At 39.5% G+C, this 72,089-nt stretch overlaps 1 protein-coding gene across 1 annotated transcript; it reads right to left on the reverse strand.

The window, feature by feature from the left end:
• Positions 1 to 29,097: 29,097 nt before the first annotated feature.
• Positions 29,098 to 49,763, reverse strand: TRA2B (transformer 2 beta homolog). Its single transcript, XM_065876375.1, has 9 exons — positions 49,572 to 49,763; positions 38,078 to 38,211; positions 36,878 to 37,040; positions 35,123 to 35,311; positions 32,385 to 32,500; positions 31,961 to 32,044; positions 30,745 to 30,804; positions 29,978 to 30,051; positions 29,098 to 29,519 (listed from the first exon to the last, which is right to left on the reverse strand). Exons 1-9 carry the CDS (start codon positions 49,605 to 49,607, stop codon positions 29,509 to 29,511), a joined length of 867 nt encoding a protein of 288 aa, XP_065732447.1. The 5' UTR covers positions 49,608 to 49,763; the 3' UTR covers positions 29,098 to 29,508.
• Between the last annotated feature and the right edge of the window lie 22,326 nt (positions 49,764 to 72,089).

Raw genomic sequence — 72,089 nt, forward strand, 5'->3', positions numbered from 1 at the left:
CTGAATCTCACCAATAGATTGAGCAGAAGAGGCCAGATCTGGCGTACAAAACAGGAAGACTATAGTGATGAGAGTCAGAGGAGTGGCAACATCTGTGTTGACTAGAAAGTATAGAAGAGTCTTCTGGAGTGCTATAAATGTTCTACATTGATCTGGGTGGGAGTCACATGAGTGTATAGATAGGCACAAATTCACTGAAGTGTACACACTGAAGATAAGTGTACTTGTACACTATTGTAGGTAGTATTTTATACCCCAATTTTTAAAAATTTAAAGAAATCTATATCAGTAAAACATTCTAGGCAGCAAATACTATTAGAACTGCCATTCTAGACTAAGTTGAGCTGTGGCAATGGGAAGAAGACAGAACTGATGGAGTCTATCATGATTTTGTATTAGGAAGGTGTGTGGGGTTGGAGCAGGTAGAGTGAGTGAACTTTCAGGTGCTGGCGAGCGCTGCGATTCTTGTTTTTTTAGAAAGTGTTGTGTTGAATGTGTGTCCAGCGTATGTCACCATGTCCACAGTTAGGGTTTGGATGGTCTGAAGTGTCTACTTGAGTAATGCCATTGCAGAACCCAGCATAAGGGTGAGCTTACCTGAAAAGACCGCAGCCAACTGTTCCACTGGAACAGGCTACCTGATTTTGGCACCTTAGGAGCAGGCACCAGGCAGCTCTGGACTTTAGCAGATGCACCTCCATCTACATGTCTGCTGGTTGCAATTCCTTGGTTGTCCTGAAGGCCACAGCTGAAGAAGGATGGCTATAAAATTCCTGAGCAGGATTTGCTGCCCAGCACCCTAACATACATAGATCTCTGAGGATGACAGTACTAACGATATTTGCTAACTGATGTGTGGAGGGTGTGGAAGCAAACATCTTAAAAAAGAGGTCCCACTTAGGCTGTCAAGCCGAAACCTCCAAGTTTACCCCATCTGCTCTGGGCAACAATATCCACTCTCCAGGCCAGACAGTACGGGGCTCCCTAATATTGTCTTTCCACATCTGTGAGGCTGCCTTGATAGTAAGTCCTCTTGGGGCAAGTTGACTTCAGCTAAACCTGAGAAGAAACACGAGTGAGGTGCCCAGGCTGGGATCCTTTTATTCAGGATAAACATCAGTGTTGAAAGTATCAATTTCTCTTAAGGAAGCTTGTTTGGGCTTTCGTGGGCAAAGATGCAGGTGGAAGTGAATTGATTTTGTTTGTTTTAGTTCCTAAAACACTGTAATGAATCTTAGATATCTTTCCTCTTGTTTATTTTTTTATTTTTTATTTTTATTTTTTGCCTGCACCACATGGCATGGGAGATTTTAGTTCCCAGACCAGGGATTGAACCCTTACCCCTGCAGTGGGAGCGCAGAGTCCTAACCACTGGACTGCCAGAGAATTCCCGATATCTCTCCTCTTGGAAGTTGGTTCTAGGTGGTCAGGACTGTAAAATTTTGGCAACACAATCAGTTGCAGAAACCTCGGGCATATTCTATTTATGACTTGATATCCTGAATTTTTCACTTAACATTATATTATAAACATTTCCAATATTCTTCAAAAAATTCCTTTTGAATGGCTGCATAATCATCCATCATGAATGTCCTAGAATTTGTTTAACTCATTCCTCTGTTATTGGATATTTCCATTGTTTTCAACTTTTTACTCTTGTTTTTTTAAATTTATTTTTTATTGAAGTATAGTTGAATTACCATGTTGTGTTAATTACTGCTGTGACAGCAAAGTTATACATATATATACACTTTTTTCGTATTCTTTTCCATTATGGTTTATCACAGGATATTGAATATAGTTCCATGTGCTATACAGTAGGACCTTGTTGTTACTTTTTGCTATTATAAATTTGTAATAAAAACCTGTTTTGGTAAAGGCAGATCAGTTTGTTTTGGTAAAGGCAGATCAGTTTGTTTTGGAGATTGACTCCCAAGACGGAAATGATCGCATGAAGGGTGTGAGCATTTTAAATGTCTTAACATTGATTGCTTATCAAAATATGAAGTGCAATTTCATCTATCCTCTGGGATAGATCTTAAATTGTATCCTGGGCATTGGTGTCCTTATTTGTGCTCCTATTGGGGTAGAAGCCTTGGGCTGGCATGGCTGGGCCACTGACCTCTTCATTGTTCTTACTAGCTCCTGCCCACAGGTCTGACTCTGTTCTGCACACCTCTAACTACTGTCTTGAGTTTGGTTCCAACTCAGTGAACCTCCCATAACCATGGTGCTGCTAGCCCCTACTCTGAGCATCCATCCCATTGCCAAGACTCCTGCTTCTACACCCCAACACAACATAGGACCCTTGTGTCTGATGGACCTACAGTTCCAGTTAGCTCACCCTCCTGGATATAGTGGTTTGTACAGATGACTGGTCATGCACAAGCCAGGTTCTCCCTCAGGTAAGCCCCTCCCTGCTAAGCCCTGTTTATTTCCAGCTGATTTTTAAGAGCAAAGATTATGGTATCAGATAGAGCTCAGTTCAAATATCTACTTTATGAGTTTTACATATGTGTCCTTGAATCTCAGTTTCCTCACTGTAAACAGGGGTAATAATATGTAGTGATCTTTATTAGTTTGTATTTTTTTGCTTAATATGTACATATGTACCCATACAACAGTATTATAATTTTTTCTTCCAACTATCTTACATACTTTAACAAAGTTAAGGGGAGAAAATAGTCTACCATATTTATCCAGACTTACATTTCTGTCATTCTTTCTCCATTCCTGAAATTTCAAATTTCCATCTAGTATTATCTTCCTTACACCTGAAGAACTTCCTCTAGTATTTCTTTTAGAGAAAATCTGATGGAAACAGATTTTATTTTTCTTTCACCAATGAATTTCACCTTTATTCCTGAAGGGTATTTCCACTGGATATAGAAATTTAGGTTGATAGTTCTTTTCTTTCAGCACAGTAAAGTCTTTGTTTCAGTGACTTCTGACCTCCATGGTTTCTTTTTTTTTTAATTTATTTAATTTAATTTATTTATTTTTGGCTGCGTTGGGTCTTCATTGTTGCATGCAGGCTTTCTCTAGTTGCAGCCAGTGGGGGCTACTCTTTGTTGCAGTGTGCAGGCTTCTCATTGCGGTGGCTTCTCTTGTTTTGAAGCACAGGCTCTGGGCGCGTGGGCTTCAGTAGTTGTGGCACGTGGGCTCAGTAGTTGTGGCTTGCGGGCTCTAGAGCACGGGCTTATTAGTTGTGGCGCACAGGCTTAGTTGCTCCGCGGCATGTGGGATCTTCCCGGACCAGGGATTGAACCCATATCCCCTGCATTGGCAGGCACTGCGCCACCAGGGAAGTCCCCCTCCATGGTTTCTGATAAGAAATCTGAAGTCATTCCAATCATTATTCTCCTGTATGTAATGCATTGTTTTTCTCTAATAGCTTTTAAGATTTTTAATTTGTGTTTCGTTTTCAGTAGTTTGATTATAATGTGTCTGGGCATGGGTTTCTTTGAGTTTACCCTTTGAGGTTGATAGAGTTTCTTGATCTGTACATTTATGCTTTTCACCAAGTTTGGGAAATTTTCAGCCATTTTTTCCTCAAATTTACTTTTGCGACACAAATATCCTTCTGAGATTCCATTGAGGCAAATGTTAGATGTTTTTGTATTTTCCCATAGGTTCCCTGTGGCTCTATTCCTTTCCATACACTCCCCCCCTGCAATGTTCTGTTTCTCTGTGGTGCAGATTGCACAGCTACTATTGATCAGTTTTCAAGTTCATTGACCCTTTCCTCTGTCATCTCCATTTTGTGACTGAATTCATCTAATGAATTTTTAAAATTTTGGTTATTGTATTTTTCAGTTCTAAAATTTCCATTGGGTTCATTTTTATTCTATTTCTCTACTGAGACTTTCCTTTTTTTTTTTTTCAATGATGTTCATCCTACTTCTTGGAGTATGGTTAAAATAGTTGCTTAAAACCATTTGTCTGATACCTATAACATCTGTGTCCTGTCAGAGTTGGCTTCCATTGGTTGTCTTTACCCAGATGAACTGTTGAGATTTTTCTGATTTTTCTATGTTGAATAATCTTGGATTGTATCCTAGACATTTTCTATATTATGAGACTCTGTGACTTATTTAAAACCTATGGAGAATTTTATTTTATTTTTATTTTTATTTTTTTGGCTGCACCACATGGCATGTGGGATCTTAGTTCCCTGACCAGGGATGGAACCGGCAAACCCCTGCAGTGGAAGCACGGAGTCTTAACCACTGGACTGCCAGGGAAGTCCCTGGAGAATTTTATTTTTTATTTATATTTTTATTATTTTATTATTATTTATTTTAGCAGACAATCAACCTGGTTATTTCAGCCTACAAGTTTGAACCTACTTTCTGTGGTGCAATGTAAGTTTATATTTCAGAGTTTTTGCAGTACTGTTTGGAACAATCCCTCAAATGCACCGCCCAGGGACCACTTTTATTCCTAAGCAGTGGTCTGCCTCGTGGTTCACTTCTGAAAGCATTGCTATTCTATTTTGTTTTAATTGAAGTATAGTTGATTTACAATGTTGTGTTAGTTTATGGTGTACAGCAAAGTGATTCCGTTATTCTTTTTTATTATGGTTTATTACATGATACTGAATATAGTTCCCTGTGCTATGCAGTAGGACCTTGTTGTTTATGTATTTTATACATAGTAGTTTGTATCTGCTAATCCCAATCTTAATTTATCCCTCCCCTACCATGTTTCCCCTATGGTAAACATAAGTTTACCATAAGTGTGGGATCTTTCGTTGCAGCATGCAAACTCTTAGTGCGGCATGTGGGATCTAGTTTCCTGACCAGGGATTGAACCTAGGCCCCCTGCATTGGGAGCACGTAGGCTTAGGCACTGGACCACCAGGGAAGTCCCCTTAAGTTATTGATTTTAAATCTTCTTTTTTAGTAAAAATCATTTAATTTTTAAATTTCCTCCTAATCACTGCTTTAGTTGAATCCCACAAATTTTGATATAATGTACCATCATTAAGTTTGAGATTTTCTAAGTTTTCCTTGTAATTTTTTCTTTGATCCATGGTTAATTAAGCATGTTGTTTAATTTCCAAATACTTGGAGATCTTCTTTTTGTTTAATTCTATTTTAGTTAAATTGTAGTCAGAGAACATAGTCTATATCATTTCTACTGTTTGAATTTATTGTGCCTTATTCTATGGCTCATTCATGATGAATGTTCCACGTGCACATGGAAAGAATATATTCTGCAGTTGTTCAATGCGGTGTTCTATAAATGTCAAAAGATTGAGTTGGTTGATACTATTGTTCAAATCTTTTTACTCTTACTGATTTTCTATGTATTTGTTCTGTTTTTGAGAGAAGAGTGTTGAAATCTCCAAATATAATTATGAATTTTTATTTTTTCTTTTGGTTCTTTTGGTTTTTTTGTGTGTATTTGTTGAAGCTGTTATTAATTACACACACATTATGATTATATGTCTTCTTGATGAAGTGATCTTTTTATCATTAGAAAATTTACCTTTTTATCTCTGGTAAGCTCCCTGTCCTGAAATCTGTTGTTTGATATTAACATAGCCATCCCAGCTTTCATAAGAATATGTGTTAGCATAAAACTATTAGTATTTGCATAAATTTTAATAAGATTAGGCTTTGCATGGTGTATATTTTTCTATCCTTTCTATCTATACTTTTAATCTCTCTGGGTCATTTATTTAATGTGAATCTCTTAGACAGCATATATTTGGTTCTTGCTTTTTTTTTTTTTTTTTTTTTGTGGTACGCGGGCCTCTCACTGTCGTGGCCTCTCCCGTTGTGGAGCACAGGCTCCGGACGTGCAGGCTGAGCGGCCATGGCTCACGCGCCCAGCCGCTCCGCAGCATGTGCGATCTTCCCGGACCGGGGCACAAACCCGTGTCCCCTGCATCGGCAGGCGGTCTCTCAACCACTGCACCACCAGGGAAGCCCTGGTTCTTGCTTTTTAAAAAAATCTAGTTTGACAACCTCTGTCATTTAATTAGATTATTTAATCAATTTACATTTAATGTAAGTTTAGGTATGGCTAGTTCTAAGTCCACCATCTTGCTAAATTTTTTGTTTCTTTTTTATGTTCTTTGTTTTTCTCCTCCTTCTTCCCTGCCTTCTTTTGGATTATTTGAGTGTTTTCCAGTATTCAACTTTATTATTTGCTTATTAGCTATATACATATTCTTTGTCTTATATTGTTAATGGTTCCTCTAGGATTTACAGTGTTAATCTTTGACTCATCATAATCTACTTTCAAATAATACAAATTCACATATAATTTAAGAAAATTATAATAGTATATTTTCATTCCCCTCTATCCTTTCTGTTGTTTACATACATTTAACTTCTACATGCATCATAAACCCTGCAATACATTGTTATTTTGTTTCTTCAAACTATCTTTTAAAGAAATTAAGAAATGAAGGAAACAGTCTTTTAATTTTACTTCCATATTTACCATTTCTAGTACTTTTCAGTTTTCCTTCATTTACTCATTTTTACTTCCACTTGGCAACATTTTCTTTCAGCCTGGACTCTAAAATTTCTTAAAGAGCATGTCTCCTGGCAATGAATTCTCTGAGCTTTGTTTTCCTTTATTTCACCTTCATTTTTAAACAGTATTTTTGCTTAATGTAGATTTTGGTTTGACAGAATGTATTTTTCTTACAATACTTTAAATGATTTTTCTGGCTTACCTTATTTCTGATGAAAAGCCAGAAGTTATACTTATCATTATTCCCTTATGTAATACATATATTTTCCCTCTGGCTACTTTTAAGTTTTTTTTCATTGGTTTTCAGAAATTTGATTATGATGTTCTTCAGTATGTTTTCCTTTTTTATACTCCTTGGAGTTCTTTGAGATTCTTGGGTCTGTGAGTTTATATTTTGGAAAATTTGAAAAAATTTTGATCATTATTCAAGTGTCATATTACAACCATTATTCAAATATTTTTGCCTCAATTTCTTACCTCTCCTTCTAGTGCTTGAATTTCACATGTAGTAGATGGCCTGATATTTTCCAATAGATCAGTGAGAATTCGTTAACAATTTTCTAGGCTTTTTCCCTCTGTATGCTTCAGTTTATATACTTTCTATTACCATCTTTTCAAGTTCATTGCTCCTTCTTCTCTGTGTCACTGCTGTTAAACCTATCCAATGAAATTTTCAATTCATATATTTTATTTTTGGATTCCAGGATTTTTATTTGGTTCTTTTTTGCACTTTGGAGATTTCCTAATCGTTCCTTTGTTGTGTTAATCTGTTTCTTAAAATAGTTGACATGTTATAATAGTTTAATAAATATAATACAACAGTTTATAATACTGTTTTAAGTCTTTGTTGATAATAACATAATTTCCATCATTTGGGGGTGTATATCTATTGACTAATTTTTCTTTGGGTTACAGATCATACTTTCCTGCTCCTTCACATATCTAGTAGTTTTTTATTATATGCTGGACATTATGAATGCATTGTTGAGTGCCTAGGTTTTTTTTAAACTTCCGTAATAGAGTTTGGGATTTTCTTTGGTCATGGAGTTAATTTGCTTGGGAATTAGCTTAACCCTATAGAGACTTGTTTTTAAGCTTTGTTAGGTAAGGTGGGTCTAGAGAAACCTTAACTCGAGGGCTAGATTAGTCCTTTTCCTAAGATGGGATCTTTCTGAAGCCTCTATTGAAGCATCATTTTTTGTAAAGTGTTTTAACTCTGGCTGGTTTAAATTTGAATATATCCTAGCCTTGTATCAGTTCAGTAATTATTTAGCTTACAGGTATCTGAAAGCTGTTCTTTCCCTGATAATTGTTCTTTGACTGTCCTCTTGGAGTCTTGTCCTGTGCATGTACAGTTTGGTATTTGGCCAAAGACCCAAGAGGGTCCTATGTGGATTTCTGGAGCAGCTTTTGGCATCACTCCTTTACCTTTGGTACTTTTCCCCACACATTCCAGATAACTAAGTGTTCCTGAACTCTGATTTCTGTCTTGTTAAGTCAGGGAGACTGCTGTGCTCTATTTAGACTACTCTTCCTTACACCACAGTCCAGAATTTAATGACAGATAAAAAGGGAGGCCATATGGGGCTCACCTTATTTTTTTTCCCTTCTCTCAAGGAATATCACAGTCCTGTATTGCCTGTTATGCAATATCTGAAAACAGTTATTTCATGAGTTTTGTTCAGTTGTTTAGAGTGGGGGGACTGGTTGAATATCAGTTTCTGTCATAAATCCTTGAAATATAATATAAATATAATAAATAAAAACATTAATCTTTGCCTCTCAGCTGATTTTATATTTTAATTTTGAGAGATAATGGAAATGTTTTGTCATGATTTGTGTACCAAAAATTGGTAAATTTTATTGTATATAAATTATACCTCAATAAAACTCATAAAAAGACAAAATAGGGCTTCCCTCGTGGCGCAGTGGTTGAGAGTCCGCCTGCCGATGCAGGGGACACGGGCACGTGCCCCAGTCTGGGAAGATCCCACATGCCTTGGAGCAGCTGGGCCCGTGAGCCATGGCCGCTGAGCCTGCGCGTCTGGAGCTTGTGCTCCGCAACGGGAGAGACCACAACAGTGAGAGGCCCGCATACAGCAAAAAAAAAAAAAAAAAGACAAAATAGAGACTTTTGAGCCAAAGTTATATTATTAAATATTTCAGGCACGCAAAGATAAGTATAGAGAATAATATACGGAATGCCCTTATGGTTATCATTCAGATTACAAAATAAGACAATACAAATATAACCAGAAGCTCCCTGTGTATCCTTTTCTCCCCTGCAGAGTTAATCACTATCTTGAACATTGTGTTTATTATCCTAATGCTTGATTTTATCATTTTGCTTCATATACATATATGTATATATATAAACACACAAAGATACAAAGGTAAATATATATTTAACTTTGTATCTTAGCAAATATGTTGTTTTCACTGCTTTTCAACTTGACTAAATTTCATCCATGTAGCTGTTTTTAAATGATGTGATAATAAATAGGCAAACCCACAAACATAATTATATTTATATAACATCTAGTCTTGGGCCTGTACAGAAATGCACAAAGTTTAGCAGACTCTGCATTTTGAACTAACCTTCCCTCAGGAGAGAAAGTCAAGAAAATCACTGTCATTTATTCCTCTGCCCAGGGGAAAAAAAATTAGTGAACACTCACTCTTGGCAAGTGGCATGAAAGGCAATTTGTAAGGCTGGCCTTGTTCCAACAGCTGTAGTAAAGACTCATATGTCGAGGGGTGATGAGGGTTTGGCTGTTCCCATTGCCCTGAGTCAGCAGGCCTACTGGTGCCTGGTGTTAGCAGTTTCCAGTTAGAGAGTGGCTGCTGGACACCCTCCTGCTTTCTCCTGGATGGAAATGAGTGTCTCAAGAAAATTGATTCTAGTGCTCAGATTCAGGCTGGACCATTAACTCTGTGAATATTATTAATTCCTTAATAAGGGTCAGAAATATCTGTAATTCCTTCCCTATGCGACTCCTTTTTATGAGGTTCAGCACACATGCTGTAACCATCCTCCAAGGCACAGGCTCAAGTGGCATCTCTTTCTTCATACCAGGCCTGATTCCCCCAATTCAAAATGATGGCTGCTTCTTTCAGCATTTATCCGTGCCTCTTTTATTGTTTTCTACATGTGCTATGTTTATTTCAGTACCTGTCTTGTTTCCTCTGTGGAAGTCAGAGACATGCACATGCCAATTTCTCTTTATATCCATCCATTTGCCTCTCCTATTACTCTCACTCTCAGTGCCTAGTGAAATATTTAACACAACTGTTTATTGAATAAATGACTTTAAGAGAAATTAATTTTTTGTTTCATTTTATCACACCATTAAAACAACAGAAATACACTCCTCATGGAACGACTCTGTATACAACATAACATTTGTATTCTCTAGTTTAATCTGTAATTCCACACTTTTGGTTCAAGTAAGTTCCCAAGAAGAAGCCAATCCCTGTAATCACTAGCAAGACCACAGCTCATAAACATAGCTGGAGTCTCCAGAATGAGTTTTATTTTCTCATAACCTTTGCTTATTAAGTAGAGTTTCATTTTCTTTTTCATTGTTCTTTTGAGCTATAACAAGCCCCTCCTCTGTCCATTTCTTGATTTCCCAACAGGTCAGTTTTGATCACTAGCAGAGTGATTAAATTTCCTGAAATGCCGCACAGCTGAGCCAGAAGTTCTAAACAGAAACAAAAGGGGCATCAAACAGAAGAGCCTGCTTTCAAAGTTCCCAGATGACATGAAATTCAGAAGCATTAACTAACTTATTTAAAGGTGAAGGAAAAATTTAATCAGAAAAAGTAATGAAAAGCATGTCTACATTAGCACACAACCACACACACACACACTTTTTTTTTTTTTTTTTTTGGTGGTACGCGGGCCTCTCACTGTTGTGGCCTCTCCCATTGCGGAGCACAGGCTCCGGACGCGCAGGCTCAGCGGCCATGGCTCATGGGCCCAGCCGCTCCGCGACATATGGGATCTTCCCGGACCGGGGCACGAACCCGTGTCCCCTGCATCGGCAGGCAGACTCTCAACCACTGTGCCACCAGGGAAGCCCACACACACACTTTTTTGCACATTTATTTTTCTTTTTACTTCAAGCCGGGCATAATAAATTTCTGTATCATTCAGTGAAATCAGTTCCTTCAGTTGGAATGTATGGAATTCCCGTTAATAAGTAAATAAGGGGAGAACAGAATTAATTGGTTTAGAATTTATTTTATAAAAGATATTTTTGTCAAAATCATTTGAAAATCACATGAAACTAAAAAACTTATAACTAAAAACATAGGAGTCTCTCCCTTTCTTCCTCTCTCAGTTTTCCCCAGAGACAACTACCAACACCCCTTCTGCCTTTTATTCAAGTATTCCTTCTAGTATCTACCTCTATTCTAAATATTATGCTTATATTTTTATTTCTTACTTTCTCAGTTTTAGACATTATCCATTTCTTGGTATGGAAGTTGAGATCTTAGCACCCTTTTCTTATACACACACCCTTTTCCTCCTCCCCATCCTCTCAGTATAGGTATATCACAATTTTCAGTGTATTAATATGCAGTGTTTGTCTTATTTTGACTATGTCAGTATTGTTCACTTCTGAGCCAAGTGCTATAATATATTATGAATGAGTTTATTCATTGTCCTGATTGTTTCCAGTCTATCTGAGGTATGATTGACAAATAAATATTGTACATATTTAAGGTGTACAACATGATGATTCGATATACATATTCATTTTGAAATGATTACCACAATCAAGCTCGTTAACATATGCATCATCTCATAGTTACCTTTATTTATTTATTTTTTTTTGGTGACAGCACTTGAGATCTACTCTCTTAGCAAATTTCAAGTATATAGTACATTTTTTTTTTGCGGCACATGGACCTCTCACCGCTGTGGCCCCTCCCGCCACGGAGCACAGACTCCGGACGCACAGGCCCAGCGGCCATGGCCCACAGGCCCAGCCGCTCCGCGGCATGTGGGATCCTCCCGGACCAGGGCACGAACCCGTGTCCCCTGCATAGGCAGGCGGACTCTCAACCACTGCACCACCAGGGAAGCCCCTATAGTACATTTTTAACTATAGTTACCATGCTGTTCATTAGGTCTTCAGAACTTATTCATCTTGTGTTTGAAAGTTTGTACCCTTTGACCAACATCCCCCCTTTCTCCCCATCGCCCACCCACGGATAATCACAATTTTATTCTCTATTGCTATGTTACTCTAAGTTGAACACTTGAAGATTTCATGTGTAAGTGATGCCATGCAGTATTTGTCTATGTCTAGTTTATTTCTCTTAGCATAGTGTCCTCTGGGCTTATCAATGTTGTCACAAATGGCAGGATTTCCTTCTTTTTTATGGCTGGATAATATTCCATTATATATGCCACATTTTCTTTACCCATTCATCTGTTGATGGACACTTAGATTGTTTCCATATCTTGGCTGCTATGAATAATGCTGCAGTTAACATGGGTGTGAAAGTATCTCTTTGAAGTGGTGATTTTATGTCCTTTGGATAAATACCCGGGAGTAGGATTGCTGGATCATATGGGCAGTTCTATTGTTAATTTTTTAAAATAAATTTATTTATTTATTTTTCGCTGCGTTGGGTCTTCGTTGCTGCACATGGGCTTTCTCTAGCTGTGGCAAGCGGGGGCTACTCTTCGTTGCGGTACACGGGCTTCTCATTGCGGTGGCTTCTCTTTGTTGCAAAGCACGGGCTCTAGGCATGCAGGCTTCAGTAGTTGTGGCTCATGGGCTGTAGAGCATAGGCTCAGGAGTTGTGGTGCACAGGCTTAGTTGCTCCATGGCATGTGGGATCTTCCCGGACCAGGGCTCGAACCCATGTCCCCTGCATTGGCAGCTGGATTCTTACCCACTGTGCCACTAGGGAAGTCCTATTTTTAATTTTTTTGAGGAACCTCTACACTGTTTGCCATAGTGGCTGCACCAATTTACATTAGTACCAACGGTGCATAAGGGTTCCCTGTTCTCCACATCCTCACCAACACTTGTTATTTCTTGATTTTTTGATAACAGCCATCCTAACAAATGTGATATGATATCTTATTGTGGTCTTGATTTGCATTTTCCAGATGTCTAGAGATGTTGAGCACCTTTTCATGTACCTGTTTGCCATTTGTGGTCTTCTTTGGAGAAATGTCTATTCAAGTCCTTTGCCCATTTTAAAATCAGGTTATTTGTTTTTCTGCTATTAATTTGTATGAGTTCCTTATATATTTTGGATATTAACCCCTATGGAATATATGGCTTGCAAATACTTTCTCCCATTCTGTGGGTTGCCTTTTCATTTTTTTATTGTTTCTTTTGCTGTGCAGAAGATTTTTGCTTGGATGTAGTCCTACTTGTTGACTTTTGCTTTTGTTACCTATGCTTTTGTTGTCAACTCCAAAAAGATCACTGCCAAGACCATTATCAAGGAGCTTCTTCCCTATGTTTTCTTCTAGGAGTTTTAGGGTATCAGGTCTTATGTGTAAGTCTTTATTTCATTTTGAGTTAATTTTTGTGAGTGTTGTAAGATAGGGGTCCAATTTTTCTGCATATGGTAATCCAGCTTACTCAGCACCATTTGTTGAAGAGGCTATTCTTTCCCCATTGAGTATTCTTGGCTCCCTTGTCAAATATTAATTGTTCATGTATGCAGGGGTTTACTTGTCTATTCTGTCATTGGTCTATGTTTCTATTTTTATGCCAGTATCATACTGTTTTAATTACTATAACTTTGGGCTATACAGATGGTCTCTGACTTACAATTTTTCGACTTTATGATAGTGCAAAATCGATACTTATTTAGTACAAACTGTACTTCACATTTTGAATTTTTATCTTTTCCGGGGCTAGCAATATGCAGTTCAGTACTTTCTCATGGTGCTGGGCGTCAGCAGCAAGCCACAGCTCCCAGTTAGCCATGCAATCATGAGGGTAAACAAATGATACACTTACAACCATTCTGTACCCGTACAACCATTTTCTTTTTCACTTTCAGTATAGTATTCAATAAATTACATGAGATATTTAACACTTTATTACAAAATAAACTCTGTGTTTGATGATTTTTAAAATATATTTATCTATTTATTTATTTATGTCTGCATTGGGTCTTCATTGCTGCGCATGGGCTTTCTCTAGTTGCAGCGGGCAGGGGCTATTCTTCGTTATGATGAGCAGGCTTCTCATTTGCGGTGGCTTCTCTTGTTGCAGAGCATGGGCTCTAGGCGTGCGAACTTCAGTAGTTGCAGCACGGGCTCAGTAGTTGTGGCTCGCGGGCTCTGGAGCTCAGGCTCAGTAGTTGTGGCGCACGGGCTTAGTTGTTCCGCAGCATGTGGGATCTTCCCAGACCAGGGCTCAAACCCATGTCCCCTGCATTGGCAGGCAGATTCTTAACCACTGCACCACCAGGGAAGCCCGTGTTTGATGATTTTGCCAAACTGTAGGCTAGTGTAAATGTCTTGAGCATGTTTAAAGTAGGCTAGGCTAAGCTGTGATGTTCAGTAAGTTAGATGTATTAAATGCTTTTTAACTTCTGATATTTTCAACTTACAGTGGGTTTATTAGGATGTAACCCCATCATAATTTGAGGAAGATCTGTAGTTTAAAATCAGGAACTGTGATGCCTCTGGCTTTGTTCTTCTTTTTCATGATTGCTTTAACTATATTCAGGGTCTTTCATGATTCCATAAAAATCTTAGGATCATTTTCTTCTATTTCTGTTCAAAATACCTTTGGAATTTTGATAGAGATTGTGTTGAATATATAATTGGCTTTGGGTAGTATGGACATTTTAACAATATTAATTCTTCTAATCCATGAACACAAATATCTTTCCATTTGTTTGTGTTTTCTTCAATTTCTTTTATCAAGGTCTTGTAGTTTTCATTGTACAGATCTTTCACTTCCTTCGTTAAAATTTTTCCTATGTATATTATTATCGTTTTTGATGCTATTGTGAATGGAATTGTTTCCTTTATTTTTCAAATAGTTTGTTTTTAGTGTATAGAAGTACAACAGATTTTTGTATGTTTATTTTACATCCTGCCAATTTACTGCATTTGTTGATTAGTTCCAATATTTTTTTGGTTGAGTCTTTAGGATTTTTTTTTTTTTTTTTTTTTTTTTATGCGTTACGCGGGCCTCTCACTGTTGTGGCCTCTCCCGTTGCGGAGGACAGGCTCCGGACGCGCAGGCTCAGCGGCCATGGCTCACGGGCCCAGCCGCTCCGCGGCATGTGGGATCCTCCCAGACCGGGGCACGAACCCGTGTCCCCTGCATCGGCAGGCGGACTCTCAACCACTGCGCCACCAGGGAAGCCCTTTAGGATTTTTTAATATAAAATTATGTCATCTGCAAATAATAACAATTTTACTTTTTTGTTTCCAATTTGTATGCCGTTTATTTCTCTTTCTTGCCTAATTGCTTTGGCTACAGCTTTCAGTATGATGTTGAATAAGAGTGGTGAGATTGGGGGATCTTAGAGGGAAAGCTTTCAGTTTTTCACTGTTGAGTGTAAGTTAGCTGTGGATTTCTCATATATGGCCTTTATTGTGTTGGGTAAATTCCTTTTATACCCAATTTGTTGAGAGTTTTTACCATGAAGGGCTTTTTTGGCATCTATTGAGATGATAATATGATTTTTTTTTTTTTTTTTTTGCGGTACGCGGGCCTCTCACTGTTGTGGCCTCTCCCGCCGTGGAGCAAAGGCTCCGGACACACAGGCCCAGCGGCCATGGCTCACGGGCCCAGCCGCTCCGCGGCATGTGGGATCTTCCAGGACCGGGGCACAAACCCGTGTCCCCTGCATCGGCAGGCGGACTCTCAACCACTGCGCCACCAGGGAAGCCCTAATATGATTTTTATCGTAATAAGATGATAACTTTCATTCTATTAATATGGTGAATCACATTTATTGACTTGCATATGTTGAAACATTCTTGCATCAAGATAAATCCTAGTTGGTCATGGTGTATAATCCTTTACATGTGTTATTGAATTTGATTTGCTAATATTTTGTTGAGAATTTTTGAATCTATAATCATCAGGGATAGTGGCCTATAGTTTTCTTTTTGTCTAATGTCCTTATCTGGCTTTGGTGTCAGGATGATGCTTCTCTCATAAAATGAGATTGGGAATGTTCCCTCCTCTTCAAATTTTTGGAAGCGTTTGAGAAGGATTGGCATTAATTCTTTAAATATTTGGTAGAATTCAACCATCTGGCCCTGGGCTTTTCGTTGATTACTGAATCAGTCTCCTCTTTGTTGGTTTGTTCAGGTTTTCTATTTCTTCATGATTCAATCTTGGTAGGTTGTATGTTTCTAGAAGTTTATCCATTTCTTCTAGGTTATCCAGGTTGTTGGTATATAATGCTCATAATATTCTATTACGATTCTTTGTATCTCCATGGGTATGAGTTATTAATATCTCCTCTTTCATTTCTGACTTTATTTGGGTCTTTTTTTTTCTTTTTTTCTTAGGTAGTCTAGCTAAAGTCTTGTCAATTTTATCTTTTCAAAAAGACTTTCTCTCTTAGCTTTGTTGATCTTTTCTCTTGTCTTTGTAGTCCATATTTCATTTATTTCTGCACTGATCTTTGTTATTGCTTTTTTTCTGCTCACTTTGAGCTTTGTTCTTCCTTTTCTAGTTCCATGAGATGTAAAATTCCTTTTTTAATTCGAGATTTTTCTCCTTTTTAATGTAGACATTAATTGCTATAAAGTTTCCTTTTAGAACTGCTTATGCTGCACTCCATAAGTTTTGGTATATTGTGTTTCCACTTTCATTTGTTTCAAGATTTTTTTTTTTTGTGGTACGCGGGCCTCTCATTGTTGTGGCCTCTCCCGTTACAGAGCACAGGCTCCGGACGCGCAGGCTCAGCGGCCATGGCTCATGGGCCCAGCCGCTCCGCAGCATGTGTGATCTTCCCGGACCGGGGCACAAACCCGTGTCCCCTGCGTCGGCAGGCAGACTCGCAACCACTGCACCATCAGGGAAGCCCTGTTTCAAGATTTTTTTAAATTCCCTTTTTATTTCTTATTTGATCCATTGGTTGTTTGAGTGTGTTAATTTCTACATATTTTGAAAACTTTTATTCCTGTTATTGATTTTTAGTTTCACCTATTGTAGTTGGAAAAGATACCTGATATCATTTCCAATCTTCTTAAATTTGTTCAGATTTGTTTTGTGTCCTTAACATATGACCTATGTACTGGAGGACGTTCTGTGTGCGATTTAGCATATGTATTATGGTGCTGTTGCATGGATGTCTATTATGTTCATTTGGTCTAAAGAGTGGTTCAAGTCCAACTTTTCCTTATTGATTTTCTATCTGGATAATCTATCCATTGTTGAAAGTGGGTTATTGACCTCCCCTGCTATTATTGTATTGCTGTCTATTTCTCCCTCCAGATCTGTTAATATTTGCTTTGTATATTTAGGTGCTTTGATGTTGGATGCACATTTATACATTGTTATATCCACTTGATGAATGAATGGCTTTCTTATCTACCACAATTTTTGCTTTTATCCTGGAGTTGAAAATTATCTTTTCATTTTTTAAGTTTTTCGTATGCATATACCTAATTTCCCCCAATTACTTGGAAAAATAACAAATCATCTCTCAATGATTTTTCCGAATGCAAAAACTACAGTTCCATTTTCTTTGTGGAGACTTCCCTCCAAAGTGGACATGGGTATCTCTAGACTGGAGACACAGCTGTCATCCTGGGCTTCCCTTTGCCATTTTTCTGGCTGGAATCCTCAATCTCTTAGATTCCATTTCTTTCTCTTTCTTGGGTTATGCCCTAATTTTGCCAAAGCCTATCTCCTAGGGGACTCCTTAAAAGTCATGTAGGGAAATTTTTCTTTAAAGAGAGTCTTTGTATGTCTGAAAACACCTTTATTCAATCCTCATAGTTAATTAAGTTTGAATGTGTAGGATTCTATGTTGAAAATAATTTTCCTCAGAATTTAAAGGCATTTACCCACTATTTTCTGGCATTGTTTTTGAAAAGTTCCATGTCGTTCTGACTCAGTTATATGTATCTTTGAATGGTACATGTATTCTCTCTCATGTCCTCCTTTGTTTCTCTCCTTCCCTCTCCTTCTGCCCCACTCCACCCTTTTAGGATTTTTTTCTCTTTTTAGTATTTTTAAGCTTCTACATGGATTTCTGTGCTTGGGTACTGAGTGGGCTTTTTCAATATGAAGACTTTTCCTTTAGCTCTGGGATATTTCTTTATACTACATCTTAGATAATTTTCTTCCCTCCATATTCTCTGGTCTCTCCTTCTGCAACTTCTGTGATTCCCAATCTTCTGGAATACTGTTCAATTTTTTTCTTATCATCAATAATTTCCACCTCTTTGGTTTTTGTATTGTTATACTGTTCAGAGGTCTTCCTCAACATTACCCTTCAACCTTTTATTAACTTCTATTCCACTCATCATGTTTTTAATTTTGAAGAGCTCTATCTTGTTGTCGGATTGTTCCTGGTTTTAGATGTAATATTCTTACTTCATAGATGCAATAATTATCTTATTACTCTGATGCTATTAGTAATAATTTGAAAATATTTTTCTTCTGTTCCCTGTATAGTTCGTCTTTTATATAGATCCCCCCCACTTTAGCTTTTCTTCCCCAGACATTCCTAATGGCAGGTCAAAACCAGGTGAAATTTTTTTATCACAGCTGTGTCTTAATTAAAGACAAATCGTTATTTAACAATTTATAATCATAGAACGGAAACTTTCAGGAACACATTTTGACATGACAGAAGAACCTTTGCTTTACCAAGGATCCACCAAGGGTCCCTCAAACAGGCTGTCCCATTTCCCATACTCCCCATCATGATTTTAAACCTTTATTAAATTTTAAACATTTTTACACGAATTTTAAGGGTTACGTCCATTTATAGTTATTACAAGATATTGGCTATATTCCCTGTGCCATACAGTACATCCTTGAGCCTATCTCACACCCAGTAGATTGTACCTCCCACTTTCCTACCCCTTCATTGCCCCCCACTCCAGTTTAGCTTTTTAATTGAGGTATAACTCACTTACTGAAATCTATAGAGAATTCAGTTATACAGCTTGACAAATTTTACATATCATTACATTCATATAACTGCACCCAGATCAAGATACAGAACATTCCAGTAATACAAAAGGCTCCCTCATTTCCCTTCCCAGGGAATACAACCCCCTAAGAAATAATCACTTTTTTTTAATAAATTATGTATTTGGCTGTGTTGGGTCTTCATTGCTGTGTGCGGGCTTTACTCTAGTTGCTGTGAGTGGGGGGCTACTCTTCGTTGTGATGCGTGGGCTTCCCATTGTGGTGGCCTCTCTTGTTACAGAGCACAGGCTCTAGGTGTGCAGGCTTCAGTAGTTGCAGCACGCAGGCTCTGGAGCTCAGGCTTAGTAGTTGTGGTGCACGGGCTTAGTTGTTCCGTGGCATGTGGGATCTTCCCAGACCAGGGCTCAAACCCGTGTCCCCTGCATTGGCAGGCAGATTCTTAACCATTGTGCCACCAGGGAAGTCCCCCCTTTTCACTCTCTTAATACTGCCTTTTGATTACTAGAAGTTCTTAACAGCTATGTTAAAATTAATCCACCTAAAGTGTACAATTCAATACTTTTAGTACATTCAGAAAGTTACACAATCATCACCACAGTCAGTGCTAGAATATTTTCATCATCCTTAAAGGAAATCCCACACCTATCACTAGTCACTCCCCATTCCTTCTGCAAACTCCCAGCCCTAGGAAGCCACTGATCTACTTTCTCTGGATATAAAATTGCCTGTTCTACACATTTCATATGAATTAAATCCTATAAGAAGTCCTTTTTTGACTCACTTCTTTCATTTAGCAAAATGTATTGAAGAATTATCAATGTTATAGCATGTGCTGGTATTCCATTCCTTTTAATTGATTATAAAGATTTATTTATTCATTTACCAGATGGAGGGCCATTTGGGTTGTTTCTACTTTTTGGATATTATAAATAATGTACTATGAATATTCATATATAAATTTTTGTATGAACATTATGTCTTCAGTTATCTTGGATAAATACCTAGGAGTGGAATTGCTGGGCTGTATAACTCTAACTTAAAAAAAAAAAAAAAGACTTCATCCTTTCAGAGCAGTTTTACATTCACGGCAAAATTGACAGGAATGTACAGAGATTTCTCATATACCTCCTGCCCCCACATGTGCATAGCCTCCCCCATTATCAACATCCTCCAACAGAGTGATGCATTTGTTACAATTAATGAACCTACATTGCCACATCATAATCACCCAAGGTCCACAATTTACAGTTTACTCTTGGTGGTGTACATTCTATAGGTTTAAAAAAATGTATAATGACGTGTATTTACCCTCATAGTGTCATACAGAGTACTTTCATTGCCCTAAAACTCCTCTGTGCTTAGCCTATTCATCCCTCTCCTTTGCCCCCAACCCCTGGCAACTACTATATTTTTACTGTCTTCATAGTTTTGCTTTTTCCAGAATGTCATATTAGTAGTAGGAATCATACAGCATATAGCCTTTTCACATTGGCTTCTTTCATTTAGCAATATGTATTTGTTTCCTCCATGTCTTTTCATGGCTTGATAACTCTTTAGTGATAAATAATATTAAATAAAATTACATTGTCTGGATGTACCAGTTTATCCATTCACCCACTGAAGGATACCTCTGTTGCTTCCCACTGTGGGGAATTATGAACAAAACTGCCAGAAACAGGGGTTTGAGTGGACCTAAGTTTTCAACTTCTTTAGGTAAATACCAAGGAGTGTGATTGCTGGATTATACGATCCTAGATTATGTTCAGTTTTGTACGAAGCTGGCTGCCAAACTCTTTCAAAGTGTCTACCATTTTGCATTCCTACCAGCAGTAAGACTTCCTGTTGTATTACATCCTCACCAGCATCTGATGTTGTTGGTGTTCTGGATTTTTTTGGTCATTCTAATGGATGCGTAGTGGTATCTTGTTTTAATTTGCATTCCCTGGTGACACACGATATGATATGAGAATCTTTTCATGTTTATTCACCTTGTGTATATTTTCCCTTTGGTAAAGCTCTCCATGGCCCGTTTGTTAATCGGTTGTTCATTTTATTGCTGAGTTTTAAGAGTTCTTTATGTATATTTTAGATAATACTCCTTTATCAGATGTGCCTTTGCAAATATTTTCTCCCAGGGTGTGGCTTGTCTCCTCATTCTCTTGACATTATCTTTCACAAAGTAGTTTTAAACTTTATATGAGTCCAGGTTATTATTTCTTTCATGGATTATTCCTTTACTGTTTTCTCTAAAGAGTCATTACCATATCCAAGGTCATCTAAATTTTCTCCTATGCTACCTTCTAGAAGTTTTATAGTTTTCTATTTTACATTTAGGTCTGTGATGCATTTTGAATTAATTTTTGTAAAAGGTTTAATTAAGGTCTGTGTCTACGCGTTTTTGGGGGTTTTTTGCATGTGAATATCCAGTTGTTTCAGCACTATTTGTTGAAAAGACTATCTTTTCCATTGCATTACACCTTTGCTAAAGATCAGTTGACTTTATTTATATGGGTCTATTTCTGCGTTCTACTTCTGGGTTCTCTATTGTTTTATTGACCTATTCTTTCTCTAATACCACATTGTGTTTATTACTATTAAGTCCTGAAGCCACGTGGTATCAGTCCTTCAATTTTGTTCTTTTCCTTCAATATTGTGTTGATCATTCTGGGTCTTTTGCCTCTCCAAATAAACTTTAGAATCATTTTGTCAATATCCATGAAATGGCTTACTGGCATTTTTATTGGGATTGCATTGCATCTATAGATCAATTTAGAAAGAACTGATGTCTTGACAATATTGAGTCTTCCTCTCCATGAACATGGAACACCTATTTATTCTTGGATTTTGTTCAGCGTTTCAGTTTTCCTCATATAGTTCTTACATGTATTTTGTTAGATTTATACCCAATTATTTCAATTTTGGGGTGGTACTGTAAATGGTACTATAATTTTAATTTCAAATTCCACTTGTTAACTGCTGGTATACAGGGAAAGTGTTGGCTTTGTATTATTAACCTTGTATCCTGCAACCTTGCTATAATTGCTTATTAGTTCCAGGAGGGTTTTTGGGTCGATTCTTTTAAGATTTTCTACACAATCATGCCATCTGTGAACAAAACCAGTTTTGTTTCTTCCTTCTCAATCTGTATATTTTTATTTCCTTTTTTGTGTTATTGCCTTAGCAAGGACTTTGAGGATGATGGTGAAAAGGAATGGTGAGACATCCTTTTCTTGTTCTTGATCTTAGTGGGAAAGCTTCTAGTTTATCTAGTACAATGTTAGCTCTAAGGGTCTTTGTAGTTTTTCTTTTTTAATCAAGCTGAGGAAGTTCCCCTCTATTCTTAGCTTACTGAGAGTTTTTATCATGGTTAAGTGTTAGATTTTATCAAATGCGTTTTCTGCATATGATCATGTGATTTTTCTCAATTACCCTGTCAATGTAATGGATTAGTGTGGGCATAAAGTCGTTCATACTATTCTTTGGTTATCCTTTTTAATGCCCATGGGTCTGAGATTATGTTCCTTTTTCTATTTATAATATTAGTAATTTGTGTCCCGTCTCTTTAAGTTAGCCTTGCTAGAAGCTTATCAATTTTATTGAACTTTTCAAAGAGCCAGCTTTTGTTTTGCTTTTCTCTATTGATTTCCTGTTTTCAATTTCATTGGTTTCTGCTCCAATTTTTATTATTTCCTTTTTTCTGCTTACTTTGGATATAACTTGCTCTCCTTTTCCTAATTTTCTAAGGTGGAAGCTTAGGAAATTGATTTTAGACCTTTCTTCTTTTCTAATATTCACATTCAATGCTATAAATTTCCAAGCACTGTTTCCATTGCATCTCACAATTTTCATTTCAAAATATTTTAAAAATTCTCTTGAGATTTTCACAATGACCTATGTGTTATTTATAAGTGTGTTGTTTAATCTCCAATTACTTGGGGATTTTTCCAGTTGTTATTGATTTCTACTTTAATTCCATTGTGGTATGAGAGCAGGCATTGTATTTTTGTTTAAATGTTTAGTTTAGTTTTACGGCCCAGAATGTTATCTAGGTGAACCTGAGAAAAATGTGTATTCTGCTGTTGGTGGTGAAGCAATCTATAGATGTCCATTATATCCAGTTGATTGTTGGTGGTGCTGAGTTCAGCTATGTCCTTATTGATCTTCTGACTGTTGGATCTGTTCACTTCTGAGAGGGGAGTTGAAGTTTCTATCCAAGCTAGTGGATTTATCTATTTCTTCTTGCAGTTCTAGCTACACATATTTTGATGCTCTGTTGTTAGGTGCATAACGATTCTTATATCTTCTTGAAGATCCCTTCATCATTATGCCTCTTTTTATTAACCCTGGTAATTTTCCTTGCTCTGAAGTCTACTCTGAAATTAATAAGAGTACAGTGTCCTCTACAAACAAGTTCTGTTCCGAGAGCACATTTGTAAGTCGTTTTTCATAAGTCCAACAAAGTTAACCTAGGTACCCAACTAACACAATAGGCTGCAGTGTACCAGCTCTATCACTGCTGCTTTTACGCTTGCTTCCAGACATCATGGGCTTGAAATAAAGATACTGTGCTCTATAAAGTATACAGAAGCACAACCACTTGTAGAGGACGCACACACGACGATGTACACTAGACACATGAACTAACGTGACTGGACATGCGAACGCACATTTGCATCTTTGAAAGTTCGTAACTTGAAGGTTCGTATGTAGGGGACTTACTGTACTCCTGCTTTCTTTTCATGAGTATTATTAGCATGGTATATCTTTCTTCATCCATTTACTTTTAGTCTGTATGTGTCCTGTCTACAATAAAACCACTTTATTTTTTTGATCCACTTTGATAATCTCCTTTGTGTATTTATACCATTGATATTCAAAGTGATTATTGATATAGTTAGATTAATATCTACCATGTTTGTTCTATTTTTGTTCTACTTGTTCTTTGTTCCTTATTTTTGTTCTGCTTTTTGTGAGTTTGAGCATACTTCCATTTTCTTAGCATATCAGTTATACTTTAAGTGGTTATCCTAGAGTTTGCAATATACAGCTAATCTAAATCCACTTTAAAATACTACTACACTGCTTCACCAGTAGTGTCCTTTTTAATAATAGTTCCTCCCTAGCATCCCTTGTATCATTGCTATCATTCATTTACATATAAGAATATACATATATGACATACGTAAGCATACATAATCAAACACACTGTTAACATTTTGTTCAAAATAATTGTTAGGTCAATAAAGAATAAAAATTTTTACCTTCACTAATCCTTCTTTGATGCTCTTCCTTTATGTAGATATGTTTATAATCTCTATTATTTTCCTTCTCTCTCAAAAGCTTATCTTGCAGGACAAGTGTACTAGCAACGAATTCCTTCAATTTCGATAGTCTGAGTTTTCACCGTTTTGTGTTTTTTTTTTTTTTTTTGCCGTACACGGGCCTCTCACTGTTGTGGCCTCTCCCATTGCAGAGCACAGCCTCGGCAGCCATGGCTCATGGGCCTAGCTGCTCCAAGGCCTGTGGGATCTTCCCGGACCGGGGCACAAACCCACTTCCCCTGCATCAGCAGGCAGACTCTCAACCACTGCGCCACCAGGGAAGCCCCACTGTTCACTTTTGAAAGATAATTTCACAAGGCAAAGAAATTCTAAGTTGGTGGGTTTTTTCTCTCAACATTGTTAACACACCACTCTTCCTTCGTGGTTTCTGAGAAGTCAAATATAATTCTTATCTTTGCTCCTCTATAGGTAAAATGTGTTTTTCCTCTGGCTTCTTCCAGAATTTTTAATCTTCAATTATTTGTAGTTTGAAAATGACATGCCTTGTTGTGGTTTTGGGGCATTTACCCTGTTTGGTGTTCTGAGTTTTTTGGATCTGTGCTTTGGCATCCAGTCTGTTCAGGCTGCTCTAACATAGTATCATAAACTGTCCAGTGGCTTATAAACAGAAATTTCTTATAGTTCTGGAGGCTGGAAAATCCAAGATCAAGACACTGGCAGATTCAGCATCTGGTGAAGATCCACCTCCTGATTCAGTTATCTTCTCACTGTTGTGCTTGCATGGTGGAAGGAGCAAGGGAGCTCTCTGGTGTCTAATCCCATTTATGAGGGCCCCATCATCATGATCTTATTACCTCCCAAAGGCCAAAGCTCCAAATAACATGACATTAGAGATGAAGTTTCAACATATTATTCTGAGGGCAACACAGTCTACAGTAGACATTAACTTGGGTAAATTCTCAATCATTATTGTTTAAAATATTTCTTCTGTTCATCTTCTTTTAGTATTACCATTATATATGAGCTATACCTTTTGCAGTTGTCTTAGTTCTCGGGTTTTTGGTGTTTTTTTCTTTCAGTTTTGGCAGTTTCTATTGAGAATTCCTTAAGCTCAGTGATTCCTTTCTTAGCTATGTCCTGTTTTATTATCTGGTAAAGCCATTTTATTTCTGCACAGTGTTTTTGATGTCTAGCATTTCTTTTTGATTTCTTCTTAGTTTGCATCTCTTTGCTTGCACTGCCCATATGTTCCTGCATGCTGTCTACTTTATCCATTACAGTCCTTTGCACATTAAACAGTGGTTTTAATAAGTTCCCAGTCTGTTAATTCCAACACCCCTGCCATATCTAAGTCTGGTTCTAATGCCTACTGTCTCTTCGAACTGTGGCTTTTGCCTTTTAATATGCCTTGTATTTTTTTCCCCCGTTAGCTGGACATAATGTACTGGCTATAAGGAATTGCTGTAAGCCTTTAGAAATGTGGTGGTAAGGTATGGGTAGAGGGGGAACCATCTATACTCCTGTGATTAGTGTCAGTCTTCTAGTGTGTCTGTGCCTCTGCCCTGTAAACCTCACAAGTGCTTCTGAGCCCCCTGCCCCCCCACACCACCACCATTCCTGGCCTCTTATGTGGGACAAGATAGCTAGAGCAAGCTGGAGTTGGGTATTTCCCTTTTCCACATCAGCTAGGCTCTGATAAAATCCCAGCATGTTGGGCTCTGGTTAAATAGTTTCTCCTGGGGCCAGAACTTTAAGAGGTACAGAATGCTCTGGTGAATGGTTTTCGCAGATTTCTGCTTGTGGGTTTCAACTCCACTAAGCTGAGATTCCAATGTATTTGCCCATCTCTCCAATTTGGGGGGCAGTAGTTTGCCCTATGACCTTACCTCTCTTACAGATGGAAAAAGAGCTGTTGACTTTTTGTTGTTGTTCAGCTTTTACTTGTTAGGATGGAGTGGTGACTTCGTTTCCTTACATGCAGAACTAGAAATCAGAAGTAATTTGACAACCTTTAAATTCAAATAGCACCTTTAGACTGGAGAGAATTATCATGATATACAATTATCAGATAATTTGCTTTATATTGCCTAATGGGACAATCTTTTTGCCTGGGGAAAGAAAAGAGATACAGTATGTGTCTTATCAATCAGATAATTTTTAGCTTTAAATAAACTGTATAGCCATTACATTGAAAAAATAAAATCAACTTAAACTTAAGGAGACTCAGCTTTTAATAGCTTCAGGAAATTCATTTAAAAATATTTTGAAGGTTAAAAAATTTTAAGCTGCTTACATTTTAAACTATGTTTTAAAAAAACTGTAATTATAAAGGTCAAGCAGGCAATAAGCAAGAATCAGCATTAGGGAATTGGTCCCAAGCCTAAAAAGTACCATAATAGATACTCAGTTCCAAGTCTTGTCTCCATCTTGCCTCCTCCTTGCTCCTCTCCTCTTCACAAGTGGCTTATTGTTGGAATTTCTACTCGTTTACTAAAGCTGAAGAAGCTCCTGCTTCTAGTATCCAAAAGCAAAGTTGCAAGATGAGGTTGGAGAGACCTGGTGGGTTGAGGGGTTAGTGAAGGTCCTTGCAAGTCACTAAAAAAAAAAAATTTGGATTTATATCTAAATGCAAGAGGAAACCATTGAAGGATTTTAAAACAAAGGGATGATGTGATCTGATATACCTCTTAAGACATTGACTGCTTAATGAAGAATGGATTAGAGAGAATACAGATTGAGACTAGAGATGGCTACCAATTAAGCATCACAAATGACAAGGAGTTACTTATCAGTCAAGATTCTTGATTATAAATAAAAAATGCCAGCTGACTTAAGCAGATACAGGAAATTTTTGGTGTCTTTTTAAGTTTGCAGACTGCAGGAGGAAAGGAGAGTCAGGCTTGGAAGGAAGTTTTAGCCACACCATGAAGTCAGTCCAGTGAGGTCATCACCACTGCCAAACTGTGGACACCAGCCTGTCCCACTGCTGCCACTGACACCAGATAAGGAATCTGCTGGCTAGAGATATAACCACCTCCCTATCCCCTAGTTCCACTCCCTCTCACATATTGCTGACATCTTTAAGGCACTTACTATCCACTCTACTCACTTGGATAATTTTCTACTCTCCCTACTTCTTGGGTTTAAGGTTTAAAGTTTGCATACACCTGACTGACCATGCCTAGTTCACAGGCATATGCTGTAGATGCAAAGGATGGGTAAACAAGCATCTGGGATTTGGGGCATCTATGGTGTTAGGTGGGCTCTGCCTCTCAGCAGGACTCAACTTGGGGAGTATCCCAATGGCAGGTTTGCATGCTGGGAAGCTGAGAAAATGACACCTATCTAATACCAGCTTGGAAAACTTGCTTTTGCCTATGAGAAAAGATGTAATGTTATTACAAGCAGAGGCTTGAAATGGACTTGGATGATTGAACGTCATGATCTTGTGTTTCCACATCAGTGAGAAATGTGCTGGTTTGCTCACTTTTCCAAGGAGGCTGAGCCATGTGGAACAAATGCACACACCTGCAGTCTATCAGTCAACCCCAGCTGTCCTACAGATGAGAGCCTGGATGAGATCAGCAGTGGAAGTACCTGTTGTGTGCCTGAGTTTTAATGACTGATTATGCAGCAACAGTTGATCAGATACACTCAGAGAGTATTCTGAGATCCCCCCCAAAAGTGACAAAAAAGGCTGGCAATTAAATGTAAGAAAGCTTTAATTATGGGAACAAAATGTTCCACAGTGTGAACAGTAAGTCGTAAAGGGACCTGTTTGTACCAAATTCTACTGTGAGGAAGTGACCATTTACACCTTCCATACACATGGTCTTCAATTCTTATGCTTATATACTGTTTTATGGCTTACAAAAACCCTTTTTGTAAACCAGGTGACTACCATCATAGCACACTAACAGATTACTACTTGCTTTCTTGTCTCAGAACAGGAAAGGCGTCTCACCACTCTTCAGCCTATCTCTACCTGTCCAGTAAGTTTGGCAAATTTAGGCCTACAAATAATGCCTACACTCCATTACCAGTATTTTTAATCATCTGGTTACCCAGGTTAGAGGCAGAATGACATCATGATTAAGAGTACAGAGTATGGATTGAGACTGGTCCAGTTCAGATCCCAGCATTGCTGTTTTAACAGCTGTTTGACCTAAGGTAAATTACTACACCATTTCGATTGATGTAGACTGAACATATTAATATATGGGAAGTGCTTTATGGGAAGTGCTTTACAAAGTACCTGGGACACACTATACTGCATTTAAGTAATAATACAAAAGTCAGCAGTCTAACAAACTTTAATTACCTGCCTATAGCAACTTCACTAGAAATGACCATGAAAATAAACTAAGAATGTGCATTTCAGGTACCTTCAGGGCAAGTGTGGAGACTAGAGTTATTTTAATATAACACCATCTGCAAGTGGAGATGATCACTCCAATACCTAGTTACTCACTTCGATTTATCTGCCAGGAATACACAATTTATCTATTTAGAACACCAATAACAACAAAAAGAATATAACTGAGTCCAAAAGAACTCTTAATTATATATGTAGCAAGGTTAAAACAAAATCTTTATAAACTGAGTTGTACCAGCCTTTTACTCTTTTCATTTGCGTTTATTTAAACACAGTTCTCAAAACATTTGAGTGAAATTGGGCCTCCTTTGGTAAGCAAAGGACCTGAAAATATTTAAAAAATGAACAGGCAAAGTCTTCAGTTCATCCACAACACAGGTGTAGTGTTCCCTTCTCTCTTTCTCAAATCCTGAAGCACCCAGTTTTTCCATATAATCTAAAAGCTAGAAGAACAAGAGTACATTTGTGGTGGAATGTATTGTCACTTGCTGATAACTAGTTGAAATACCATTATCCCCTTGTAACAGCTTTAAGAAATAGCCTTTTAAAGGCATTCATTGTGTAACTCTCATCTTATTCCCTGCTATATATATAATACAGATTATATAAACGCCGACAAATTCACATTTATATTAAGCATTAGCTGTATTGAAAGATCTTTAGGCCTAATACTAGCAGTATAGAGTTACAGAGCATAATTTTTAATCACTTAATTGCAGGTATATTAAGTATGGTATGTTTTATGGACTGGAGGAAAACGGGCATTTTGTCTTGAATTTACTACTGACAGTCTATTCTGAACAGTTCTGCTAACCATTGATATGTTAGAAAGAAAAGTAAAAACCAAACTTTATTGTTGCTTTTTGCCATTTGGTAGCTCATTTTACACACAGGCTTCGATCTTCAGAATACCCTGGATTCAGTAGAAAAACCATTTAAATGAAGTTTTGTACAATAGAAACTTCTCAGCAGTCAAAATTTAGACTGTAAAAAAATACATGCAAAACATACTTTTCTGAAAACACTTAACTTTGAACAAAGCACCGAACTACACAAATGCAGAATGAAACAGCATTTCAACTCCACCAAAAGTAGTCATCATAAAAGGTGTAAAAGTCACCTAACTTCACTAGGCACTGTTCACTTTTTAAACAGGAGACAATAAAAAATATTGTCCACAAACAATATCCCAACTCTAGGGTAGGTTTCAGAAAGTCTTCAACTTCATGCTTTAATAGCGACCTAGGAAGAAAAGAAATAAATATTCTTCAATACTCAAGTGTGTACTTTTAATGTTGAGCATTTTAAACTACATTGCCATCAGGAAATTCCTATGTACCACATTCTCTCCTGTGAAAATAGAGGAAAACCTTCGCATAAAGATTACACTAAGACGACCAATGTTAAACAGAAATAGCTGGGAGTATATAGCTGAAAGCTAAGGTTTTAAGTCACTCAAATGTTTCCAAGCTGTACAAACATTAACAAGGACTCCTAAAAGGAAAAGCTACAAATGGTGACAGAACATAAGCAACAAGAGTAAGATCCAAGGGTTGTTTTCCTATACTTCCTTAAACCAAAAGTTGGAGAGAAATATAGATAAAACTAATTGAATTAACCCATTATCTGCTGTTTGGTAAGTCACAGCAAGCCATGCTATTACAATATATAAACAATCATATAAATCAATAAAAACTTACGAGGTGAGTATGATCGAGATCTGGAACGTGATCTGTATCCTCCACGACTATAGTAGGGAGAAGGTGACCGTCTTCTGTAAACAAATGTCAACACCATCTAAGACTACCGAGATTATATATGATCCCTTTGTCACTTTCCAAAACTAAAAGACCCTCACTGACCTTGAAAAATATTGCATTAGTCACAGGAATTCAAGGTCTGTTTTAGTCCTGAGAATGAAGCACACTATCAGGCCCAGTACCAAATAACCCCTCAAACTATCAGAGGTTGAATACTCCTTGCTATATTTGATCCACTGATCATCTGCTAATTAACATTATACTTAACAGAATTTAAAATGGCTTAGAGAAGGGAAAAAAATTATACCCTATGAGCACCCAAAACAAAATTTAATTCACAGTGCTTCAAAGTGATTTAGTTCTGTGTAAGAAAGATCAACTTGAATACTCACTTGCTATTCTGAAATACTTATAAAAAGCTAATAAAACTATCAGGAATAACACTTAGTTTCTGCCATATCTCATGTTAAGGTACAAAATGGTACCACTGAGTAAATGACCTAGTGTAAGCACAATTAATTTCTGTGAACACACAAATTAAGCCATGTACACATTGTCATTTGGCTTCAGTTACAATATATTCATAAACTTCATGCAATCCAATTCTGTGTAATGCCAACTATAATTTACCAAAATAATAATAACGAAGATGGCTTTATGTGAGCCATTCTACTATTGTACAGATTTTAAATCTTCTCCTGGCATACCTGTATATCTGATCCCTGTCTTGAGCAGCTCTCCATCCTCCTCCTCCTCCACCTCCTCCTCTGTGAAGGCAGAAAAGCAATATATATTCATTTAAAAATTTTTTGAAAGTACACACAATTCATGCAATAAAATTAAAACTCGCAAAAGTGAAAGCTAGCTGCTTTTGCCACCTCTTTACAAATTGGCATAGAGCTCTCCCTGGTGGTTAAAATGAATATCATTAAAAGTAAATGCTCATGAATTAAAATAAAATATTAAGACCCTAATCTTTGCAGCCTCCACAAATCAATCCCTTAAGTGTCAGTACAGAAATGCCACTTTTACGAAAGTTTCTTTTTGTCAGTATTAAATGTCAGGACTGTCAACTTCTTAAAACATTACTGAATAGGGTGCAAAAGACGACATCCACACCTCAACACCACACTAAAATAAGGTGTCAAGGATTAACTGTTGTGGTCAATACTTACTACACAATTTACATTTTGACAAGCAAGGAAGGGTCTGAATTACCTGCTGCTGCTAATAAAATAGAGAACTTTACTTCATTTTTGCCTTTCAAAGTATTCCCAGTGTCATGAACATTTCCTTGCTAAACCCCAAAATATATATCAATATTTTTGGTAATAAACTTACCATTGTTACACTAATTATTGTCCTTAAATAATTACTTCTTTGATTCTTTCAAGAATCAATTTCCCCTGCCCTTCAGTGTACGATTCCTTAGATACGAAAAATTGCTTTATAAAGCAATGACATTCAAAACACAGCTTATGAAACTCACTTTAAAAACAAAAAAGGGGGAAAAAAATGAAGTATGGTCTATAATTGTTTTCACTGTCATGTTTTGAAACCAAGGATTTCAGTTGGTTTACAACTTGGTGTTTAAAAAATATACATACAAAGATAAATTAAAAAGACACATAATCATAAAATCTAGTTTAGGGGCTTCCCTGGTGGTTAAGACTCCATGCTGCCAATGCAAGGGACTCGGGTTCGATCCCTGGTGAGGGAACTAAGATGCCGCATGGTGTGGCCAAAACAACTAGTGTAAACTCGGGGCCTGGATCTTAGTATTAAAGGTAATGACTTGTATCAAAGACTAAAACTCAGGTATGTATAGTGCTGCCTTAAATTATGTTGCAACTGATTCAGGAGAAGACCTGGCTTGACCTTCAACTTTTTGGCAACTTAAACTTAGTATTATGCTTAACTTACCTGTATGACCTGCTGTAATAGTCCCGATCATCGTAGCCTCGATCATATCCCCTGTCGTAGTAATCTCGACGGCGTGAGCTGCCACTATGAACAACAGTAAGTAAGATTTGTACGAACTTAAAATCTTACCTATAATAACGGTTAAGTTTCCAACGTGGGAAAAATGGTCTGGTGAAAATCAATTACCCAGCAAAGCCAAATCTATGGCATTTATTTATGATAAAAGTGGGATGTGATCTATTAAATGATACCAATCAAAATGTGTGGTACCAACAGAATGTTTCCACTGAATACACTGTATTGACTTTGAGTTTTAGCCAGTTTAAAATGCCAGATCCCCCCCACCCCTAACTACGTGTAGTTCTTGGAGGAACTGAACAAACTGAACTGTCAGTATTTTTAACAACCTTGAAAATAAACTTACTAGGTAGGTCTCCCCATGTAAATTCCTGGTGTTGGGGTATGTGGTCTCTTTGTTATAGAGAAATCAACTCTGATCCTACGTCCATCAAGCTCCATTCCATTGGCACGCTCTTTCGCCTTCAAAAGATATATAAGTTGTTATATACACCCCGGACAAAGCCCCAAATTATCCAACAGCTATAAACAGGGTCCAACTGGATGTTTCAGCTAGGCCAGAACATTATGCCTGACAGCTTATTAATAGGCTTTTCCGCCTATAAAATCTTTATTTATAAAAGCTAGCCCAGAAAAGCTTACCCAAAAAACCACAAAAGCCAATTTAAACCCATGAAATATTTTATCTAACACAGTGCTTGTAGCTCTAAAGCAGTACATAGCTGGCAACTTATGACCCATGAGCTAAGAATTTAAATGGGTGAGGGGAAAGAAAATCAATAGTATTTCATAAATGGAATTCAAAATCAGTGACCATAAATGGTTTACCGAAAGACAGCCCCACTCATTAATTTGCATATTATATAGCTACTTTTCCATTACTTTGACAGGGTTGGAAAGGTGTCATTAAGATCTTATGGTGGAAAAAAAAAAAAAAGATCTTATGGTGGGCTTCCCTGGTGGTGCAGTGGTTGAGAGTCTGCCTGCCGATACAGGGGACACAGGTTCGTGCCCTGGTCTGGGAAGATCCCACATGCCGCGGAGCGGCTGGACCTGTGGAGCCACGGCCACTGAGCCTGCGCGTCCGGAGCCTGTACTCTGCAATGGGAGAGGCCACGACAGTGAGAGGCCCGCGTACCGCAAAAAAAAAAAAAAATCTTATGGTGCACAAAGCCCAAAATATTTACTGTCTAATCCTTTACACAAGTTTATGGCTCCCTGCTATGGAAGCAAAAGGTTGGGATGAAGAAAGCTTGAATTACATATAGTTCTTGTATCTAGAACACAGACTAAATAAAACAGTATGTACTTAAGGAAAAAATATCCCAAAGACATAGCAGTTTGTTCACAATTTAAAGAAACACCCCTCCACCTAAATAGAATTTAAACGTCTAATTCCAAGTATGCTATTTTCTAGTTTGATCGTTTCTGCCTCAAGACAGTTTCTGGCACTACTGATTCAAATACAAAATATGCTATCTTTCAGAAAGTGAACTCTGGTCCTGTAGCAAAAAAAAGAAAAAAAAATTTAGGGAAACCAGGAAGCCTATACGGTTCAATTATTACCAAAATGAAGTGAAAGAGATCTTAAAGAATCCCTTAAATCTCTTAAATTATAATTACTTGCATTCAGCTTTCAATTCTTCCTTTGGTAGATCAGCTTTATTTTAAAATCTATGGTTTTTCAAAGTTAGTATAATCTTGACAAAGTTACATATACATATAAAAGAAAATGTATAACCATATAATCTCATTTAGAACTCAGTTACTCATCTCAACATTGGCCTCAGATGGCTTGTCATTTAAGTTTCTCAACTTTTCCTTATACTGTATGTATCTGAAGTCCAGATTTCTTAAATGTGGCCTAGATTCTCACACTGAATTTTTACTTTAGTCTACATAATAAAAAAATTTAATTTGGCAGTCCAGTGGTTAGGACTCAGTGCTTTCACTGCCATGGCCTGGGTTCAATCCCTGGTCGGGGAACTAAAATCCCGTAAGCCATGCAGCACGGCCCCCCAAAAAATTACTTGCTATGTTTTGCCTCAAGTCAACTTAACTCTAAATATAAAATCACTTGCTAGTATACATTCAAAACCAGTTCCTTTCTCCTGAGTCATAGTCATAGCTTTATCACTTTTAAATGTTCTTCTCCATTTTTGAAAGTAATTTGGGGGGGACTTTGCTGGTGGCGCAGTGGTTTAGAATCCGCCTGCCAATGCAGGGGACACGGGTTTGATCCCTGGTCCAGGAAAATCTCACATGCCACGGAGCAACTAGCCCATGCACCACAACTACTGAAGCCCACGCACCTAGAGCCCGTGCTCTGCCAACAAGAGAAGCCACTGCGATGAGAAGCCTGCACACCACAACAAAGAGTAGCCCCTGCTCGACGCAACTAGAGAAAGCCTGTGCCTAGCAACAAAGACCCAATGCAGCCAAAAATTTGTTTTAAAAAAGGAATTTGGGGGCTTCCCTTGGTGGTGCAGTGGTTAATAATCTGCCTGCCTATACAGGGGACACAGGTTCAAGCGCTGGTCCACGAAGATCCCACATGTTGCACAGTAACTAAGCCTGTGCGCCACAACTACTGAAGTCCATGTGCCTAGAGCCCATGTTCTGCAACAAGAGAAGCCACCCGGATGAGAAGCCTGCACACCACAACGAAGACCCAACGCAGCCAAAAATAAATAAATAAAATTTAAAAAGTAATTTGATATAAACAGTGATTAAATACTCCAAATGAGTATTAATATTCTTATACTTTAGAAATATCTCTATCTAGACACATACCACACCTGGAAACAGTTGACTATGTTGGGATTTACTTCAAATGTGGTGGAGAGGACTAAGATGGAATACAGAACCAAACTGTCATACTTTTCTGTTACTGTACAAATATTTGAAAATGTCCACATTAGGTTTTTTAAAAAATTCAATATTGATCAGTGTATGTTCCCAGATGAATGCATTTCCTTTAGCTCAAGCTATATATAGTTACTAAAGCAAAAACTGTCCTTATCCCAGTAAAAATAGTTAAAAATAGGACTGGTATTTTTACAAAGATACAAGACTTTTACTTACTTCCTTGGCATCATCTACATTTTCAAAATATACAAAGGCAAATCCTCTTGAACGTCTAGACTGCTGGTCATATACAATAGACACATCAGCAATTGGGCCATATTTAGAGAACACTTCTCTTAGATCTCTTTCTGTAGTGTATAAGCTCAATCCAAATACTCCAAGACAACAGTTGGGATCAGGATTTGCCTAGAAATAGAAAAATGGATTTTCAACTTTAAAACGTGTCATCAATCAAAGTTAAAGAAAAAAGAAACTATGCATAAATTAGCCAAAAATGTCACACTAACCCTAAAAGATAATGAACAAAATAAAATGCTATTCTAAAATTAATATTACAGCAACACCACAAGCATGTTTAAGAACATGTAGAAAAGACCACAAAAGGGTAAGTTCAACTTAGTAAGTGGACGGGAAACAGCAGCTCATACTAGTGAAAAGCACCTGACATTTTTTTGGGGGGGAGATTGAAGGGCAATTTGCCCAAGGGATTCACCTTCTAGGGCTTTATTCTAAGAAATGGCCACATACTCAACAATATGCACACATATTGATAATCAGAATAGCACTGTCTCTATAAGCCAGAGGGGGGAAAAACAGCATACTGTTAAAATGTTATGATATACCACTCACGCAATGGGAGGCTCTAAATTGCCAAAAAGATATAGAAGAGCATGTTCAGCCTGATTTTATTTCTATAGAAACATTGTATACATTAAGTGTTTATATATATACACATATACACACATAAATGTAACCAAAGATGAGTACCAAACTGTATTTAACAGGTATTAATAAGTAGTTTGCAATTATTACCGTAAGGAAAATAAAGAACCAAATGTTGCTGACACTCCAGTAGCCGTAATGAGTTTGCCTAAAGGTTTCATTTACATCATACATACATTTACTGCAGTCAAATTCCATGGCATTTTCAAAAACAAAACACTCCCTTTACGTCTACTTGCATTATATTATACAATGGAACCACAATATGAACACATTAAATGCCATCTCATTTGGAACTTCTCGTGGAAGATAAAAAAACCTTAATACCTGAAAGAAACTTGCTTAAAAGTAAATGGGAGGGCTTCCCTGGTGGCGCAGTGGTTAAGAAGCCACCTGCCAATGCAGGGGACACGGGTTCGAGCCCTGGTCTGGGAAGATCCCACATGCCACGGAGCAACTAGGCCCCTGAGCCACAACTACTGAGCCTGCGCCCCGTAATGAGAGGCTGCAACAGTGAAAGGCCCGCGCACCGCCATGAAGAGTGGCCCTCACTTGCCGCAACTAGAGAAAGCCCTCGCACAGAAACAAAACCCAACACAGCCCAGAATTAAAAAAAAAAAGTAAATGGGAAAATCAGGACAGCATTCTGTAAAGTGTATTAAAACAAACCCAGAAAACATAAATTAACATTAGTATGAAACATACAGACCTATGATCTAGTGTACTAATAATAATGTATAATGGAGATTTTTTTAATCTGATGTGCTGTTAATATGACAATACCTTGTTAATGTGACAATATCTTAAATGTGATCAACAGCACAAATGTAGACAATTACATGGGTGGTATCTTTTAAAAAGAGAATCTCAAAACACTAAAAAGGCACTACAGGTAACTCATGCTAAAGCTCCACTGTCAAATAATATCAGTTCTAACATCAAACAAAAGAAAAAAAGGGAACATATTATGTATTATTATAAAGCGGCTTTAAACAGTCCACTGCTTTAAAAACATTTTTTTCATCTTACCCGATTCCCAACATGACGCCTGCGAGTAGACATGGGAGAATGACTGTGGCTATGCCGTCTTCGATAATCTCTACTGTAAGATCTGCTACGGGATCTTCTATGGGAGCGGGACCGAGATCGTGACCTTGTATAATGCCTTCGAGAACTTCTTCTGGATCTAGACCTGAAAGACAAAGGCTTCAAGGTTATGACTAAATAGCTAACAGTAAGATATGGCTTTCAGTACTCTATTCTAGAGTTAAACGACAAAAGTTGGAACACACAATTCAGGCATATAGCAGGATCGATACTTTTTTTCTGTATATAGTCACTTCTACTCTGCCAGGAAGAGTTCCAAAAAACCACTACCAGCTAAAGTTCCCTTCCATCATATCTTAAAATAATTTAGAGATTAAACTTAACACAATTATCTTTCGAAAACCATAAAACATGCATTTCATACTAGCTTGATTTACACCCACCTTTACCCCTCAGAATACCACCCTCTATTTTTCTGCTTCTTGCATTATGCCCACTATTCACTTAAGATAAAATCACCATCACAGTTTTCTCCAGCAGTGTTTTAAAACCAGTTGCTCTTAACTACAGTGATCATATGAACTGTCATTTAAACCAAGGAGGATACATTGTAAGAGAGAAAGGGGGCGCTGTTAATTATGCCTGACAATCGGCATAAACTGGGGCTGACCTGGGCAAACCAAGATGTATAGCTTACTCTTGACGAACATTTAAAAAAAAAAAAAAAAATAGCGCTGCATTAAGGTGTTTTTGTTTATACATACATTTGTCATACTAGACTATACCTATTTATCAAGAATTGCAGTTACTGAAAGCCAATGTTCTGCAGTCTATTTGCCATACTAATAAGCAGTTCACTTAAAACTCATAGTGAATCCTCACAATTCTGAAGAACTGGTACTATTACTAATTCGCCTTTTATAGATAAGGAAGCTAAGACTGAAAAAGGTTAAGTAATCTGCCCAAGCCAGAAAAAAATAGAGGTAAGATTTGAACCCTAACGCCAAAAACCCAGGCTCTTAACCACTTAAGTCTTCTATCTCCCAGATCTTAACGACTAAGTTCATTTCTAGTACCAATATTAAATAAGCCAACAAATGAACTGACCCTCTCTATCTTCCTAGTTTACAAAAGCACACACCAATTTGAAAGCTAAGAAAATCCCAAGACAGTCTTTCTTACCTAGATTCAGATCTGGACCTGGACTTTGATCTGGAACGCCTGGAATCTTCCTTGGAGCGAGACCTTGCAGGGGTATGCCTTGCAGATTTCCCAGATCCATGAGCACTTCCACTTCTGGAAGCAGAACGGGATTCCTACACGTAGATGTCAAAAGTTTAATTTGTATACTTTCTGGGCAACTTTAAAAACAAATAAGCTGTGGTGAGATAAATGGCGAGGGAAAGCAATCCCCTTCCAAGATAAGAAAACATAGGTAAGGGCAGGAACTGAATATACCTGGTGTAATAGTTACGTTGCTCCAATTGACATAAGCCAATTAACTTGAACTTCCACCTTTTTATAGGGAGCAGGGATAAGAGTTAACTGACCCCACTCTTCAGAAATGGGTGCCAAAGCCAAGCAGTTAAGGGAACTGCCCAAGGATTGTTTTGGGAATGTTACTCCATAAAGACTAGGCTGAGAAAGAACCTTATTAAACTATGACACCTATACCTCACACCTATTTCAACCAAGTTGCCATCAACAAAAAAAAAACCCTATAAAATTAATTAAAACTTACTGTATATTCAAGTTTTATTTACTGCTGAGTGGGAAAAAAGACAAGGACGGTAACTGTTTCAAGTCCCAGAGAAAGGTAGAAACCTAGTGGAAAGCAAGGACCAGCTTGAAGGACACTAGATCTGCAGAGCCTGTCCACCTAACCATGGTAGGAAGCCCTTAAAAATCTCAAAGCAACCAGATGGAGCTATACCAGAGAGGCAGTGAATTAACTGCAGAGGTAAGAATTAAAGAGGGTACCAGAGATCTTACTCAGCTAAGTGTAGATGAGCCAGTGCCAACCGATGGGGAACTGAGAATAAGCAGTTAGAAAAGTTACATAAAGGACATATTAAAACCAAAACAGTTTAGATCATGGGTTCCTAATCTAGGTTTAGGAAGGGAAGTTCAGGAAATCTAGGTATATACTGTATACCCAAGCTTTCCCCTATCATAACTGGAACTAGCTGGTAGGTAGGTAATACAAAAAAGATTTCTAAAAGAAACTAGCAAAGAAATGGGTGAACAGGATAACTAGTTCATCAATGAACCAAAGGCATATATAATTAGTGGAAAATGCAAACATGTATAGAAATAACTGGACCTAGGGAAAGGTTCTGCCAAGACACCAAAACAGAAATAGTGGAATCGACAAGAGAATCCACTCAGTCTGATAGCTAACCAAGGTATCATCAAACCAAGACAACCTTTATTCCAGGTTATCCATCTTCAGCAAATTAAATGGCATTAGTCTAATGAACTTCCTGCCCAACATAGGATAAACAGCCAGACTCAAAAGGAATCAACATTACAGGTAAGTCACTGTAGGGGTAAGAATCAATGTTGAAGCTGCATAGAAGTTATCACAAGAGACCTCCCTGTGTGGTAGACCCTCAGAATAAATACACTGGCCATTCTTCAAAGGACAGAAGATACGAAATTCTTTTAAATCACAGCCCAAAACATTTTAGAATGTTCTGTGACTTAAGAACATAATGGAGAAAATTTGGAAGATCCTTCCTATGATGCAACACAGAAGAGACAAATTAAAGCTTAAAGTTTAGAACAGGGAACATAAGAGTTAACTCAGTGGGCAAAAGGAGTTCTGGTCTCTACACCCAAAACAACTCTAGAAACTTTACAGTAAGATTTCAGTCATTATGAAACATGGTGTAAAGTGACATGAAACATGACAGCCCCCTCTCCTTCCTGCCATGAGTTAGTAAAGAGATTCAAAGATGGTACCTAATTATTAGTGAAAACAGCTGCTTTTACCATTAAGGAGTGGTTAGAAGTGGTTTGGGGACCCCAACCAACAATCCCTTGGCTTTCTCTGGCAAATATTCTGAAGAGACATTTTAAAGCACAATCCACCTCCTCCTCCTCAAACAAAGAAGTTCTCAAATTGGGGATGCACTTTCTGCCATCATTTCAACAGGCAAAAGCTAATCTAGAAGAGAAGGAAGAAACAGGGACCCAAAAGCTATTAACTAAATACCTTTGTTTACTCCAATGCTAGAAAGATTACTTCATGGAATGATTATGACTTTTAATGGAAACCAACATAAACAATTTGCTCTGGCAGGAAGAGAATATGGGTGCCTCACAGTAAGAGTTAAAAGATTACCAATAAAGTAACTGTAGTTAACAGAAATCAGTTCAGGGATCTGAAAAAGGAAGAGTAGAAAAAGTCAAGATCCTCTTTTAAGCCTCTTGCTTCAGTAAACAGAAAAGCCTTATTCCAAGCTGAGATGCTTTACCAGTCTGTCCACCAAGAGGGAAAAGTACGTACTTCTAGCCTCAGAATAAACCTTAATGAGGTTTTCCCATGAAATTCTAGCAGATCAAGGGTCAAAGATACAGTATTTGTGAAATTATCATAAGACTTTTCACTCAACCTCTACACCTAATTGGCTACATGCAGATGCATTTTGTGAGTAATCACTTCTCAGACCAGGAATAGGAGAAACCACCAGAATGCTAAGATTTTTTCCATTCTGTACTGACACTTGTTAGGCTAACACAGAAAACAATGCCTCTAACCCCCTACCATTCTTGTCAGGGGTAGTCTTAAAGTTAAACCTTTTTGCAGTTACGTTGGCCATTAGCTGGTTTGTAACTATGTGCAAGGATATTTAGCCTGTCTAGAAGAAATGACACCTAAATTAGCCAAATCTAAAAGCATAAAGTTAGCTTTAAACCTTGGTCCATGGTCAAATCTGTAAAACCAGCTGGAAAAGCCCCTACACGCAAGGAAAATTCCAAGTCCACTTTCAGGGCTGTCAGAACAATAAGTGTCAACACATTAAAATCCTACCAAAAGAAGCACTACCCTGAACGTCAATATCTCAAGGAAAAGGGTCATATACTTAAAGTTAGCATGAATAACAAAGCCAAAATTCCCTGAAAACTGCTCAGGGCATCAAGTTCTTATAGACTGGATCTTAATTATATACTAATATACGGAATACATCAGAGAAAAACAAACTCAGCCTTCCAACAAAATACCAACCAGTATCTACCTATGCTGAGAATGGCAATATCTCAGAAAAACTTTCTCAAAGAAATGAAAGAAGTGGGAAAATCCATTCAATCACTAGGTTTCTCATACATTTTAAAAACTAGATGCACTAAATTACATTTTGAACAGTGGCTCTTAGAGGTATGCAGTAAACGTACCTAGCACTTAAAAACACACCCCTAACTAGCGCTTATTTTAGTAGGTCTGGAGTTGGGCGTCTGTATTTCTTAAAAACACCATAGGTGTTTATGATCTTAGTTAAGTCTCACTAATTTAATCAATTTCAAGCTTTATACTTCTTACCTATCTGATTTTTTCCCCCCAACAAAGTCATTTTCCTGAAACCTTGTTTTTTTGTCACCTTCTCTGCCCCCACCTGCCCCCTGGCATTAATCAGCCCTCCTGAGGACATGTACCTTACACCTACACCTGCCCCAGGCTAAGAGGCCTGTCTCCCCCATAGTCTCCAGACAAGGGGTAGAGGGATGCACTCTCATACTCAAAGATGCTTTGGCCAGGGCAGGAGAGGAACCTGAATGGATGAGATGCTCCACTAGCATCAATGTTTATTTTTGCTTTACATCTTTCCAGCTTGTGCCATATGATCGAATTCCAAACTGCTTAGATGACTAACAGCTCTTTTCTCTTTTGGACCCCAAGGACCTTTCAGATCTCCTGATAAAAGAATCCATGAGCTTAAATAGAAATATAACATCCATTCACATCACTTGCCTCAGCTCTCTGCCTAAACTGTAATTCAGAATGCAAAATCAACATTACCAATTTAATGTTATTAGTTTACATGTGGCAAGTTTTACAAACAATAATCGGGACAAAGCAAATACTGGAAACTATTGCCTATAAATGGAAGTTAAGTTTCTTCTGCTTGCCAAGATACAGAAATATTACAAAAAACCACAAATCTGACACTAACAGGCCCTAAAATCTCAGAAAATGGATTCCTCTAGAATGTCATTCAGACCACTTTTTCCAAAAGCTGTAAAGTCTGACAACTCTCAAAGTTTTTTAGGCTATCTTCATTTCGGGGAGAAGTGATAGCCTTGGCTTTCCCAATAGGGTAGAAGCCATCTGTTGGTTGGCTACTACTGGGCATTATTTTGACACATACATTTGTCCCAGCCAACTGAAAGTAACAAGACTGCACCAATCATTTTTTTCTATTCAGCTAAAACACAACACACAGAAGGGAAAATGACAGAACTTTGGCGTCTATTTTCCCAGTAAGTGGAGGGAGTATGGAACCAGAATAAAGCTACTTTATGATCTATATCTCTCACATTTTAACCGTTAAGTGTTAATAACAGAAAATGAGAAAAGGGAAAAAAGCACCTACTACTACTTTTGCCACTTTTCAGTTAGATATCCTGTTCACTTATGTGACCCACTTCATTCTAAGGGAAGGCCCTATAACTTTTTAGCAGTAACCCTAGCAGTAACCCCAGTCATTGAGCTGGAATAAGAATTAAACAGAAAAGAATTAAGAATCATCTTGTGAATTTAGCACACATGCATCTTAAAGTTAAGGCCTAAATGGTCATAGCTTTCCACTACTGCCATCTAGAAAGAAATTAATGTTTTCATAAACGCCAAAAGGAACTATCCTGTCCAATTCTTTGCTTGGATTTTCGGGGTTTGGTTCTATAACCAATCTGGTGACATTCTTTAGGAAAACTCTGACAAACTTAAGAAAACATTCTACTATATATTGCTCTGTACTGAATAGGGGTCTGTGCATTAAGAGTCCAGGGGGGTGGCAAAGACAGACCACCAACTCCAACTCTGGAGGTACTCACTCATGCCCCAGGACCAGCAAAGTTAGAGATGAAAAATCCAGGAGACAACATGAAGCTGGCTGTTACCCAAACTGAAGAGCTCATTCCTGCCTCCTATTTGACTACAAAGGGTTATTATTATTTTTTAAAGTTGCATTTCAATCATTTGACTAAGAAGTTAAAATTAGAATTACCTAATTTAAACGTTTCCCCTGGAAGGCACTTCTTTACCCTGTATATATTTCTTCTATTAAACAAATAATGCATGCATGTTTAGCAAAATATACAGGGACACATAAACAGACTAGTAATTACTTAGCGTAGTGCTTTCTGATTCCAGATTACTTCTTATCTTAACTTCATTTTTATTTCTTTTCTTCATTCTTCCGTTTCAAATTCTGACTTCTTTCATCTTCCCCACTTCACACAAATTGCTCAATATTCTACAAGTGGGACTTCTGGTCTGATAATTAGCATGCATTCTTTCTTTTATTTTTTCAAATTTCAGCTTCACTTATTCCTGAGCTTCAAATACTCATTTATAAAACTTGTCAAATGACGACTTCCGCATTTTCCTTCTTCAACATTAACCTTAATAGAAAAAGAACAGGATGAAGAATATTTTAAAACTCCAGGATAAAATCCAGTGCCAAAACTGAAACTAGAAAAAAAAAAAATCCCTCGTTTTGGATTTTTAGAAAAGCTAGAATATGCAGCTCAAAAAACTGAAACTAGTTTCCTGTTGGCTCTAAAATATATAATCAATCTCTTTTGTCTACTCCAAATAGATTTATCATGCTTAAGCTGAATGTGAAGTGCACGACTGAACATTTACTGTTCAACTGACATTTTAAGAACTATAATTACACACTTCTTATCGTATTCATCAATAGAAAGTATGTTCAGTGTCAAAAGCACATCTCTAGTCAAAAAGTGACACGTAAATACAAAAGTGCAAGAAAGGAAAGCACGGACAATTCATTTGCACAATGATGACAAGGCTGAGGGTTGAAGAGGTTTACAAATTGTGACTAAGGGCAAGATATGTATTTAACGTCACACATTTTTTTAACTGCAAAAGTAGCACTGTAAAAAAACAATTAGGGAATTTGAAAATTTGGACTATAGTGTTCAACCCACCACTAGAAAGCTGCTCTAGTGACATTTTATAATATGAATGGCCCAACTTACTAAATTTAGAACTAAAATCATTAAAAAGATCAAATCAAGTCAACCAACTACTACATGCGAGTAGCTATGAAGAAAGCAGAACAAACTTGAATCCAACAGTGTTTTCAAAGAATTTTTGGTAAAATCTCCCCCCTCAATGAACAAAGTATTAAAATCTTCTGCAGTCCAAAGGAGCAATTCTACTTTGAAAGGTGGCAATATTGGGAGAAAATTACAGCTCACCTCCTGAAATTATTAAAAAGACTCGATATCACCTAACAGATCAATAAAGTATAATAGTGTCTACTGAACACCTTAATCAAAATAACTGCCCTCATAAAACATCCTAGTTTCCCTGAACTTCACCTTATGATCTTTCACTGTTAACAATTTCCTCTCCTAGTTTTTCTGAAAATGAAACTTTCTGGGGGGGGGGGGGGGGGGGGAACCAGAGAGAGAGTGAGAGATGAGTCTTTATACCTATCTGATCAAAAAGACAACCATAACCTTCAGTCTAGTTTTTCAATGTTAATTATTGCTTATTTAATCCAGGAAAAATTTTAAATAACTTTTATTTAAGGGAGTCACAGTAATTCGTTTTAATATCCATCACTAAAATGTAATGGGAAATGTTTACTGCCAGCACAAATGTAATCGTGGAATCAGAATGCCCAAGCAGGTTTCCTCTTAAGGCCTCCTAAAGTTTAAATACAGGGCTTAGGTGCAGAAGATGCTGGAAGAGGCCAAAGCTCTAGATACCACAAGTTTTCAATATGGACGCCTTCCTGCTATTTCATTACTCCTTCCCAACATTCTCCCTTCTTTGATATTTGAAGAACAAAGCACACTGCTAGATAATATAAATACTAGGTTCATTCAAACCTCAGCTAAGTTCAAGTGGCCACTTCATAAAACCAGAAGAACTACTGGGCTAATGTTATATACATATGGTTAAGAGATCCTACTTACAAATAAGCAGAAATTTGTCCCATAACCAACACAATTTTTGTTAAAATAATTCTAGGGACTACAGCTGGAATTTATGTAACATTAAAAACGTGCAAACTCATTAGGTTGATCGACAAGGTAGTATTTTAAAAACTAGGAGGAGATAAAGAAAAACTCATTGAATCTGCTATAAAGATCAATGCTCATATCAACGTACGGACTATACTATTTCTTTCTGCAGCTAAACTCTACCGGAAGGTTGGTTGGATAGAAAAATCCTCAAAGACTGAAAATTTCTGAAAAAACTGTCATCTGACATGCCTAAATGAGCTCTAAGCCCAAGCTTTTAAAAGGATCTCTTGCAAATACATACAGACTCTGAATTTACATTCATAAAACATTCAAGCGCAAGTATGTTTTACTGTTTCAGAAGACTATTTTTTAATCTAATATCTAAGCAAAAAAAAACAAACAAAAAACAACCCCAAAAGGGTCCTCATCCATGCTGTCATATTCAGCAATCTTGTTGATAAAAATCAGAATGTAACCTCCAAAACCCAATTCAAAGCAAAGATTTTGGGGGAATTTGAAGACTAATTTGCTATAATGAAGAACTCCCCAACCCCAGCTTAAAAACAAGCCTGACCCCCCTCCCCCAAAAAACTAAATTGGGTGAACACTTAAAATTCCCAATCACATCACTGTAGGTCATAGGAAAATAATACAATTATGAGTAAAAAACTGATCAACATAACACGCAATGCTAAGGCTCAAAAGATATACACACTGTAGCATTGTCCTCTTGGGCAAAATGTCAACAACTATGCAAGTATTAATATTTACCAGGCTTTGGATTTTATTGGAGATAAGGAATGGGAAAAAGCTGTACAAGGCAAATTCCATTTAACACACCTCTCATCTTCTGAATTCCTGTTCAATCTTTTCACAAAACCAGTAGTACTTACCTTATAAATACGTGTAATTTCAGTATGAACATGCCACCTTCTAGTTCCAGGCCATATCCGTAACATTAAATCATTCTTAGTTAAGACCAAGAAAAATATTCTTCAACCTGGTTTCAAGAGACTTGTGCCTAACCAGACTCACACTGAAACAAAACTATTTCCTCCCACCAACATTAATTTAATCCTCTAGGAAGAAACAGATTGATGTTTTAGTTTTGAAAATTTGGATTTAGAGTTAGAAGCTAAAAACAATTCAAAAAGACAACCCAAGATTAAGCAGAAGAGAAAATAAACTGCAGAATCTCAAAGGCAGTTTGATGGGATAGTATCCAGATGCTATTCATCTCTACAAAGAATAAGACTAAAGATATTATACCTATATTGTATACACATTACTTCTACAAAAATAGGCAACACTATCAAGAGTAGTTATTGCAATCTTTATAGCAGACAAATTAAAATGATTTGGTCCGTACAAATAGCGTTTCCTTAGTTTCTGGTTTCTCTAGTTAAAGACCCATTTGTACAAGCTAAAGAAATTAGTTAGGAGGGTTGAACATTTAACCAGTGCCAAGAACAAACAAACGTCACCACACCCTAAAGAGTGTGACCATAATTGGGCCTTACAAGATTTATTTACCACCCCCCTCTCACCATTACCATGCACCTCTAAACTTGGCTTCATGACTCTATCATGTTCTTATTCTCCCAAATTGTGACATGACATATCTGCTAAAAGCACCTATCTTTTTTCCAAAGGTGCTTTGCAAAAAATGTGACCAATTTTGGGAAATGACTGGAAGAAACTAGAACTTTGAAATGAATAATATCTTACTTTAACATGGATTTGGCCAGATCAGGGAAGTCAGCTCTAATTAGAAACAGGTTTTAATTTAAATCTATCAACTCTGACATGAAAAATCCCAGATACAGGTAAAAGGTAGATTCTGCCATAACTGAAAGTGTGAAACGAATCACAAAAATTCAGGAACGCACCCTAGCTGCACATTTAAAACAAGACAAAGGAACATAAGGAACCACAACTCTGTGAATATTCACGCAATAAAGTAAACACACTATCAACAAGCAAAGTCGAGGATAATTTATTGCTCGCATCCCACCCCAGTCTGTATAGGAATCGATAGTCCAGAGCAGCGGGGCCGGAGGCTATGGTGGGGCAGGAAGTGGTTCCAGCTGATAAGATTTTAGTGATTACATTAACATTAGCTGATTAGACTAGTATTAGTGATTTACATCAACAATTTGTAATGTTTGAAAACTCAGAGTGGAATGAAAGTTAATTTTTCAGGCTCCAGATAAGCTATTCATAGCAGGTCATGTCCAAGATTATTACCCCGAATGCAACGGTTTTCCCACTGTTTTCAGGCACTCCCAAAAGGAAGTTTCTAGCCAATCAGACCTGAGTGCTCTACCTAGTGTTTTTAATGGCATTATATTTAAATCATCCCACTGAGCTTTATGGTTTTGCCACGCATTCTTTGGGAGTTCCAAACGTATTTGTTTTAGGTATAGTCTAACCACTTCAGGTCCCAATAAACCGACTGGATAGCAATCTACATACAAAACAAACGCCAAAGAAAACAATGTGGAAGTACTCCACAACGTCAGAGTTCAGAAAAACTCTTCCAAGAAGTCAAGACTCTATGTAAGACAAAATATCAATTTTTAACATGTACCTTTAAATTTTTTTATTACTTTGTCTCCTTCCATAAGAATTTATTGAATCTCCATTCTATGTAACGGGATTGTGATATAACTAGGATGTATATTCTACTAACAGAAAGTACCAATTCAAAAACTTGATTAATGGGATGACAATGTCTCTTGAGATGTCTCAAACCAGGACCTAATTCTTGAAATTGTTTCCTCCCTTACGTAAAAAATACCCTAACTTTCCTTTGGGGAATTTTTCTCAAGCACACCATCACAAGTAACTTACTCAGGTTTATTCAACTGAGAGCACTAGTCAGAGACCAGTCATTTTGTAGTCTCAAAAAAATGCACAAGTATCCTATAATTGTTTTGTTTAATAGCTGAAGACTAAAATTATCATTTGCTTTCCAGTCCGAACACTGACGCCTAGTTTCGACAGTATATTCAACCGGCAGAAACCATAACCCACAGCTTTAACAACTTGTGAACTTGATCCAAGCTTTCTCACCCTAAGAGCGAGCTTAAAAAATAATCACACACACACTGGTGACAGTGGCAATCAATCGTCTTACGGAAAAACATATAAAGCCAATACTCATCTGCATAGGTAAAGGCGGGGCCTGATTAGTTCAAACCAAATTAATCAGACTTGGCTCCAAAGTTACACAGTAAATTCACTAAGACTCCAAGAGCTAAGGAGTTTCTCTATAAAAACGCCCTTCTAATGAACCAACTAAAATTTGTTTCATGAGTTTGAGAAGATATTTAAGTAGATTTACCTGACAATTACAGATAAACTGTAAAAACACCCAACTTAATCCCATCAAGTAAAAAAAAAAAAAAAGTCAAGTTCCATGGTGCTTTTTATTACCCTTCTAACAAACCTCCAAACATGCAAGATTCTGGCAAGACTGACATTTCTGCATCTTAGTACTCACGAACCCGCAACCAACCTTTATATCATGCTTTCTTAGCCCGGGAACTTTCTTATTTCTGCAGTTTTTCCAACCCTCACCAAACTCCACATTTTGGAGTGGAAACTAAAAAGTGCAACAACTTGTGCTTCACAGATTAGGAATGCCTCAAAACAAAGAAAACAACGGCGCCGTAAATTGCTGCCCGCCAATCTCTCCTCCACCATCTCGCAGAAAAAAATCTACTCCCTCAAACAAGAAAATCTCAGCGACCCCGTGGTCTACTCTGGATACCGAAAACGATTTTGGGTTTGAAAGCCCTTTCGGTATCAAAGAAAAGCACTCCATTTAGGCCGAACACAAAGCTGGCGCGCAACCCCCTCAAACTAACGGGTCCAGAACTTAAGTCTACCTCAGACTAGTTTCCCCATTTTAAAAGAGGCCCCAAGAACACCCTAGATTCCCATTCTTTCGGGGCCCAGAATATGATCCTGTCTTAACCTAAATTCTGAGAAAAAAAATCCCAAAGAACGCTGCCTTTCTGCCCGCCCCGTCCCCCGCGGCCGGGAGGTTGTCGCGCGGCTCCTCCGCCATTTTGTGCCTCTGGCAGCGCGCCCAGCCCGCCAGCCCAAGATGGCTGCGGCGAGGCTTCACAGGAGAGCAACGGCGAAACGAGATACCGCTCCCCTCCCCCATCACGGAGGGGACGCAGCGGCCATTTTTAATTCCCCCCCACCCCCATAACGGAAAAAACCGCCGTTTCGAGCAAAGGGCCACCTAAACCCGCCGGCGGCCTCCTTCACGGATAAAGACACTATCCACTAGGGCTTTTAAACCTCTGACTCCCATCCCTCCCGGTCTCAGACTTCGGAGTCGAAATCGCCCCAGTCTCCCGGTCCGAGGCCGACGGGCCTGGAAAGAGATGCAAGAAGCTGGGACCACACAGCCGCCCCCTGCACCACCGCTACGTACCCGCTCGCCGTAGTTCTGCTCGCCGCTGTCGCTCATGACTTCTAGCTGCTCTCGCCGCCCGACGTGCTTCAATCGAAGCTGCCAACCTCTTGCGCCTTCTACCTAGAGGCTCAGCCGCAGCCCCGCAGCACGCACTGGTTCCCAAGCCGCTGAGACGAGAAACGCTCCGCGCCGCCTCCGCTCGGGCTCTAAGTCTCCCGGATGTGACGCGGCGCTCTTTAACCAGGCCCCACCCCCTCCCAGAAGGCGCGCTTTCTTGGCTCCGCCCCTCCGCTCTCGGCTTTCCCTTTACAGCAGTGGCGCGCCCCGAGCTGTACGTGACGTAAACCCCGCCCCTCGCGCCGCGCTAACCCCATCTCCGGGTCTTTTTGAGGCGGGAAAGAAAGCGCGCTAGTGGCCTCAGTGGTGGTCGCCACGGGGCGTCGTGATGTCACCGGCCACGCCTGACTCTCTTCTGGAACTTTCTGGGAAGCTGTCGTGGAGCGTGGGGGAAGGGAGGGAGGAGAGGCCCGCCGTTTCTCCCATCCTTCTCTCCGTTCTTCCGCTTTATTCGTTTCTCTTTTTTTGTGTCTTGATTTGGTTGGAGAGGGAGGATGTCCGTATACTGGGTGCCGTGCTTTCCTTTGGTTTTCTGTAGTTTCAGTTGTGGATCTTTCCTACCTGAAAACCCTTCATTTGAGCGTCTGTTAAATACCAAAGCACTTTACCAGATCTTGATGTACTGAAATCAGCCACAATCTCTCATCTGAAGTTAGTGGTCTAATAAGGGAGAACTGTTAAACATACACTTGCAAACTAAGATTTTGCGTTAGAGAGATGTACAGCTATAGCCGTGTCACAAGGAGTGAAGATTAATTATGCCATCACTCAACAACATGACATAGTGGAAAGAGTCCAAACTTGGAAGTTCAGACATCCCTCTGGGCCTGTTGTTTCCCTTTAGAGAAAACAAAGTATGGTACCCAGCTGATGAGGTACTTTGATACCTGTAAAGGGCCATTTGATTTTTTAAAACAGCTTTCTTGAGATATAATTCACATACCACGCAATACTCCTGTTTATAGTGTACAATTCAAGTGGTTTTTGTATTTACAGAGTTGTGCAACCATCACAATTTCAGAACAGTTTCATCACCCCCAAAAAGAAACCTGTCATTAATAGTCCTGGTACATCTTCCCCCTCACATTCCCCCCCCTCACACACACATACACACACACAACCCTCCCAGCTCTAAGGACTCTAAAATCTGCTTTGTCTATAATTTTGCCTATTCTGGACATTTCCTATAAGAATGGAATCGTATATGTAATATGAAATCCTTTGTGACTGGCTTCTTTAACAGTATAAAGTTTTCAATGTTCGTCTGTGCTGTAGCATGTATTACTATTTCAGTCCTTTTTATTGCTGAATAATATTTCATTGTATAAATGTATCACATGTTATTTATCCACTCACCAGTTTGGTAGACTTTTGGGTGGTTTCCACTTTTTAGCTATTATGAATGATGCTGCTGTGAACATTCATGTACAAGTTTTTGGATGAACATATATTTTCAGTTCTTTGGGGAATATACCTAGTAATGGAATTGCTGGGTTGTATGGTAACTCTATGTTTAACTTTTAGAGGAACTGCCATTTAATTATAGCCACCCTAGTGGGTGTGAAGTGGTATGCCATTGCGATTTTGATTTGCCTATCCCTAATAATGATGTTGAGCATATTTCACGTGTTTATTGCCCATTTGTAGATCTTGTTTAGGGAAATGTGTATTCAGATACCTTGCCCATTATTACTTTTATTATTGGGTTGTAAAAAGTGGCAGTTTGATTCTTGCTTGTTTAAAATAGTCATCTGGGGACTTCTTGGTGGCACAGTGGTTAAGAATCTGCCTGCCAGTGCAGGGGATACTGGTTCGAGCCCTGTTCTGGGAAGATTCCACATGCCGTGGAGCAACTAAGACCATGTACCACAACTACTGAGCCTGCGCTCTAGACCCTGCGAGCCACAACTACTGAGCCCGTGTGCCACAACTACTGAAACCTGCACGCCTAGAGCCTGTGCTCTGCAACAAGAGAAGCCACCACAATGAGAAGCTCACGCACTGCCACAGAGTGGCCCCCGTGTGCTGCAACTAGAGAAAAGCCCATGCACAGCAACAAAGACCCAATGCAGCCAAAAATAAATAAATAAATAAATAAATAGTCATCTGGAACAGTATCAAGTTTTTAAGGCACCTGAGACCCAGAGATTTCATGATGACTCAAGGTGACAATTGTCCTCTCTTTTTGCATACTCTCCAAAGCCAACCTCATCTGCTTTCATGGTTTCAATCAGGGACCTATATGATTATGGTTTCCAAGTCTGTATTTTTAGACTTGAACATCCCCCACCCCTCCAGTTCCATGTTTAAATTCTAGTTGCTTATTGTAATATTTACCTGGATATTTCAGAGGCTTAGAAAAATTAGCATATCCAAAATTAAGCGTTTTAATAGTCTATTCCTCCTTTGCCCTTGAAACACTCTGCTAAAACTTTCTTCTCTCTCTCCCTAATTTAATTAGTTAACACTTCTCATCAATTCCACTTCCCATACATTTTTAAAATTTATCTTTTTTTTCTCTATTCCTCTTGTCACCATTTGTCAGAGCTTCATCAACTCACTTATCTGAAGTGCAAATTATCTTAGAAACTAAAGTGTTTGTGGAGTTTTTACTTCTTTAAATGCTGTATTTCAAGTTCTAATAAGAGGAAATCAGGTTATAAAAAATTAAAAATATAACCTTGGACCTGGAATCATAGTCCACAAAGATGAAATGATAAAGGGTGTATCTGAGAAAACAACTCTAGTACACTTTTCCCCAATAACTGTGTTTGGAATTTTGCAATGATCCCTTGTGCTTTTGTGCATTTAATAATTTCTAATCATTTTATCAGCTAGGCTGTACCATTTCTAAACATTTTTGTATCCTCCCTGGGACGAAGAGATTACATTTATTTCCTCCTTTTTAACACCTACATACTTGTCAGTGTGATGTAATTTAAAAATTAAGTCAGGAGCAAAATGTTAATTGTAAAATCTATGTGAGTCAGCAATATGGGTGTTTATTGTACAATTCTCTTCACTGTTTGAACATTTTCATAATAAAATGTTGAGAGAAAAAAATGTAAGTCAGGTCATGGTATAACATGCTTTGAAACCATCAATGGCTTCTCATAACTTTTAGGAAGGACAAAGTCCAAAAACCTTAATACAATCTGCAATTCACTGCATGATTCATTCCTTATCTGCCACTCTCTCCCTTGTTTGCTATGCTATAGACATACAGTTTCTCATGCCCCATGTATGCTCAAAGCTGGACCTCTGAATGAGCTGTTCCCTTTTCCTGGGACACTTCACAACTACCTTCCACCCAACACATGCCTAAACCTGGGCTCCTACTCAGATCTCAGGCCTTGTCTTGCTTCCTGGTTTAGAATAGATCAGATCTCTTGTTTACATACTCTTATAGGCACCCCTCATATTGTTCATAATAATTTTAATTAAACAGTAGTAATTATATAATTATTTTTGTGATTTTGGCTTTTACGTCTGTCTTCCCCACTAGACTAAATTCCTTGAGGACAGGGCCCATGCCTCGTTTGTCCACCTTTATATCTGGTACCAGTGCCCGGCATGTAATAACCCTTCAGTAACACTTGAGTGAATGAAAGAAAGCAAAGTATGAATTTAAAATTTATTGGGTAGGCAACAGCATGCCTTTATACGTCCTTGAGGAGGGGACTGAGTTGCTGAAAGGAGGGAAGATTGTCCTGGCAAAGATATGGTCGTCAGGCTGGAGGGTTTATGTGACAATTCATGTCTATATCTTCAGCACCTTGCACAGGGCCAGGCTGTTGAATGAGTGACCTTGTGTAACATGGTTCCTGTACAGTAACTATGAGGTGAGGAGGACTGGACTCCCATGGCAGCAAGAATGGAGATTAAGCAGTGGGTGGGGAGACTCTGAAAGGGTGGGCTTGACTGGTCTTGATGATGGGAATATGAGGAGAAAAGGAAAAGAGATAGTAAAAAAAATGACCACAAAATGTTTATGTCTTGGTTGGGGAGATATATACAGGAGTAAATAATGTGCCCACTTGGGAGTACTCTCTGAGGCTTACTCCTACAACTTAGGGGAAAGCCAGAGGCTGGCCCCAAATTTAATTATCATGTCCCTTTATAGAATCTAGGCCCTCTCCCCCAATGTCCCTTTATATTAAACTTTCTCTATTCATATTACTATGTGGCTTATCTCTCCTGATTGGACCCTGACTGATTCAGAATTGCTCCCAGGAGGGGTCCCCCAAGATACTACTGGGATGTGGAAGTGAAGGAGAGAGAAAATCTAGACCAAATTCTGGGTTCTGGCTTAGGTGACCAGGTAGAAGGACAATGGTACCATTAACTAAGGGAAAATAAGGGAAGGTGGGGCAGAATGATGAGTTCAATTTGAGACATCCAAATGAAGATATCTAGTGAGTACTGGTTATAACAGTCTGGGGCTCAGGGTAGATCTGGGTGGAATATACAACCAGAACTAGAATTACCAATATAGAGATGGTCAAGAAAACCTTACACTGAATAAGCAAGATCCTCAAAGGAGACATGTGAGGGTGTCCTCATGAAACAGAGAAGAACAAACCTGACTCCATATTGGATCTATTCTTTTAGCTCTAACTTTGTGCTCTGGTGCCTGTGCTTAGTCATGCTGGCTCTGTACCTGCGTTTAAAAGAATGTTGCCTATAGCCTGAAATATACATAATAGCCCTGTCTCAAGGCTCTGTCTCCCAGGCTTGACCTTTAAAGCCATGACACTTTTCATTCATATAAAGAGTTGTAGATCGTTCATATAGAGATAAAAAGTTGTAGAACAGAAAATAACATTTGTCTTATTGGAGGTTTTCAGGAACATAGTGACTGGAGCTACATGGACAGCTACAAGATCAAAGGATTATCACATCCCCTCTGGGGTCTGGCTGGCACCAAGAAGTCTGCAACAACCAGTCACACCCCCTTCCCTTTCAGCATAAAGAAGCCTGAATTCTAACTTGGGTAAGATGATTCTTTGGAACACTAGTCTGCCATCTTCTTGGTCTGCTGGATTTCTGAATAAAGTTGCTATTCCCTACCCCAACACTTCATCTCTCTATTTATTGACCTATCATGCAGCTAGCAGTATGAGCTTGGATTCGGTAACAGAGAACTAATAGGAGAGAAAGTGACTGAACGCTCATTCATTGCTTGGAGACATGAATATGGAAATCACAAGTTGGAGACTTAGTTAAGGCTGGTTTTCATGAACCAGCTTATTATTTATTTATTTGTATTTATTTATTTTTTTGGCTGCTTTGGGTTTTTGTTGCTGCACGCAGGCTTTCTTTAGTTGTGGCGAGGGCTACTCTTCGTTGTGGTGAGTGGGCTTCTCATTGTGGTGGCTTCTCTTGTTGTGAAGCACGTGGGCTCTAGGTGTGCAGGTTTCAGTAGTTGTGGCACATGGCCTTAGTTGCTCCGCAGCATGTGGGATCTTCCTGGACTAGTGCTCGAACCCGTGTCCCCTGCATTGGCAGGCGGATTCTTAACCACTGCACGACCAGGGAAGTCCATGAACCAGCTTAGAACTGCGAGGAAATTAGGAAAACATTTATTATTATTATTTTTGGCCACACCGCGTGGCATACGGGACCTTAGTTCCCCGACCAGGGATCAAACCGGCGCCCCCTGCAGTGGAAGCACAGAGTCTTAACCACTGGCCCGCCAGGGAAGCCCCTAGGAAAACATTTAGTTAGTAATGATGGCTATGGCTGTATAATGTAAATAATTGTGGTGAAACAACCAATCATTTTGGAGAGTCCTGAGCACTAAAGGAAAACTCAGCCTATGAAAAAATAAAAGAATTAAATTAGACGCCTTCTCCAGCTATTGTGGGGCCTTTAGGGACTTTCCACCCCCTCACTTGTTCCCGTAAACCAATTCTTCTCCCTATCGTGCGCCACTCCTTCTCCCTATCGAAACCAATTCTTGGAGTTTTTCAGTTGACGGGGACTTGCCAGACAGCGGGTAATTTTCCAGTTGCCCGTAACAGGTATACGCCCTAACCGCCACAATGAACAGACAACTATAACGGCCAGAAGGTGGGACAAAAGTTCCTAAGCCAATGAATTCAAAAGTCACCACATTTACCCAATCATTGTGAGAATATACCCGCCCTATGAGTAAATAAACCTATAAAAAGTATGTGATTCCGCTTTTAGGGGTTCCCCATCGGCCTCCTGCGTGAGGTTCAGGGAACCCCGGTGCATCAGCTCCTAATAAACCTCTTGCGTGTTGCAACGGCTCTCGACTCTTGGCGGTTCTTGGGCGAGTTGGAATCCCTCGTAGACCGCTTGGGTCTAACATTTGGGGGCTCGTCCGGGATCCCCACTCGCCCCCGGGTCACAAGAACATCGGGAGTCGGAGGTATCAGGTAGGCTCGAGCCCAATTGTCTGTTTGTTTGTCGTTTGTTTGTTGCTAGCCGCCATTAGGAAAAAGCCGTGCGAACCGGCTTGCTGTGGAATCTGTATTGGACTCCTGGCTAGGCAGACGTGCCGAAAGCTGGTGTCCACGGGCCCCGGGGGACGCCCTGGTGGTCCATCTGGAAGGAGAAATAAATTTTGTCTCCCCTTCATCTGGTTCTGGCAGGTTATATAAGCTGCCATCTGAATTTGAGTTGGTTTCGGGTTTAAGTTCGCGGCGGCAATATCAATGTGTGTCTTTTGAAATTTTATTGTTTTTCTGTACTATTATCTTTCTTTTGACGGACGACAATGGGACAAACTATGACGACTCCTCTTTCTCTTACCCTAAGCCACTGGACCGAAGTTAGGGCTAGGGCCCACAACCTTTCGGTAGAAGTAAGGAAAGGAAAATGGCAAACGCTGTGTACCTCTGAGTGGCCTACATTTCAGACAGGGTGGCCACCCGAAGGATCTTTTTTGTTAGATAAGGTTGGGCTAGTCAAGTCTAGGGTCTTTAACACAGGACCCCACGGACACCCAGACCAGATACCATATATCTTGGTCTGGGAAGATCTAGTTCTCTCCCCGCCTCCGTGGGTCCGGCCCTTTGTTTCCTCAACAGGCACGTCTGCATGCGCTCCAGCACAATCGGAGATACTGGCCCTGAAGAAAACCCCAGACACGGAAAAGTCATCTGCTGCCCCGGACCCGCCAAAGGCGATATATCCTGACCTGCAGTCTGATTTGCTTCTTCTAGATTCCCCACCTCCTTATCCTCCGGCCCTAAATCCCATGTCGCCCCTAGGACCCCCAGCTTCACAACCCTCCGCACCAGTAGGGCCACCTGTTATGGCGGAAAGGGGGGGTCCCTCGGCGGGCACCAGAAGCCGGAGGGCTGTTTCCCCGGATTCTACTGCTTTACCCCTTAGAGAATATGGCCCCCCCGATAACCACGGGAATAGGCCCCTTCAATACTGGCCCTTTTCCTCCGCAGATCTTTATAATTGGAAGATGCATAACCCTACTTTCTCTGAAAACCCACAGGCTCTTACTGCTCTAATAGAGTCTCTTGTCTTCTCCCACCAACCCACCTGGGATGATTGTCAACAGCTCCTCCAGACTCTCCTCACAACTGAGGAGAGGCAACGGGTTCTCCTGGAGGCTAGAAAGAATGTGTTAGGCGCCAATGGACAACCTACCCAGTTGCCTAATGAGATTGATGCCGGTTTTCCACTCGTCAGGCCGAATTGGGACTTTAATACCCTGGAAGGTAAGGAGCACCTGAAAATGTATCGCCAGGCTCTGGTGACGGGTCTCCATGGAGCGGCCAGGCGCCCCACGAATTTGGCTAAGGTAAGAGAGGTAACTCAGGGGCCCCAGGAATCGCCAACCGTGTTCCTAGAACGCTTAATGGAGGCTTTTAGACGATTCACTCCTTATGATCCAACCTCTGAGGAACATAAGGCCACCATAGCAATGGCCTTTATTGACCAGGCGGCCCCTGATATTAGAAAGAAGTTACAAAGGCTGGATGGCCTACAAGGTTTCTCCCTTCAGGACTTAGTAAAAGAGGCAGATAAGGTATATAATAAGAGGGAGACAGAGGAAGAAAGGGAAGAAAGAAAGCAGAAGGAACAAGAGGCTCGTGAGGTAAGACGAGATAAGAGGCAAGAAAGACATTTGAGTAAGATACTGGCCACTGTAGTCAGAGGAGGAAACAGTAGAGACAGAAATAGACAGGAAGGGCGAACAACGGATAGAAGGCGGCCATTAGACAAGGACCAATGTGCCTACTGTAAAGAAAAAGGTCATTGGGCAAGAGAATGCCCTAAAAAAAGGAACGGGGGAAGGCCAACCAGAGATAAAATCTTAACATTGGAAGAGGAAGATTAGGGAAGTCAGGGCTCAGACCCTCTCCCCGAGCCCAGGGTAACTCTTAAAGTGGAGGGGGAACCCGTCCAGTTCTTGGTGGACACCGGAGCCCAGCACTCAGTCCTCCTTCATTCAAAGGGCCCCCTTTCAACTAAAAGGTCATGGGTCCAGGGGGCCACTGGAAATAAGCAGTACTCATGGACCACCCGAAGGACAGTAGATCTTGGGGTGGGACGAGTAACCCACTCATTCTTGGTCATACCTGAGTGCCCATACCCTCTGCTAGGTAGAGACTTACTCTCTAAGGTGGGGGCCCAAATCCACTTTCAACCAGAAGGGCCCACCATAACTGACAACCAAGGGAGATTACTCCAAATCTTGACCATGAAACTGGAAGATGAACACAGGATATATGAAACACCCTCGCCTCCACAAGCTGACATGCAGGATTGGATGACTAGGTTTCCACAGGCTTGGGCAGAAACTGCCGGTATGGGAATGGCAAAATATCGGCCCCCTGTGGTGGTAGAACTTAAAACAACCGCCACCCCAGTGACGGTCCGCCAATACCCCATGAGTAAAGAAGCCCGAGATGGCATCCGTCCTCAAATACAAAGGTTACTGGAATTAGGGATCCTGGTAAGGTGCCAATCTGCATGGAATACCCCTCTTTTGCCAGTTAAAAAGCCAGGAACTAATAATTACCGACCAGTACAAGACCTACGAGAGGTAAATAAGCGGGTGATGGACCTCCACCCCACGGTACCCAACCCCTACAATCTCTTAAGTACTCTTCCACCTCAGCACACTTGGTACACTGTTTTGGATCTTAAGGATGCTTTCTTCTGCCTGAGACTTTCTTCTCTCAGTCAGCCTTACTTTGCCTTCGAGTGGAAGGATCCAGCCTCTGGGATGTCAGGCCAGCTGACATGGACTCGCCTGCCACAAGGATTCAAGAACTCCCCCACCATTTTTGATGAGGCTCTCCACCAGGATTTGGCATCTTATAGAGAATCCAATCCCCAGGTAACTCTACTTCAATATGTCGATGATATTCTTTTAGCTGCTGAAACCCAAGAGGACTGCATCAAGGGAACCGAGAGGCTGTTAACAGAACTGGGAACATTGGGATATCGGGCTTCAGCAAAGAAAGCACAAATATGTCAACGACAGGTTAGTTACCTGGGGTACTTGTTAAAAGGAGGACAGAGATGGCTTTCGGAAAGCAGGAAAGACACTGTTGCCCCGATACCGGCCCCCAAGAGTCCCAAACAAGTTAGGGAATTTTTGGGGACGGCCGGATTTTGTAGGCTATGGATTCCGGGGTTTGCTGAATTAGCAGCCCCTTTATATCCCCTGACCAAAAATGGCATCCCTTTTGCTTGGGGTGATAAAGAACAACGGGCTTTTGACCGAATTAAACGAGCCCTACTATCAGCCCCGGCTCTGGGGCTACCAGATGTTACTAAGCCTTTTCATCTGTACGTGGCCGAGAATAAAGGCATCGCAAAGGGAGTACTAACTCAGAAACTGGGCCCCTGGAATCGCCCGGTTGCGTACCTATCAAAGAAATTGGATCCTGTGGCAGCAGGATGGCCCGCCTGTTTAAAAATAATCGCCGCGGTGGCCGTTTTGGTCAAAGATGCTGACAAACTGACTTTGGGGCAGAACCTAACAATAACAGCCCCCCATGCATTAGAAAGTGTAATTCGCCAGCCACCCGACAGATGGCTAACAAATGCCAGGATGACTCATTACCAAGCCCTGCTGTTAAACTCAGATCGTATTAAGTTTACCTCAGCCACAGGACTCAACCCGGCCACCTTGCTACCCGACCCTGACCTGGAAAGCACTACCGTCATCCATGATTGTCAGGAAGTACTGGCTGCAGCACACCGTAGCAGACCAGACTTGATGGATCAGCCCCTCCCCAACGCCGACGTTACCTGGTTTACTGACGGAAGCAGTTTCCTAGAGAAAGGTAAGCGTCGGGCGGGAGCTGCCATGGTAGACGGGAAAGAGGTCATCTGGGCAGCCGCATTACCGCAAGGGACATCGGCCCAACGGGCTGAACTAATCGCCATGACTAGAGCATTGGAACTAGCAGAAAACAAAAAGGTAAACATCTATACGGACAGTAGGTACGCATTTGCTACCGCCCATGTCCATGGGGCCATTTACCAACAAAGAGGGTTGCTCACCTCGGCGGGCAAAGAAATTAAAAACAAAGAAGAAATAGTGGCACTGCTAGCTGCCCTCATGCTCCCCACTAAAGTCAGCATCATTCATTGCCCCGGACACCAGAAGGACAATACCCCGGTGACAAGAGGCAACAACATGGCAGATAGGGTGGCACGAGAAGTGGCTCTACGGGAAATCATACTAGAACTATCAGATGAGAGTCCTGGGAAACCAAATGATAGGGGAACAATTACCCCAGCCATAACTAAAGGAACATTATCTCCTCAACAAGCAAAATCCATGCTACAACAGATTCACAGATGGACACACTTGGGAACCAAGAAGATGGTATCCCTATTACATAAGACAGGTTATGATACCTCTGGATTAACCAAAATAGCTGAGCAGATTGCACGAGAGTGCATTCCATGCCAACAGGTAAACTCCCATAAAGGAAAACTTGAGGTCGGAAAAAGGCTCAGAGGAGACCGCCCAGGAGCCTATTGGGAGGTCGACTTCACTGAAATATGCCCTGGAAGGTACGGTAACAGGTATCTTCTAGTTTTTATAGATACCTTCTCAGGATGGGTAGAAGCTTTCCCGACGAAGAAGGAGACAGCTACTGTGGTGGCCAAAAAAATCTTAGAAGAAATTTTCCCCCGGTTCGGGGCACCAAAGGTAATAGGATCAGATAATGGTCCCGCCTTCGTCGCCCAGGTAAGTCAGGGTGTGGCCAAATACCTGGGGACTGATTGGAAATTACATTGTGCCTATAGACCCCAGAGTTCAGGACAGGTAGAGAGAATGAATAGAACTCTAAAAGAGACCCTAACTAAATTGTCCATAGAGACTGGCGGTACAGATTGGACGGTGCTCCTTCCCTTAGCCCTGTTCCGGGCTAGAAATACCCCCTCCCGCTATTATCTTACTCCATTTGAAATACTATACGGGGCCCCACCTCCTCTTTTTACGCTAAGGGAGAAATTAAGTCCTGACTGCCAGAATAACACTGACTTATATGCTAGGCTGTTGGGACTCCAGTTGGTCCAAAAGGAGGTGTGGTCCCAGCTGGCAGAGGCTTACCGACCAGGAACACCAGCAGAGGCTCATCCCTTCCAAGTCGGAGATTCCGTGTACGTCCGTCGGCACCGAACCCAGACTCTAGAGCCTCGGTGGAAAGGACCATACATCGTCCTGCTCACCACCCCCACGGCTATAAAGGTAGACGGCATCGCTGCGTGGATCCACGCTTCACACGTGAAGGCCGCACCAGCATCTGCAACATCGGAATGGCGAGCCCAAAAGACCAGCAACCCGCTCAAGCTCAAGCTTCTGCGATCATCAGATTTATAACTTTAACTTTGTTACCCCTACTGACTGTGAGTAATTTTAGTCCTCACCTGCCCCAGCATTTAACCTGGCAGGTAATTTCCCAAACTGGAGATGTAATATGGTCTGTTAGCCATACTGCTGCTCCTTGGACCTGGTGGCCAGACCTTTTCCCCGATGTTTGTAAATTAGCCATAGGAGCTCCCAATTGGGACACAGCACACTCCCATGATCGTCAAAATGCCCCATCCATACCCGGTCGGGCCGGCCAATACGGCTGCCAAAACTCAGGTACGCGACAGAAACTTAGCAACCCTACCTTTTATGTGTGCCCGGGATTTCATCGCCATAGGTCCCTAAATTATCAATGTGGGGGAAAGGAACATTTTTATTGTAAAAGCTGGGGGTGTGAAACCACAGGAGACACCTATTGGAAGCCCACCTCTGGCTGGGACTTTATTAAGGTGACAGCCAATTATACACACCCAACCAACCCCTTAACTTATAGGCCTGAATGTACTAAATGGTGCCATCCCCTTAAGATCTCTTTTAGTGAACCAGGAAAAAAGGATAAAAACTGGATAAATGGCCATTCATGGGGAATCAGGTTTTATAAAGAAGGATATAATGATGGATTACTAATGACCATCAAACTAAAAATTGAAACCCCTACTCCAGTTCCTATAAGCCCCAACCCTGAGATAGGGCACTCTTCGCTACCTTTGGTCCCTCCCACAGCGTTACCAGAGATAAGAAACCAAACTTCTGAGCCAAAAGGAATAACAATCAAGCCCAAGACCCCCCGGGACCGAATGCTCTCATTGGTCCAGGCGGCTTTTGAGGTTTTAAATGCCACAAACCCGGAGGCTACCAAATCATGTTGGCTTTGCTATGCTGCTCCTCCCCCTTATTATGATGCTATAGGATATAATTCTAATTATAATAATGTTAACACTCCAGATCAATGTCGATGGAAACAAGAAGGAAATAGTAAATTGACCCTGGCCTCAGTATTAGGAAACGGTACATGTGTAGGAACGCCCCCCTCGTCCCACCGACATCTTTGTGCCAATTTAAGCCTCCCACAGGGCTCAGGGTATCTCCTCCCTCCTCCGGATGGATGGTGGGCATGTAACACAGGATTGACCCCCTGCATTTCTTTAGAGGTCCTTAAAGCTTCAACCGATTTTTGTGTGTTAGTTCAGCTGGTCCCCAGACTCATTTATCATTCAGATTCATCCTTTCTAGATGAATATGAGGGCAGAGGAAGGTTTAAGAGGGAACCCATAACACTCACCCTGGCTGTACTCCTAGGACTAGGAATGGCAGCCGGGGTAGGAACGGGTACAACAGCCCTCATCCAACAACCCCACTATTATGATGCCTTAAGGCAAGCTGTAGATGTTGACCTCCGGGCATTAGAAAGTTCCATAACTCAGTTAAAAGAATCCCTCACCTCGCTTTCAGAGGTGGTAATGCAAAACAGGAGGGGATTAGATCTGCTGTTCCTTAAGGAGGGCGGACTATGTGCTGCACTAAAAGAAGAATGCTGTTTTTATATTGATCATTCTGGGGCTATTACCAAAACTATGGACAAACTTAGGGAGCGCCTGGACAAAAGACAACAGGAAAGGGAAAATCAAAAAGGATGGTTTCAATCATGGTTTGATAAATCTCCCTGGCTTACTACTTTAGTTTCCACCTTGTTAGGGCCCCTCATTATTTTATTGTTGCTTTTAACTTTTGGACCATGCATTCTGAATCGCCTGATAGCCTTTATTAGAGAACGCATTAGTACGGTACAAGTTTTAATGCTAAGGCAACAATACCAAAACTCGCAAAAAGAAACTGAAATTCCATGATTGAAATTAGTTACAAAAAAAAAAAAGGGGGGGGGGGAATGTGGGGCCTTTAGGGACTTTCCACCCCCTCACTTGTTCCCGTAAACCAATTCTTCTCCCTATCGTGCGCCACTCCTTCTCCCTATCGAAACCAATTCTTCTCCCTATCGTGCGCCACTCCTTCTCCCTATCGAAACCAATTCTTGGAGTTTTTCAGTTGACGGGGACTTGCCAGACAGCGGGTAATTTTCCAGTTGCCCGTAACAGGTATACGCCCTAACCGCCACAATGAACAGACAACTATAACGGCCAGAAGGTGGGACAAAAGTTCCTAAGCCAATGAATTCAAAAGTCACCACATTTACCCAATCATTGTGAGAATATACCCGCCCTATGAGTAAATAAACCTATAAAAAGTATGTGATTCCGCTTTTAGGGGTTCCCCATCGGCCTCCTGCGTGAGGTTCAGGGAACCCCGGTGCATCGGCTCCTAATAAACCTCTTGCGTGTTGCAACGGCTCTCGACTCTTGGCGGTTCTTGGGCGAGTTGGAATCCCTCGTAGACCGCTTGGGTCTAACACTACCTAAGAGAAACCTGGGAAAGTAGCAAAAATTAGAATACCAAAATAACAAAATGTAGCAATCAGACATTTAGCATATAAAGAAAACATTTGCCTTAGAATTATTATTACATTACTAATGTAGGATGAGGATAAAAAATTCAAACAATGTGCATCGTAAAACATGAAAATCCTGCGCTTCCCTGGTGGTGCAGTGGTTGAGAGTCCGCCTGCCGATGCAGGGGACACGGGTTTGTGCCCCGGTCCGGGAAGATCGCACATGCCGCGGCAGCAGCTGGGCCCGTGAGCCACGGCCGCTGAGCCTGCGCGTCCGGAGCCTGTGCTCCGCATCGGGAGAGGCCACAACAGTGAGAGGCCTGCGTACCGCAAAAAAAAAAAAAAGTGAAAATCCTTTTTCCTATTCTTTTTTCTTTCCAGCTCACTCCTCAGAGGTTACCTCGGTTAAAAATTTAGTGTATAAACCTTTAGACCCTTGATAGGTAAAAAAAATTTTTTTTAATTTTAATAAAACACATGATATCTGGACTTCCCTGGTGGCGCACTGGTTAAGAATCTGCCTGCCAATGCAAGGGACACGGGTTCGATCCCTGCCCGGTCCGGAAAGATCCCACATGGCGCGGAACAACTAAGCCTGTGTGCCACGACTACTGAACCTGCACTCTAGAGCCCGTGTGCCACAACTACTGAAGCCCACACACCTAGAGTCTGTGCTCCGCATCCAGAGAAGCCACTGCAATGAGAAGCCCACGCACCAAAATAAAGAGTAGACCCTGCTCACCACAACTAGAGAAAGCCACGCACAGCAACGAATACCCAACGCAGCCAAAAATAAATAGATTTATTTTTTTTAAAAAACACATGATATCATGGCATACATATTCCTTTAACATACTATTCTGAAACTTGGCTTTTTTCATTTAACGATCTAAAGTACGCTAAATATCTTTCCATATTAGTACATACAGATTTAGCTCAAATTTTAAAAAGTTACATGTTATTCCATTGTAAACATGTACCATGAACTATTTTACTATTCCCTTTTTATGAAGATGAGAAGCAGCTATTTAAAGAGCAGTGAAAACAGTGTTCCTGGGAGGAAATCAGCCAGGGCACAAATGCACTAAAGTGAGAACGTTTGTCAGTTTCCAGGAGCCTAGAGACCAGATCACGGGATCCCTGTGAGCACAGCTGAGTACCGGAGGGGGCTGGTGGTGCTGAGAGCAGGGTCTAGACTGTCTGGTGTTAAACACTGCCTCCACCATTACTGAGAGACGCTGGGCGAATTTAAACCCTGTGCCTTGTTTGCCTTGTCTGTAAATTAGAAATTATAAGAATACCTACTTCACAGGCTTCTTGTTAGGATTCCTTGAGTTAGTAAATATAAAATATTTATAGTAATTGTCTAGCTGATAATAAGTTAGCGATTATTATGTAGGTCATAGAAAGGGTGTTGGATGTTATTTTATTTATTTTTTAACATATGCAATTTAAATTAATTAATTAATTATTTTATTTTTTGGCTGCACTGGGTCTTTGTTACTGCGCGCAGGCTTTCTCTAAGTTGCGGTCAGCGGGGGCTACTCTTTGCTGTGGTAGGAAGGCTTCTTTCTCATTGAGGTGGCTTCTCTTGTTGCGGAGCACGGGCTCCAGGCGCGCAGGCTTCAGTAGTTGTGGCACACAGGCTCAGTAGTTGTGGTGCATGGGCTTAGTTGCTCTGTGGCATGTGGAATCCTCCCGGACCAGGGATCGAACCCATGTCCCCTGCACTGGCAGACAGATTCTTAGCCGCTGAGCCACCAGGGAAGTCCCTGGATATTATTTAAATGTAATGGAAAGCATTGAAATGTTTTCAGCAGGGGAATGGCTTAACTCAGTTTTTATTTTTACAGGACCACACTCTCCATTGGGTGGAAAATGGGTTGGAGGGAGGTGAAAACTAGACCAGTTATGAAGCTATTGCATTGGTTCAGGAAAGAGACCATTGCAATAGTGTGGTGGCAAAGGAGACAGAGAGAAATGGACAGATTTTAGATCTATTTTGCAGACAGAATTGAGCTGACTTGTAGGAGAGTGAGGGGATGGAGACATGAAGAAGCACTCAAGAAAGGCTGTGGGTGCTCCAGACTGAGATGCGGGAGCCTGAAAGGGAAAGAGTTAAAGTCGGGAAAGGGGGAGGGGGGAGGGGGAGGGGGGAAATGGAGGGGGGATTAGTGTTTGATTTTGAACTCAGTAAGTTTGAGATGTTATGAACTATCAAAGTAGAAGTTGTCAAGTAGGCAGTTTGATATACAAATACAAAATTGGATATACATTAAAGTCTTATAATACGTCTGGACTTCATAAATCATATTTGTTGTCAATCATGAATTTTTATTCTGCAGGTAGTTATTAAGCAACAAATTATGCATTGAACACTAAAATATTTTGTTGGCAATGGATCATTTTAATTGGATTCTTTTCTCTAATTAGAAAAGTGATGTATCTTGCATGTATACTATTGACTATAATATTCTACCATATGGCTGCACATAATTTAATCGTTTCCTTGTTTTTTCTAATTTTTCAACATTTGAAATAACGCTTCAATGAATATTTTTTGTACATAAACCTATATCTGAGATCTTAATTTTTTTTTTCGCTTAGGATAGGTTTGTAGGAAAATAATTTGTCAAGTGTGATATTTTTTAGTATTCTTTTGTTTTAGTAGTACAATATTATTGTCTATATTCACTATACTGTACATTAGATCTCTCTTTTTTAGGACTTTTGAAGCATATTGTCAACTTACTTTCCAGAAAAATTGTACTAATTTACACTCCTAGTCACAATATATGAAAGTTCACCATATCATTCATCAAAATTAAAATATTCGTTAAACTAAGAGGTGAAACATGACATCTGGTAGTTGTTTAATTTGCATTTCTTTAACAACCAGTGACAGGATTATCTCTGCTAATCTCCTATTGCTTTTACCACTGACAGATGGCTGTGATTCTCCTGGCATGCAGTCTTCTCTCTGCCCTCATTGTCCCTTTCACCTGGTTTATTCCTACCCAATTCTTCACCTTTCATCTCCAGTGACACTCCTTCAGTTCTGACTGCCCTCCTTCCTGCCTCTTGTGTATTTTCTTTGATTTATGTTCTCATAGACCCGTGTTCCTCTCCTTCAGAGAACTTATTTCAGCTTGTAATTATATATTTATTAGCAGAAGTGTTTGATTAATGCTTATTTTCCCCCAAATCCTAAGTTTCAAGAAAGTGCAGGAATATTTTGTTCATCATTGAATCCCCACTCCATAAACAGTTGTGGAATGAATTGATAGACAAAACAAATGAATAGGAAGTGGGAAGAGAGAGGCACTATAATTGGGTAACCTGGGTCACGTGCCTACCCCTGTGCTGGGAGGCAGGTCTATTACTGAGAAAAGAAGCAGCGGCACAAATAAGGTTAATGGGAAATTACTGTGAGCTGGGCAGCTGTCCCAATTTGTATTGACCACAAGACATTCTAAATTTTCTTGTAGTCAGAACTACAGATTTTCTTTGTTAGGAAAATCTTTATTACATATAGGCTGAAAAGGTTCTATCTCATCCTGAGTAAAATTAATGTACCCTTACATTTTCCTCTAGGTATTTCCTTTTTATGGTTTCCTTTAAACATTTGATAGCAGTTGGACAGTTCTCATGATGAAAATGCAGAAAAAAAACACAAACAAGGTTTGGCATACAGGAATAAATTTTCTGAACTGGATAGAAGTTCAGAGAGAGTAAAACTCTCTTTGTCTTCTGATACATGACATATCAGACAAATCTGATATATTTTGTGGGGGGCCGGCCACACTGTGTGGCTTGAGGGGAATCTTAGCTCCTCCACCAGGGATCAAACCCATGCCTTCTCCAGTGGAAGGGTGAAGTTGTAACACCCAGGAACCACCAGGGAAGTCCCACCTCTCAGTTTTCTTATGGAGACTCTGGTGCTATAGCTTTTTTGATACCCTCCCTATTAAGGTCCTAAACTGGCCACAAGTGTACTGAGAGATTTTGTTTATGAAGTCTTTCCTTACTCATAATTTACAAAGATAATCTATACTTTCTTCTACTTACTGTTTTCATCTGTCACATTTAGGTTGAATTCCATCTGGAGTCTACTTTTGTGTGTGCTGTGAGATATAGATGATTTTGTTTTTCCCATATAGATATAACCAGTTTCCCCAACATTGGATATTTAAATAACTTGTCTTTTCCTATGTGGTGCTGCTGTCATTGTATATTACATTCCCATACATGTTTATCTTGAAGCTATCTATTCTGTTCCATGGGTCTACCTGACTGGGCTTACAACAATATTGCTTTTTAAAAAAATATTGGGCTTCATAATACATCTTTTTGTTGTTGTTGTTTTGCATAGTACATCTTTAAAACTGGTAGGACAATTCCCCTTTTGTGATGGTCTTTTTGATGTGTCACCTTGGCTGTTTGTTTTTATTATTATTATTTTTAACCACTATGCACTTTCCTTGGCTGGTTATTTACTCAGTCAAAACTAATCTAGGTGTTGTTGTGAAGGTATTCTGTAGATGTGATTAAAGCCCATTAATCTGTTAACTTTAAGTAAGGAAAATAATCTTAGATAAACTGGGTAGGCCTGATCCAATCAGTTTAAAGGCATTGAGAGCAGAGCTGGGGCTTCTCTGTGGAAGAAGACATTTGTCCTCTGGACTGCAGCTTCAGGCTGTACCTGAGAGTCCCAGCCTGTCCTCTGTGACAGCCTGCCCTATGAATTTCAGACTTGTATAGGCAAACCCAAAATTATGTGAGCCAATTTCTTGCAATAAATTTCTTAATATATATCTCCCACTGGTTCTGTTTCTCTGGTTTAAGCCTGACTGATACATCCTCTTTATGCTTTTAAATTTCTTTTGTTTTTTTCTCTCTTCATTTCTTATGCTTTTTTTTTAAAACAAAGATTGACTTAGTTATTTGTAAAACTTTATTCTATAAAGTTATTTATTTATTTATGGCTGCATTGGGTCTTTGTTGCTGCGTGGGGCTTTCTCTAGTTGTGGCAAGTGGAGGCTACTCTGTTGCGGTGTGCGGGCTTCTCACTGCAGTGGCTTCTCTTATTGCAGAACATGGGCTCTAGGCGTGAGGGCTTCAGTAATTGTGGCACGTGGGCTCTAGATCACAGGCTCAGTAGTTGTGGCGCATGGGCTTAGTTGCTTCACGGCATGTGGAATCTTCCTGGACTAGGGCTCGAACCCGTGTCCCCTGCATTGGCAGGCAGATTCTGAACCACTGTGTCACCAGGGAAGTCCCAAATTTTATTCTTCTAAACAAATTGTAGAGATGTTTACTGAGTTCCTAAAAAAATCCATGTGAAATTTTGATTGCATCAGATTTACTGGTTAACTTGGGAGGAACTGACATCTTTATAATATTGTTATCCATTCCAAGAGGATGGCTGCCTTTGCATTTATTGAACTTCTATATATCCTTCATAAAAATGTTTTTTTTCACATCTTATGCAGTCTTCATTAATATCCACATACTTTACATTTTGGGGGCTTATTGTGAAAAGTATTTTATTTTAAATTATATTTTCTAGTTGGTCATTGATGCTGTGAGAAATGCTATTGGGTTTTTGAAAGGTTGATTTTAATATGCAGAGAACTTATTGACCTTTCTTATTTGCTCTAACAGTTTGTATCTAGATTCTATTGCTCTTTCTATATAGGTGATACATTCATTTACAAATAGCAGTAGTCTTATCTCTTCCTTTCCTGTTTTTATTCCTCTTATATCTTGTCATTACTTGATAAAAGGTAGAAGGAGAGATCTAAAGATTTAAAGAAATGGGAACCTTGTAGTGGATTTCTCTTTTGCAATCTATTCACCTACCTTCTAGCTATGTCCTGAAAGAATCCAGAAAATTGTTCTCTCACTAAAGGAGAAATACTTTCATGAAATGAATACTGACTTCAAAACTGTTCTTTGTCAGTAAAAGCTTTTGTGGATAATATAAGGTAGAGGATGCCCCAATATTCCTAATATGGGCCAATAAAACGAATGCCAACTAGTCAAGATATTCCTGGAATTACTACAGTTGTTCCGGAGGTACTGGCCATTCACAGGATTCAGAATCACACCATCAACATTTAAACCAGAATAGATCATTTCTACCATGTGGTGCCAAACCTTAACCAGAACAGATATGCTTGGAAAGCACGAGATCCAGATGCCTAGATTTACATCGGCTCATTTTACCCCAAACATTTTATTAGCTTCTCAGTAACGTGTTTCTGCATTTTTGGCAATGGATAATTTGCCAAACACTCCACTTACAGTGTTTTGTTGGAGTTTTACCATCGCAATTTTACCATATTTAGCAAGTGACATGAACCCTGTACTGGATTTCTGACTTATAGACTAAGAGTTATTATGGGAAGAAGAGCCAGTGGAAGCCCCGGGAACTCTTGCTTCCTATCAAAATGTGGAGTTTTGTAGAATTACAGGCATTAGTGCCCATACCAAAGGAATTGCTATTCCACATGGGAGCTTCTTTAGGGAGGAAATCACACAAGTCCTGGTGACTGGTATATAGCTATTTATCTAGCAAGTTATATTTATTTTTGATTCCAATAAACTGAGGATACCTTTAACCTAGAAGGGACAGCAATACACCTTTATTGTCTCCCATTGAGGTTAGGTCAACTGGCTGTGTGCTACAGGAAACTATTGTTTCATCAATCCACAGGTTGGTACACACTAGTGTATTACATTGATGATTTTTGGCTGCAATGACCTATAGAACTGTAAGCAGTTACCCTAGATGCCTTTGGAAAAAAAAAAAAGAAAAAAAAATATGTCAGATGGTGGGAGAAAAATACCATGAAATTACAATGGTTTGTCTCAGTGAAGTTTCTGGGGACCAGATGGTTTCTTTCTAAATGGAAGGACTAATTGTTGCGGCACTAAGAAAGAGGAATAATTCTTGGTGGGTTGTTGACCAGAGCTGCCGTGTTTAGTGGTAAAAGTTCGTGGAAAACTTCAGTAATCTTACACAGGCAGATGTAATTCTAAGATATAATTTAATTCCACTAAGATTTCAAGTCTCTGAGGAATAAAAGTTTGATCAGCTGAGATTCTGGTGGCTATAGACAAAGATAAGGATGGGTAGTTGAGAAGTCAAGTTATAAATACCAACTGTGGCCTTGGATTCACTTGCAAAATTGAGAACTTTAAAATCTACTGGTATTTTCAGGTATATATTTATATATTTTAGAATATTTTTTGTCTTTGTTCTCCCTTTCCCCCAATATTTTATATAGAAAAAGATGCCTGTTAATTTTATAATTTAAAGAATAGTGGACAAATTTTCAAGAGAATTAGTCAAATTCTTTAATTAAACAATTGAAGAGAATTAAGAGACTTAAAAGACAGATAAGCATTACTCCAAGATCCTGGATCCTGGGTGCAATAATTGAGATTTTGGCTTAAGCACTTTTAGGAGCGGCTAAAGACATAAGAGGTTGTTGCATTATGTTAGATGTTATTTTCTTTAAAGAAGTGTAAGTGTGGGAAGAAACATACATGTTGATTTTGGGAAGCCAAAGGGGTAGACCGTTGTGGAAATTTGTCTCTCACTTAGCATGTGAATTCCTTCCCTATGTTTGGGGGAATTGTCACATGCAGTAGCACCTGCCTCCCATTATAGAAGCCATGGATCCCAGATCTCTGCTTTCCTTGCAGCCAGCAACCACTCCAGTCTTGGAATCAGAAGTTAGTGATACATCAGTACCGCTTTTTTAGAGTCCATATATATGTGTTAGCATACAGTATTTGTTTTTCTCTTTCTGACTTAATTCACTCTGTATGACAGATTCTAGGTCCATCCGCCTCACTACAAATAACTCAATTTCGTTCCTTTTTATGGCTGAGTAATATTTCAGTGTATACGCCAATAAAGATGTGAAGAAAAGGAGAGAAGTTAGTGATACAAAGAAACTAAGGTTGTACAGAGTACATTCTGGAAGTGGTAGCAACACAGCAGCAGCTTTCTAGTTGAGGTTTTACTGGGTCAAGTTAATTACACCTGGAACTAAGAGGCAAACTTAGGCAAGGATGTGCACAGCTGAATGTTGGGAGCAGAGAGTCCTGCCCATTCTGTTTGCTGGGTGGA

Source organism: Phocoena phocoena, chromosome 4 (assembly GCF_963924675.1).
Source record: "Phocoena phocoena chromosome 4, mPhoPho1.1, whole genome shotgun sequence".
NCBI classification, from domain to species: domain Eukaryota; kingdom Metazoa; phylum Chordata; class Mammalia; order Artiodactyla; family Phocoenidae; genus Phocoena; species Phocoena phocoena.

What these genes read in the sequence shown, in the direction of transcription:
- TRA2B (XM_065876375.1), bottom strand. Translation starts at nt 49,607, where the DNA reads ATGAGCGACAGCGGCGAGCAGAACTACGGCGAGCGG. An exon ending in ATGTAGATGATGCCAAGGAA is followed by an intron (nt 32,501 to 35,122) that starts GTAAGTAAAAGT and finishes TATCTTTTGAAG; the next exon opens with GCGAAAGAGCGTGCCAATGG. An exon ending in TATTACAGCAGGTCATACAG is followed by an intron (nt 30,805 to 31,960) that starts GTAAGTTAAGCA and finishes CTGCCTTCACAG; the next exon opens with AGGAGGAGGTGGAGGAGGAG.